This window comes from Acomys russatus, chromosome 3 (assembly GCF_903995435.1).
Source record: "Acomys russatus chromosome 3, mAcoRus1.1, whole genome shotgun sequence".
Classification (NCBI taxonomy): Eukaryota; Metazoa; Chordata; class Mammalia; order Rodentia; family Muridae; genus Acomys; species Acomys russatus.
The window spans coordinates 23,972,058-24,043,034 of record NC_067139.1 but is presented as its reverse complement, the minus strand read 5'-3'; the positions used below and the strand labels follow the sequence as shown (position 1 = coordinate 24,043,034).

The following is a 70,977-nucleotide window of genomic DNA, read 5'->3' as shown; positions in this document are numbered from 1 at the left end:
GGAAGGATAACAGGCTACCAAGAAGAGACTTGATACCCTATGATCATACCCCTTAGTCACAGACCTAGGGGAGGGGAATAGGGTAAAAAGAGGAGGGAGGGAGGAATGGGAGGATACAAGGGATGGGCTAACAATTGAGATATAATCTGAATAAATTAATTAAATTTAAAAAAAAGAAAAAAGAAAAAAAAGAAAGAAAAAGTAAAAGGCAGGTTTATTCAGGGATTAGTGGCTCCGTTAGTTCATGGCCTCACGGTAGGAGGTCCATGAAGCTAAGCAAGTGGGCTGGGTTAAGGGCTTTTCGTAGAAAAGGGGTGGGAGGCAGTGACATGCTTGATAAGGTATTGCCTGGGTTTGGCAGTCCAGTATGTGTGTCCTGAGTCCACTGGTCACTTTGGGATCTGGAACTAAGTGTCCACTTTGTCCAGTGTTTTTGCACAGGCTTTTGTGAGTCCTGGCTTCTGGCAGGAATCTCTGTCCTGCTTGTGGGCTTCTGGCCAGAGTGGAGGCTAGGGATCTCTTCGTCCAGAAACCTCCAGCCTAACATCGCAATAGGGCCTCAACTCAAGTCTGACTGCTTCCAGCTACATCGGGAGTAGAAGGGAGGGACTGTTATGTCAGGAGTAGGTAGGGTTGTGGGCACAGAGATATAGGGGTGTAGGAGCATTTGGTGAGTGGCCAGTCTGGAAACCTCCAGGGTGTATTCCTGTAGGAAGTGGAGGTGGCTAGGAGAAAAAATAGACAGATTATTACCACCGGCCCTGTGAATGGGGTTAACCATGGGAAGAGTGGAACAGAGATGTGCCCTGGCTGTATTAGTGAAGTTCTTCAGCCAGTCTGTGGAGTGCTTAGTTTCCTCCAGGACAGACTCTTTCGTAGAGCAGCAGCACTCTTCCCTCAAGAACACGCAGGTGCCTCCCTTGTCTGCTGTGAGGAAGTCTAATGCTCTCCAGTCCTTCATGATCACCTGGGACACCAGGACACCAAAGTGACCTGACACTGGAAGGAGGCCAAAGACATCGCCGAGTTATCAATGGCCCTTTGGCGGCCCTCAGACACCCCTTCGATCCTAACCACTCAGTATCCCATGCCACCTGCACTTAAGCCGGTTGCTATTGTTGAGGCTAGCGCAGAGATACCTGTCAGTGCTGCTGTTGGTACCACCCTGCATATCTGGGCAAAGGGAGCTTGAGGCTGGGAGGAGTCAGTGGGAAAGGAGAACCTTCTCAGAAAGCGTTAGGTCCGGTACCAGTGTCTCTGGGACACATAGAGGCACTGATATAGAGTCATTGGACCAAAAGAACGCCCCTGGGTGTGCCCAGGCAGATACCAGAGTTGCATTAGTAGTAGCGCACTGAGAGTAAGGCCCAGAGTAGCAGAAAAGGAATCGAGTGTACAGAGAGCCCATCTTGTATAGTAGTAGTCCTTGGTTGGGGGTCCTTGGCCTCATGAACAGACTAGGCAAGAGCACTGTGATCAGAAGGGGACTATTGTTTTTAAATTATCTGTATTATCAGTAGGCCCGGCTAGCAATCAATCAAGACACTGACACTTGTTATATTTTAAAATAGCCTTAGTTAACCCGGGGCAGGGCAGATATCAACCCTCTAAACTACTTTCCATAGTAGGGCCTCAGGCATGGGATCCCTGTCTCAATCCCATGCCAGCTGCTTCTAATAACTTCTATCAAGTTACCTCCCATCCATAATCCCAAATACTTGCTCATGTTCTTCATCTGGGCTGGATTCTCCATCCTAGCCGCTGGCCGTGTGCTTCTCTTCCAGCTAACCCATGGCGGCCTTCCTCTCTTCACTTCAGGTCTCTCTCCTCCTTTCTCCTCGTGCCACTCTCTCTTTTTTTCTTCCCAGGATTCTTCTTTTTCCTAGGCCCACCTATCTTCTTTTCCCTGGCCAGGTGGGATGGCTTTTTATTAAGCAAAAGGTGGGTCACACAGATAGATAGCAAGCAGTAACTAGCATCAACATACATCAGACCATCCCCCACCAGGGGGCAACCTAGAGCAGCACAGAGAAGGCAGTTGCTAAAGTTGGAGGTGATCCATGGTGAGGTTAAGTAAGTAGGGTTGCTCCCTCCTGGATAAGGCCCAGCTAGAACCGTTTATTTTCTTTAGTTTTTACCTGAGATTAGGAGAGCCCCCCCAGGTATGATTAGAGTGACTCCTCCTGCTGTTGTATGGTCTTGGGGAGGTTTGCCAGGTTCTGGAGGGCAGAAGGCAGGGTCTGGATGTAGGATTCCCCAGATTCCTATTTGTTCATATGGGTATGATAGACCTTGCCTGTTACTGCCCCCAGCCCCGGCCCCCCGCCCTCCGCCCACTAGTCATTCCAAGGATCTCTCTGTGCATTTAAAGAGAGATACTGGGCTGGAGCTAACATCTTGGCATGCCTTAGTCGGACAGTCAGTCTGCTTGGCACAACGCCATGGTGGGCCTCACCATAGGAGTGTCAGCAGTATGTTGGAGCTGGCACAGTTTCTCCCAGCTGGGCCATGGTTGACACAGCTGTTCTTGAGGATCCCTTGCAGGATCTGAGAGTGATGGGTCCAAGCTGCCGGACAGACCATCCATCTTGGACTGGCGTCTTTTTGAGCCTGGGTAGATGGTACCAACACTAATGTCCTAGGAATGTGGCAGCTGACGGGGTGGTGAGAATCACAGCGTAGGGTCCTGTCCATCACCATGGCTCTAAAGACTCAGGAAATAATTGTTTGGGAAGTACCTGGTCTCCTTGGGGAAAGAGGGAGGGGGTTGGCAGCGGTCGAGTCTTGGGGGTATAGAACAAATGTAGAAAGGAGTGAGAGAGAGAGAGAGAGGGGGGGGGTGTACCAGGGGAGTTTGGGCCAGGTGATTGAGGAAAAGCAGCACTCCGTATAGGAACTCCAAAGGGCTGAGGCCTGTAGGAGTGTGGGGTGGCTTGGAGGTGGGTGAGAGCGACAGGGAGAAGAAGAGGTTAAGACAACTCAAGCTCACGGGAGAGCTTGGTGAGTGTTGTCTGATGATGCCATTGGCTCTCCCTACCTTTCCTAGTGATTGTGGCTGGTATGGAATATGACGTTTCCAGGAAATGCTCAAGGCTTCAGAGATGAGCTCACTAACCTTGGAAGTGAAGGCTGGACCGTTGTCTGTTTGGATGGTTGGTCCTTGGCATGCCAAACCGAAGGAGGATGATGTAATGTTCAAGGAGAGTCTGGACCACCACATCTGCTGTTTCCATGGAGGATGGGGAAAGCCTCCATCCATCCTGTCAAAGTGTCAACAAGAGTTAGGAGATAGCGGAGTTTTTGGTAGGGGTGTGTGTGTGTGTGTGTGTGTGTGTGTGTGTGTGTGTGTGTGAAGTCAATTTGCCAGTCTTTGCCCGGTTGGTGACCTCGGAATTGGTGCAAGGGCTGATGCATCTGGAGAGCCCTCTGCGCGTTTGTCTTAGCACACAGTTTGGTAGGAAGCATAGGCCTGTAAAATATGGGCTCAGAGATGGGTGGGATTTCTCTGTGTAGCCTTGGTTGCCCTGGACTCACTCTGTAAACCAGGCTACCCTCAAACTCACAGAGATCCCCCTGCCTCTGCCTCCCTGAATGCAGGGATTACAGGTGTGTGCCACCCCCCCCCCGCACCCCCCGGGCTAAGAACTTTTTTTTTTTTAAACCTCTGCCTGGTACTGAGGTTTGTAGAAAGATGTCAGGAAGAGGATGTGTCCCACGGGTCTGGAGGAGCTGGAATCCAGAAGCCAGGCCATCGAGTCAGCCCTGGCACTACCCAGAGCCACTGGATCCATGGAAGTCTAGGGCCCCTGGCAGTAAATTATGCCCACCTCTGCTGGGAGTTGGAGATCCTCCAAGAGCCTGGCTATAAGGGGACCATTGACAGCAGGAGTGGCCGTGGTGGTGAGGAAACCCCTTTCCTTCCGTAGGTAAGAACAGGTGTGAGCTATAAGAAAGGCATACCTTGAGTCAGTGTAGATGTTAGCTTGTCCTTGGGCAACATGGAGTGTCCTGACTAGGGCAACTCATTTCACCTTTTGTGAAGAGGTTCCCACTGGGAGACAGTTTGCCTCAATCATTTCAGCCGAGGTGACCACCGCGAATTCTGCCTGGTGGGTTCCTGAGTTGTCTATAAGGGAATTTTTATCCATGAAAACGGTGAGTTGTGGTTTTGTGAGAGGGATGGTTTGGGAGGCTGGGGCGGGGTGAGGATAGGGCCTCCATAGCCTCTGAGCAGGAGTGCAAAGGAGAATTGGAGGAAGATGGAACAGGAAGAAAAGCTGCTGGGTTCAGAGCAGGGCTAGGGGCCAAAGTGACCTGGGAGTTTTCCAGGCAAAACAAATGAAAGGTCTGGACATGTGAGGGTCTGGGAGGAAGAAGAAGAGGGAGATTAGAGATGTGTTAGGGGCAGTGTATAGTAATAGGCTGGAGTAGGGTGATCTTGAGGGCCTCTCAGATGAATTTGGCTGCTGCCGTTAGGGCCCACGGACATGGCTGCCATCAGCACACAGTAGGGTCCAGTTGTTTAGATAGAAAAGTAATGGCTGGTTGGAAGGACCCAGCTGGTTGGGCTGGGACCTGTTGCTACCCCAGCCTCTCACTGGTGAAGAGGTGGTAGAGCAGAGTAGAGTCTAAAGTGGGCTGGGGCTATTAAAAGAGTGTCCTGGGGTAGGGAGAAATGGTGGCGAACTATAGCTGTGTGGGTGAGAGGCCCATGCGGAGTCCCCTCGGCTGCCTGGTAGAGTGGTTTAGCCTGATAACAAAGTTGGGGATCCAATGTCCAAAGAACCTACCAGTCCCTACAATGAAAGAATTTGATCTGCCATAGTTGGGGGCTGTAGGCTCTTCAGGGCCTGCACCCAGTCAAAGGCGAGGCTCTTAGAGCCTTGGCTAAGGGGGATCCCTAGGTACACAACTGTGGGGGAGCATAGCTGGACTTTAGAAGGAGATACTCCGTACCCCAAGAAGCCAAGAGAATTCAAAGTGGGGAGTGGCCTTTTTGCATAAGGAAAGGGAGGGACTGCAAAGCTAAGAGGTCATCCCCACTAGGAAACTGGAGCAAAGGTGGATAAACCATTTGCCAACGCCTGGCCAAAGAAGTGGGGACTAGCCAGGCGTGGTGGTGTGCACACACCTTTAATCTCAGCAGTCAGAAGGCAGAGGCAGGTGGATTGCTGTGAGTTCAAGGCCAGCCTGGTCTACAAAGTAAGTCCAGGACAGCTAAGGCTACACAGAGAAACCCTGTCTCAAAAAACAAAAACAAAAACACAAACAAAACAAAACAAAACAAAAAAAAGTGGGGACTATCTCAAAAACCCTGAGGGAGTACAGTACAGTGCCCAAAGCAAAGGAAACATGAGTCAAGGTGTAAAGGAAGTGGGAAGAAGCATCCTTTAGGTCCAGGACCATAAAGTGGGAGGTAATGTTAGAGAGAAGAGTATAGGGGTTAATGACCATGGAGTGTAATGGAATAACCACCTCATTGGTCAATGAGATGGAAGGCCTGGACTAAACATGCTCCAGAGGGCTAGCACACCAGAAGACTTGGGGTGAGTTGGTCGTGATCAGAAGGCCCTGAGATAAACTTGTGGGTGATGATGGGCTTGAGACCCAGGCGATGAGTCTCTGAGATAGGAAACTGGGTTTGTGAAGGGAGTGTGTGTGTGTGGTGTGTGTGGGTGGAGGGGTGTGGGTGGGTGGGGGCAGGTGTGTGGGTGGGTGGTGGGTAGGGGAGGGTGTGTGTAGGTGTGGAGGGGTTGGGAGGTATTCTACAAGAGAACCATGTGGGTAGCAATTACTGGGATAGAGACATTCCAGACCCTGGGATCAATGGGTTCTGGAAGGGTGGGACTGGAGGAGCCCGAAGTGGGGTCTATGTGGCAATTATGGGCAGAAGTAAAGGAGAATCCAGAGAAGTGAAGGAGAGGAAAGAAGGAGAGAGTGGTCTCGAAGTGGAGTCATGGCACTGGGCAGACAGGCATGACCAGGAAGGAGTGTAAGAAAAAGTGCCCAGCAACAATACACAGTAAAGGTAAAGTCCTGAGTGGAAAGGAGGGGTACCATCCATTCCTATGTAGGGGAGCTCAACCCATTTAGCAGTATGCTTGCAGACGGTTTTTTCTAAATCAGGAAGAATGGTCAAGTCAAGGGTGCCTTCTAGTGGCCATTTGCCGTCATTGTTCAAGGTGTTTTGTGGCCACATCACAGAATAAAGAGAAACCCAAGCTCTTTGGGAGTATAGCCTGGGAAAGCCTTAATTTAGACAGATTTTGTAACAGACACCACAGAGGTGACTGGGAAGCAGGTTTCGATCTGGAGTTGCCCATCCCCCAAAGCTGTAGCATAAACCTGAGGTTAACGTAGGTGTCCCCTGCAGGGCGGGGAATCTCTTTGTCCTGAAACCCCCAGCCTAACAGAAACTCCAGATTCAAGGAAGAGGAGACTTGAGGAGGCTCTAAATGGCAGTTTTGTAGATGGAGCCCAGTGGATGTGCTGATCTTCTCAGCCTTGTAGCAAGGAAAATAAATGAAGATTATAAACGTTCTCTTTCCTCCTTATTTTTCTCTATCATCCTTCCCCACTTTCCTTTTAAACAAAATTCACAGTTGACCCTTTGTCAGCCTGAAACAAAAACACATCACTATTAAGCCACAACCCTTCTTTTCTTATTCATTCCCAAGATCTCCCATTAAAAACATAAACAACTTTAAAAGTTCCACAGTTTCTACAAATATAAACACATTAACATTTCAGTCTTTTAAAAAATATCCAATTGCTCTAAAAATCCAAAATTTCTTTTGAAAGTTCAAAGTCTTTCAGCTGTGGGCGCATGTAAAAATTAGTAGGGCATGGTGGTGCACGCCTTTAATCCCAACACTCAGGAGGCAGAGGCAAGTGGATCTCTTTTGAGTTCGAGGCCAGCCTGGTCTAAAGAGTTCCTGGACATCCAGGGCTACACAGAGAAACCTGGTCTCAAACAACAAAACAAAATCAAATTTAAATTAAATACTTTCTTCGAGAGGAAAGAAGGGATTGGTGGGGCACGACTTTAATCCCAGCACTGGGGAGGCAGAGGCAGGTGGATCACTGTGAGTTCAAGGCCACCCTGGTCTACAAAGAAAGTCCAGGACATCTAAAGCTACACAGAGAAACCCAGTCTTGAAAAACAAAACAAAACAAAACAACAACAACAACAACAAAAAAAGCAAAACCAAACTCCAACAGTTTAAATAATTCAATGTCCAATTATCTGGGATTCACTCACGATCTTCTGGGCTCCTCTGTGGAGCGTGAGTCACTTCTCCAGCTCTGCTCTCTGCAGGATGCACAGCTTGTCTTCTCACCTTTGGCTGGCTCCACTCCAGCCACTGACATCTCCAAAACACTGGTGTCTTCTGGGGCAACTCGGCTGCATTTCCAGCAATAGCCTCTTCTGTAGGCTCAGTTTTCTTAACCAATATATTTTATTAACAATTTAGTGACCGAGCATATGTCACTTATAACCCGGCTAACCAAAACAATAGGAAATGAGGACTAATGGACACAATAACAAAACCGTAAGGATATCAGTTCCAAGGAATGATTCTCCTGGCGCAATCTGTAGGATTTCTTCTGCTGGAACCTAGAGTAACCAGAACCCAGAACCTCAGCAGGAGAGGGAGTCCCGAAGCCTTTCCTCGAATGGTTCTCTCTAAGAGCATCTCGAACTACAGCAGTGAACAGCCAAAACTATCCCAAGTCTCCAAAAAGCCCCGCCTCTAGTTCTGGGCTCATTTATATATCTCCTCCCAGAGTCTTTTCATGGGATCTTTTCAGCTGGCATCAATCAAGCTCCCGAACGAGGTGGTTGGTCTTCTAGTGTATTAACCTCACCTGTTCTCTCACAAGACCGTTCCAATCCCGCACTTGGGATCCTAAAACACAGGTTTATCTCTCCTTCACTCTTCTGGGCTCTCTTCCTGGTGCCAAGCCTCATCTTCTCTGTGACCCCTTCAGTTCTGAGCCTTCAACTGCAACTGAGGCTGTATCTTTACCAGGGCCTCTCCTGGCCTCTCACAGTGCTAAACCCCAGCTGTCCTCCATGACCCTATCATGCCTTCAAAGTGTTGCTGCTAATTTTTAATATTTGGGGGCATTTACTGCCTCTATCTCTCTTCTCCACCCCAATCCCTTCTGACACCCCAACACTAGGTATGACAGAAAGATTAGTGGAGAGAGGGGGTGTAGACCTCTATACTTCTGGCTATTTAGGGTCAAGTGAAGTCTCTCTCTCTCTCTCTCTCTCTCTCTCTCTCTCTCTCTCTCTCTCTCTCTCTCTCTCTTTCTCCTCCAAACCACATCACAGTCTTCAGAATTAAACTAACTGCTTGCTGTCAAAGACCACACCTGTACAAGGCAATATCAGCTGTGGACAAATCAAAGCCCAAACTAAAATCTCACGCTTGGGATTAAAATGAAAACATGTTTACATAACATACTGAGTTAAAACAAAACAAAACTTCCGATACACCTGGATGACTCGTACACTACCATGCCTGGCTGCCAGCATGAGGTACAACCTTGGTCACGTCTGGAATATAGCTTCTGTGTGCTGACTCTTAGAAAACACTTCTCCGAATATTTCACCTCAACAATGTTGGTCTCTTCTCAATCATCACTAAATGCTCAGCTGACCAGCGTCACCAATCGCAGCAAAGCGAAAGTTTCACGTCAGTAGTTCTGATATCTTGATAATTTGTCACAGCTGATTCTTCAGCCCCGGCTACCAGAACAACAGATTCTTTATACAAAAGGCCAATAGAGTCTTTGCTTCCCTCAGAAAAGCCACAAGCCGGGCCTCCATCCTCTGCACTGCTCTCAACATCCGAATCTTATCTTCCAAGCTCCTACAGAATAGCTCACTGTCAACACTCAATGGCTTTTCTAGTCCAAAGTTCCAAAGTCTTTCCACAGTCCTCCCCCAAACATGGTCAGGGCTGTCACAGTTTACTCCACTATGCTAGTCCCAACCTCTGTCTTAGTTTCTATTGTTGTGGAAAGACATCATGACTATGGCAACTCTTATGAAGGAAAACATTTTGTTGGGGCTGGCTTACAACTCCAGACATGATAAATAAATACTGTGGGGAGTGAATGCAGTCCTGAGTGAATATGTGTTTTTGACAAGAACCCTGATGCTTCAATTGTGTGAGAGTTATCAAAGGCTTTCCCAGGTCAGGTTCAGGAAATTAGCAAAGCCATCTTCCGCTCGAAGTGTGGATGTTCTCAGAGCACACAGATAGCTCAACCACAGCTTCCTGCTCCTAGAGATTGACAGCCTGCAAATGCTCCCCCACTGAATCTTCCCGTGGAGAGTAGCTAGATCATATATAGTGTTGTATGTAATAAGCAGTCTAAGGGCCTCAGTTTTGTGTGTGTGTGTGTGTGTGTGTGTGTGTGTGTGTGTGTGCGTGTGTATGTGTATGTGTGAGTGTCTGTCCATTGTTACCCCAGTCAGGTTTCCAGAACCAAGCCATACTGGATGAGGCAATAAAAACAATAAACACGCTAACATGACTCTATACCCAGAAGCTAATCCAATGGGAAGATAAGCACAAGATAGGAGTTGGCGACTGACAAAGAAGCAAGACTTATACACTAATGTGGTCACACCACCAGAATGGGCAGGGCGAGAATAAAATAACACCAAGGTGACTATTTTGGAAATAAAGCTAAGATCAGAAAGTTTGTTGTACCCATGTTGCCTAAAGAGGGACAGCGCTCACGTGCTGTGCAAAGTTTCGGAGTAGAAGCTGTCTGGGGCAGTGTGGCAGTGTGGCAGTGTGGCAGTGCCTACCCTTGTACTTCATGACTTCTGTGTCTGTCTGGTCAACCCACCACCATCTGTTGAACTACAAAGAAAGCAGTTTTCTGTGGGTTGGGATCAGTCAAACAACGACCCTTTCACAGGGGTCGCCTACGACCACCTGCATATCAGATAGTTACATCACAATTCATAACAGTAGCAAAATTACAGTTATGAAGTAGCAATGACAACAGCGCTATGGTTGGGGGGTCACCATGAAGAACTGTGTTAAGGGGTCACAGCATCAGGAAGGTTGGGAACCACCATACCTTCTCCTGGCCTCTTCAGGCACTGCAGACGTATGGTACACAGACATGCAGGCAAACAGCAAACATGCACATAAAATAAAAATGAGAGAGAGAGAGAGAGAGAGAGAGAGAGAGAGAGAGAGAGAGAGAGATAGTATGTTAGGTGTTTGGATTCCTAGTTTGATAAATATATCCTACAAATGTTTGTATGTGTGTCTTGGAGACAAAGACCCAGGCATCTCTTCCTCACTGTTTGATAAGAGCACCCACAGTTGCTAGGTAACTGGCCACCAAAAAATATTGGCAGGACTATATTGAAACCAGGGATCTTCTCTGTCCCTGGGAAGGGACAGTTGGTACATGTTTTCATACATTCATTTGCAAAGGAAAAACTATGATCAAATATTTGCTGAAGATAGACGTACACCCCAGGCTAGGTAGGAATGCCACCTAACAAAATTTATAAACTCACTTAAAACATTATCAGATCCCTCCCCTGCCCCCACCTTGTAACTCTGTTTCAGGGTTCTTCAGGATAAGCCAGGGGCTGTGAGGGCACGAAAGGTGAGGTCAATAGGACAAAAGTGCAGCTTTGCCGCGTAAAGAGATCTGTAGCAGTTACACAACCATGTGAATGCACTTCACGTCACAGACCCACACACTTACAACTGATTATGACAATAACTTTTAAAATATTTTTTAAAATTTTATGTACCTTGGTGTTTTGCCTGCATGAGGGTGTCAGATCTTGGAGTTACAGACAGTTGTGAGCTGTCATGTGGGTGCTGGGAATTGAACCCATGTCCTTCGGAAGAGCAGTCAGCGCTCTTAACCGCTGAGCCATCTCTCCAGCCCCATGACAATAACTTTTATGCTATGTGTGTGCGGTATCTCAGTGTGAAGAAAAAGCTTGCTCTTGATAATGTCATCTGCTTTGCCTCCAAGACAGGAGGAAAGTGATGCCACAGGAAGTGGCTTTTTTTTAGTGTTTGGCCATTGAGCTTGGTTTTGAACCCACCTGTGGGTCTGCAAGGCTGTTCTATCACCCAGGGAGGCATCTAAGGAGACCCAGAGGATGTGACAGCATTGGGAGGTGAGCATCCATGTGAGGAAAGCCAAGGCATTTCTTCTGAGTCATGTGAATGCCCAGAAGGCTCCCTCCTGGTCCTCATCATGCCACAGAGCTGTCATACATGGGGCTTCGCACTCTCAGAAATCAGAAGGATGCTTCATGGAGAATTGGCCAAGTGGCATCAAAATGCGTCTTTTAGTTCCAGGAGACGCATTTGAATGGTTCTCAAGTAAACATATTGGCTTCAACAAAAAGTCACTGGCAGAGAGACAGAAACAGGGTTGCAATGAATACACATTGCATCATGTGTTTTATGTGCTTTGCACAAGCAGGTGCTGGGAAAAAAACCGCTTCCCTTCATTTGCGATTTGCTTAACTCACCGGCATGCTTTGGCTGTTGCTGAGTGCAGGTGAGTCTTGAGAGTTGCAGGAAGCCATCTGAGTTCCTCCTGCACAGCCAGGTCATGAAGTCCTGAACCTCACTGGCACACTATCTTTGCTCTAGTGTATGAATGCATTTTATTTTAAATGTTGCATGTTGCTTAGTGCTGCATGAATACAGCAGCGTTTGCTCCTTGCAGTGGATGCATACACAGAACATCAGGGAATGTAAATGCAACTGAGATCTGCTGCATTAACTAGAAGACGACTTAAAATTTTGCTATTCCGTATAGCTTTTTCTTCCTTTCTTTTCTTTTCTTTTTTTTCTATTTGTTGTTTCTTATTCTTATCCAGGGCCACACACATGCTAAGCAAGTGCATCCTGGAACTCTCTTTGTAGATCAGGCTGGCCCTCAAACTCACAGAGATCTGTCAACTTCTGCCTCCCAAGTGCTGGGTTTAAATGCTTACACCATTACTGCTACCAGTGCCCTGCTGAGAACCAGCCTGGAAGGGGCTGTAGAACTTACATGTTACCAGCTAGTTCAACAACTCACAGTTTCCAATGTTTCCTAGTCTCCACACCTGTCCATCTCTGTGTCTTATACCAGCCCACCAATTCATCATTGTTTCATTTTGCTTTATGGGGGATGAATTTTGAAGTGTGTCATGGGTAGTCTCACACTGTTCCCCAGGGGTCCATTTTACTAGGATTCAATAATTATTTATGGGTCAAAGGGATTTTCAGCAAGGAAATGTGTCATTCAGTGAGTTGCAAGGGATGCCGTGTTTCTCCACTAGGAAAACCGCTGGCAAAGGTTAGTAAATTAAGGTCATCTCCAGGAATTTCTAGATGCCCAGCTTTGCAGTCAGCCCTCACTTTTTCCTCAACTCAATTGGTTTAGGTTTCTCAGCCCCCCACCCTAATTTGCTCATAGATTAGATTTGATTTGTTCCAAAAATTTTTTTTCTCTCTCATACACCCCCATTTTCTTTTTCTTTTTCGATTTATTTATTTTTATGTATAGTGTTTTGCCTGCAGGTATGCCTGAACACCAGAAGAGGGCACCAGATCTCATTATAGATGTTGTGAGCAAACTTGTGGATTGATGGGACTTGAACTCAGGACCTTTGAAAGAGCAAGCCAGTGCTCTTCACCTCTGAGCCATCTCTCCAGCCCTTTTTATCTTCTTCATTCAGCCCAGGACCTCAGCCACATTTAGGATGAGTCTTCTCAACTCAACACAGTCTATCAGCTCCCTCACAGACATGTCCATGGGGCTGCATCCATGTTCATTCTAAATCCTATGAGGCTGACAAGTGTAGGTACCCCATGGCTCTTCTACACAACGGTACGGCGCTGAGCAGAACCTGCACACATCCTCTCATAAGCTTCAACTCCTTTCTAGATTCCTCCAGTGCAGCGTGCACGCCATGAGAAGAGGTGTTACACTATTTCTTAGAAAATATCAGATGGAGTTATGACGATCTGAAGTTCACGGATATTCTTTGCTACATGAGACCTCGCCTCCCTGATCACACACCCCACAACACAGTGCAAGTTATGGCAGTAGCCACTCCACTGGGAAAGAGGTGGTCGTGCGAACTCTCCGCAGCCTGGCCACCTCCCCTCCTCTGTGTCTTGACACTGAGTCCAGCAGTTTTCCTTAAAAGAGTTTCTGCTTATTTAAGTCAATGTTCTAGAATGCACCCCCTCCCACACACCCCTTTTCCCTCTCTGTGGTGGCAGCTCTGGCTGTTGGTCGCCCTGTGCAATCTGCTGATGTAGCCTGGTAGGTCAGGCGCTCCCTGTTTTACCTGAGACTTCATGGTTTCCTCTCAATTGCAAAGTGGGAGGAACATGGATGCTAAACGGATTTCAGGCATCAGCGAATAGGTGCGTGGCTCATAGAATCATCAGCTCCCCAAGACACAGCCTGAGAGGCTACCATCAAAACTCACGGGATCCATCCCACCAGCACTAAGCAGACACACCAGGTTCGGGCTGCCACATTTCTTCTACCTTCTTTAATGAATGGAAGGCTGGTTGACCTTTCGGACATGTCCCCCCTGATCCTAGGTGTCTGGTACTGATGCTCCAATGTATGTTTTCATTAGGAAACGTATTGGCATGAGCAGCAGAGCGCAAACACATAGGAAGTTACTGACTTGAAAGAACAGATACTCCATTTCCCAGCCCACTGAGTTTATATTTTCTTCCTGATTCTCACAACTTCTTCTCAAATCTCTACAGTGTTCACCAGCTTTTTGTGATGGTAACAGATACTGATACAATCATATTATAAAAACAAAAGAGTGGGAGGGGGCCTGGAGAGATGGCTCAGCGGTTAAGAGCACTGTCTGTTCTTCCAGAGGTTCTGAGTTCACTTCCTAGCAACCACATGGTGGCTCACAACCATCTATAGTGTGATCTGATGACCTCTTCTGGCCTGTGGGTGTATATGCAGGCAGAGCACTATATACATAATAAACAAACAAACAAACAAACAAAAGGATTGATCCCAGTACTCTCAGGAGGCAGAGGCAGGCTGTGTTCTGAGTTTGAAACTAGAGTGAGTTCCAGGACAACCAGGGTTAGACAAGAAACTCTGCCTCAAAATACAACCAATAACAACAACAAAAGTTCAAAGAAGTACTTTCGACTCCTGGTATTGGTTCCAGAAATGGCTGGTTGGTCCTGCTGCTTTGGGACTGTGCTCCAGCATCACTGCATAGTAGGAGCACGTGGCAGAACAAAATCCTTCACTCTATGGTGAGAAAGAGAAAGAGAAACAGGCTGAGGGTGCTCTGTGCCCTTACAAAAGAACAGCTCCAATCACCTGAACCTCTCCTTACTTGTACCCTCCCCTTCAAGGCTCCACCACTCCCAAGGGCATCTCTCTGATGACCAGACCTTGGCACACAATCCCTTGGGTAGAGTCATCTCATTGTAGCCATGGAATAAAGTGCAGGCAGGGTGTGGGGCCAACTTGAAACATTTCTTCTTGGTGGTCACAGGAAACCTGAAACTCTTGGTACCGAGATGTTGCCCAGTGGTTAGACCATTAACCTCACATATGTACAGTCCAGGGTTTAGACCACAGCACCGGAAACCAAAAAAACCAAAAACAATGAATTAAACCCACCATGCACATTTACCTGTGCTCCTGGTCTCTTTGCTCCTGACAAAGAGATTTTTTTCCCCTACTCCCTCCAGAAACTTTTAGTTCCTGAAAGTGGATCTTAACCATTTCCAACACACACACAAACGCGCGCGCACACACACACGCGCGCACACAAACACACAAATGGCAACTCCACGAGGGTTCTGGTAATTAGGTTGGTGTGTTGTTGTTTTGCAACCATAGGCATAAATTGTGAAAATTCTACATCAAAACATCAGAGCCGGGAGGGATGTGCACACTAGGTCTGGGGAGTCTGAGGTCAAAGGATCAAATTTGAGACCAGCCTCGGCAATGCAATGAGTTCGAGACTATCCTGGGTTATGTCATGAGAACCCAGCTTCAAATCCACCCCTGAGACAAAATCATAATGAGATAAAAGCATCAGTTTTTATATTTTGAATATGTGCAATTTTCTTTACCACTTAGACCTATGTAAAGTGGTGGTGGAGTTTAGTTAGCATCCAAGACTCAAAATAAGATGCTAGTGTTTACATGACAGGTTTTAGCCTATAGAATCCACCAGGTTATAATATAACAGTCAAAAACCATCAAGATAGCTTCCTAAATCTGTCTTTGTTTTCCTTCTCTCTCCAACCAGATAAACCTTTCCAAAGACACTGACTGCCCCTGAGTACTTCAGTCTAGATAGACAAAATTTCCCAACATGCACATGTGGCTTATTCCCCCATCCCATGGCTGTTAGTGTACCAAGGCAGGGTCTACAAGTTGTTTGTCCTGAAATTGTTTATTTTACTCTTTGTAATCATCACTCTCAATTTTGGGCTATTGCTGGGTTTTGCTGTCCAGCCTTAAAAAACAAACAAACAAACAAATCTCTGCATTTTCTTTCTCTTTCTTTTTTTTTTTCATTTATTTATTAATTTAATCTCTTTACAACCTGATCCCAACCCCCTACCTCCTCTGCTCCCAGTCCTGTCCTCAACCCTCTGTTCTCCTCCCCCCTATACACTCTCTCATTTTTTCTCAGAGAAGGGGAGGCCTCCAAGGGGTGTCAGCCCACCCAGGCACCTCAGATCACAGCAGGACTAAGCGCATCCTCTCCTACTGGTTCTGCCTTTCTCTTACCCACAATGTAGTTGTGCATGTAACATAGTGGCCTAGAGTCTCAGTTGATACTGCACCTTTTAGGTGGGATGCGGGTTTGATGGCTTCAGTATATACAACCTCCTTGGACCATTAAGGAGTCACTCAAGGACGGATGGGAGTGCAAGATAAAAATAAGCTGGGTCCTAGAGAATGTTGGATCTTTTTATAAGCCAAGGCCAGAGAATATCTGGAGTGTGTGTGTGTGTGTGTGTGTGTGTGTGTGTGTGTGTGTGTGAGAGAGAGAGAGAGAGAGAGAGAGAGAGAGAGAGAGAGAGAGAGAGAGAGAGAGAGAGACTGAGACTGGGCTTTTGGTCATTTTTACTCCAGTTACTGCTTTTCACCCTCCCCCTCTTCTGTTAAACCTTTCTCCTTCCCCAGCAACTCCCCCTTATACTTTGATGTCTTCTTTGTTATTTTTACCCACTAGGTTCCATTCTGGTTGATGGTCAAGTATGCTTTGGGTGCTACTTATTGTAACACAGAAAACTGATCAGTGGCTATGTCACTGAAGAAAGTAACACCCCTCTCCCAGCAGCACCCAGTAACTATCCAGAACCCTTTAGTCGGGTGAGAAGTTTTTTCTCCTGGCCCCAAGCTCCTAGAATAATGACTCATGAGACTCAAAGTATAATTACAAATATCTAGTCCATAAGGCTAGGTTCTTCTCTGACTAGCTCATAACTTAAAATGACCCATTATAATAATCTACATTTTGCCACATGGCTGGTTACCTGTGCTCAGGTACCATGTGTCTGTCCTCTTCCATTTTCCTTGGTGAATCTCCTGCGCCTGGCTCTATTCCAAAATCCTTTCTCCTGCTGGATGTCCCACCTCCCATTTTCTTCCTCAGCTATATACCATTAGCTTTCTGTTGACAGGTGATGCTTTCATACAGACACAAGAGATTCCTTCTACAGAATGAAGGCTCATGAGCCCGTTTCACATGCAGGATGAAATGGTGATGGATTTAGTCTTGTGCAGAAACCACAGCCACACTGAGTTCAATGTCATTAACACAACAGTCATCTCATGTCCAGAAAGCACAACTTTATAGCATTCTTCCTCAGGCTTTGGCTCTTATGTCATGTCTCTCCCATCTTTCAGATGTCTCCGAGCCCTGGAAGGGGTGTTGTGATGTTCTGTTTAGGGTTAAGCACTCCACGGTCACTTACATGCACTTTGACCTGTCGTGAATCTCTACATTGACTAATGCCTGTGCAAGGAGCAGCTTCTCTGAGGATGGCTGTGAGCAGCACTAGCCTGTGCCTGTATCTTGGAGGCCTGTCCATAATGACTCCTCTAACAATTTGAGTTTCACACCCAATGTCTACACTTCATTTGGAGTTGGAGTTTTGTGCAGGGCAAGAGATACGAATCTAGTTTTACTCTTTACATGTAGATATGCAGTTTACCTAGCACCAATTGTTGAAGGTATACTGTCTTTTCTCTATTATTTTTAAAAATATTTTATTAATTTATTCATATTACATCTCAATTGTTATGCCATCCCTTGTATCCTCCCATTCCTCCCTCCCTCCCACTTTCCCCCTACTTCCCTCTCCTATGACTGTGACTGAGGGGGACCTCCTCCCCTTGTATATGATCATAGGGTATCAAGTCTCTTCTTGGTAGCCTGCTATCCTTCCTCTGAGTGCTACCAGGCCTCCCCATCAAGGGGACGTGGTCAAAAATGCGGCACTAGAGTTTGTGTGAAAGTCAGTCCCCACTCTCCACTCAAGGTGGAGAATGTCCTGTCCATTGGCTGGATCTGGGGGTTCGAAGTTTACTGCACATATTGTCCTTGGCTGGTGCCATAGTTTGAGCAGGACCCCTGGGCCCAGATCCGCCTGTCATAATGTTCTTCTTGTATGTTTCTAGGACCCTCTGGATCCTTCTATTTCCCCATTCTTCCATGCTTCTCTCACCTAAATTGGTGACCCACTTTCCTGGTAAATGAAGACTTTCATGGGATATGCCCCTTGGGCTAGTGTCTAGATATAAGTGAGTATATACTATTTGACTCTTTCTGCTTCTGAGTGAACTCACTCATTATGGTAATTTCTAGTTTAATCCATTTGTCCACAAATTTTGGGAATTCCTTGTTTTTAATAGCTGAGTAGTATGCCATAGTGTAAATGTACCACAGTTTCTTTATCCATTCTTCTATTGAGGGACACTTAGGCTGTTTCCATGTTCTGGCTATTATGAATAAGGCTGCTATGAACATGGTTGAGCATATGTCCCTGTTGTGTGGTGGAGCATTTTCTGGGTATATTCCACTGTTTTTTCTCTAATGAGTATTTTTGGCATCTTTGTCAAAAGTTATGTGGCTGTAGTAGACTTATATCTGGGTCTTTGATTCTATTCCATTCTTCTCTGTGTCTGTTTGGGCACAGTACCATACTGATTTTATTTTTTATGACTCTGCAATGTTACTTGAAATCAAGGATGCATTTTTATTTTTGTATGTTTGAGTGCTTTGTTTGCATGCTTGTGTTTGCATTGTGACCAAGCCTGTAACCCATGGAGACGAGAAGACGGCATTGCATCTCCTGAAACTAGAGTTACAGATGGTTGTAAGCCAATTGAATTTGAGTCTTCTGAACCCATCTCTCCATACTTTTACATAACTTAAATCAGATACCTCTAGCAACAGGTGTGTGTGTGTGTGTGCTCGCGCGCGCACGCGCGCTTAGGCTTGCTTTGGCTGTCTGAGGCTTTTGTACTTCTGTATGAATGTTAAGATGGTTTTTCCTGAGTCTGTTAAGAAAAATTGCAATTTTGATTGAATCGTTAGGTTTCTTTTGATAGAATAGTCATTTTCACAGCACTACTCCTACTTACTAACCAATAAGCTTGGGAGGTCTTCCATCTTGTAGTGTCTTCTTTAATTTGTCTCTTCAGTATTTTTACTTGTTTGTTTGTTTTGAGACAGGGTTTCTCTGTGTAGACCTGGACTCACTTTGTAGGCCAAGCTGGCCTCAAACTCACAGCGATCCGCCTGCCTCTGCCTCCCGAGTGCTGGAATTAAAGGCGTGTACCACCACGCCTGGCTTGACTTTATGTATTTTCTATAGTGCCTTTTGTTATAGATTTCTAATTTTATTCTGTTGATAGAACAAAAAGAAGTATTTCAATTTTTCTGTATTTGGTGAGACTAGCTGGGTGGTGGTGGCACATGCCTTTAACCCCAGCCCTTGGGAGGCAGAGGCAGGCGAATCTCTGAGTTCAGAGCTAGCCTGGTCTACACAGTGAGTTCCACAACAGCTATGGCTACACAGAGAAACCCTGTCTTGAAAAACCAAAACAAACCACCACCATATATATGATAAGACTTGATTTGTATCCCAACATGTGATCTATTTTAGAAATAGCTCATGGGCCTCGGAGAATATATACTGTGCAGTGTTTGGTCGCATCGAGACCCCATGTTACAGACAGCATCACTCATCCCTCTCTTTGTCCCTTCTCCCTTTCTTCCCCCCATTCTTTCCTCCCTTCCTGGAACCCCATGGCCTTGTGCATGTGAGCAAACTCTCTATTAGCTGCATAGCCAGCCTTGTGTTTCACAAAACCAAACACCTTCACATCCTTGTCCTTCACTTTTCCATGGTGCTGGGGAGTAACGCAGACTCACATTCATGCCCAGCATGCCCTCTGAACTCTATCTTTTTTATCCACTTAATATATTCTTATTCATCTAAATCATTGTACAAAATACTAGATTTACTTACGGCATTTCCATATATATGTATGTACTTTACATAAGCTTTGCCCTGACCGCCCGCACCTCCCCCCCCCCCCCCGCCACCTTGCAACACACACCAGGGGGAGCAGATGAAGCCCTGAGTGACTCTGTATTGTTGACATGAGCGTGGCCAAGTCACGGGTTCCAGTGGCCTTCCCAGGTCAGGGTCAGAGGAGTGGCAAAATCTTCCTCTGGTCCAGGAAAAGATGTTAGGGATGGTTGGCCCTTAGCTACAAGCAGTGTGTGCAGAAGCGATTAACCACAGTTCCTTCCTCCCAGATGACTAGAATCTGAGAATGTTCCCCTCCAGAAATCCACTACTGAGATTAGCTAACCTGCCACCACCTCCTCCTCCTTCATGCCGAACATAATAAAGGCACTGTGTTTCTGGGTTGCTGTTGGTGTGTCCATCAGGGTGAATGGTCTGATCCTTGTATGTCTGTCTTCTCTTTATTCCCTCACCATCTCAGTCATGTTTCCAGAATCCAGCCACACAGGCTGTGACAGCCCCAATATCCTCACTTACACTTTATACCCTTCCTAATTCCTACTAATCCTCCTCCACTTGTGTATCTGTTTTCCTTCTGGATCTTTCAGTTTGGGCTGGAGCAATGGTTAGATGGGTAAAAGCACTTTCCACCAAACCCGATGACCCTAGTTCAATCCCCCAAATCCGTGTGGTAGAAGGAGGGACTCAACTCCTGGGAATGGTCCTCCGACTTCCACAGTGTGCTGCAGCAGGCCCCAACCTAACATACATAAACATACAAACAAACAAATGTATAATTAAGCCAAACCTCTCAGAAAAGAAAAGCTAGGCCGGGCGTGGTGGCACATGCTTTTAATCCCAGAACTTGGGAGGCAGAGGCAGGTGGATTACTGTGAGTTTCAGGTCAGCCTGGTCTACAAAGTGAATCCAGGACAGCCAAGGCTACACAGAGAAGCCCTGTCTCAAAACAAAACAAAACAAAACAAAAAAACCAAAACCAACCAAACAAAAACAACCAACCAACCAAAGAAAAGTTGTTGAATATTTTTAAGATTTCATATATATTCCATAATATTCCTTGTGAGCATTTAGGCTGGTTCCATATCTTGGTCACTGTGAGCAGTACTGCCATAACCATGAATGTGTAAACAACTCTGTGGCATGTTGCTGGGAGTGTTTGGGGTACGTGTGGTGTGACTGGGTTGTAAGGTAGCTCTGCTTCCACTTTCTGAGGAAAGACACTGATTTCTATAGTGCTGCAAGCCCTTGAAACCAACTCTGTACTGTCGAACTTGGTCCTCACTGCCAGTGGGAAAGTACTTATTAAGTTTGGGTCATAAACTCATTTTGCACCATCAGGCTTCTGGGGGCGTTCTCTCTCTGCTCAAGGACTGGGTGATTCAGGAGATCAGATATTTTACCATTATAAAGAGAACATAGGTTGTTTCCAGAATTAACGAGCACCCCATCTTCACCCTCCGCCCACACTCTACACATCCTAGCAACAGGAAAAGACCATGCCTGTGTGTTAGAATTCTTGTGAATTTATTAGAATACTGATTAGATTAACTAGCCAGGGTATCTTTTACTCCAATTAGAAAAGGAAAAAACAAAACAAAACAAAACAACAGCAGACAAGTTACATATTGACAAAAGGGAAATAAAAATCCAACAAATGAGCCTTGAACAAAATTCCAGCAGATGGCAGTGTTGACCAATTTTTGTTAAGCAGTGCCATTTCCTGAGGAGCCTGATTAGAGCTGTTTAAAGAAATGTTCTTAAATTTCTGAATGACGATTGTATGCATTTTGATTATGGGTTGTACTATATATTATAAAAATAATAAAACCCACAAAGGAACAACAACACCGCAGCAGTAAGAGTGAGTGTCACTGTGTAAAGTAGATGGTGGTTTTGAGCTCCAGTGATTTGCGTCCTTCACGGGTTCCTAGGCCCAAGCAGGTACTGCAAATATGGTTGTATTTGGAAATAGGGTTTGAGGGAGATAAAACTTCATGAGGTCTTGGGGTGGAGTCCTAATCAGCCACACTTAGTGTTCATGATAGAAAAGGGAAAAGGGTGGAGGTGTAGCTCAGAGACAGGACAGGTGCTTAGCTTGGCAAAAGCCTGGGATCTGGTCTCATTACCAAAAGAAGAAGAGGAGGAGAAGGAGCGGTGAGGAAAGAAGAATAAAAGAACAAAAGGAAGGAAGGAAGGAAAAGAAGAGTCTCTAAGTTAATCTATCACTCACACATATATGAAGGCAGGAGTAGATTCTCACATGAGGACACTACAAGAGAGACTCCATCTAGCTGCACATAATCATACCTACCTGTGACCCCAGATCTCAGGAGTTTGAGCCAAGAAGATCCTGAATTTAAGGCCTTTGTGAACTACATAGTTTGACTCACACACACACATAAATAGATGATAGATAGATAGACAATAAACAAACAAATAAAAAAAAAAGAGCATAATTGTCTTCAAGCCAGAAAGAACGACTGCATCAGGAACCAAGCCCAGAGGCACTCGGAGCTTGGACCTGAAGCCTCAAGAACTCTGAAAGAAGTGCCTGAGCGCCAAGCTTCCGGGGCGGGGGGGGTGGTGGTGGTGGTGGTGGTGGTGTGTGTGCTGGGGTGGGGGGCGGGGGAGGCCGGATCCCTAGCAGAATGACGCAGTATTGGCTCTGTGGTCTCTCTCAGACTCTAGCAGCCTGGACCGGAATCAGTGCTCCTGGGGGTTACAAGGGTATTGAGTGGCTTGCAGTGCTGAGGCGCTGAGTTTTGATTTCCGCTGTGGGAAGTTCTGATTACAAGGCCCCACCCACCGACTTCCTGCCTAAGATCTACTTCCTGTTTTCATTCTCAGGATCTGCTTCATTTAGGGTCACAGGAGCTGTGCGCAGAGCAGTTCATTCCTCTCGCTGGAAATTCGGCTTCTGAGAGGCACGCTCTTTCCCTCTTTCCCCTTTGCCCCACCGTTCTTGGGAGTGCTTGGTAGATGTCCTTTTCTCCCAAGGCTCTGTCCTGGGTCTCTTCCTTCGCTATCTGTGACCATTCCCTAGGCAACCTCAACCGGAGTATTAGTTACTTTTTGGTGCCTATGAGCAAAATACTTGACGGAGCCAACTTAAGGGAGAAAAGGCTGGTTTGGGCTCACGGTTTTTTTTAAGGAGTACGGTCCATCATAAAATGGCAGGCATGACAGAGCATCGCGAACCTTGGAACAGGAGCTGCTCTGGGCACAGTCCACAAGGTCACATCCCAGGAAGCAAAGAGGAAAAGGTGGGAATTATCTTCAAGGCCTCCCCTAGTGACCACTCCCAGTTAGGCACCACAACCATCACCTGCTGAAGAAGTGTTCAAAACCGGAGTCTGTGACTGGTGTTTCAGAGTCGACAACTGCACTGATGAGGCACACCTTGAGGTTTGTCTGGGAGAGTCTTTCCAAAGCGGACTAACTGTGAAAGAGAAACGCACCCTGAGTGTTGGTGGTGCCATCTCATGTGTTGGGAAACCAGACTCAAAAAAAGAGGAGAAAGCCAGATGAGCACCCACATTCTCCTCTCTCTGGTTTGCAGGTGTGTGAGGAAGCCTCACACTTCTGCCTCCAAAACAAAAAGCCTTCAGTTGCCTCTGATGGGTATTTGTACCAGTGATGAGGAAAATGATTAAGGCACTAAGTACTAAAGGGTGCTACCAAGAGCAACAGCCAAACCACAGCGGCAACTGGAAAACAGGACAGAGTTTTAACCAGGTGGGCCAGGCAAGCAGCTCTCATCATTTTCCAGGTTCAGATACTTACGGTTTAAAAAAAGTACTTTTAAATGACTTTTGTATTTTTTGTTGTTGTTTCAAGGCAGGGTTTCTCTGTGTAATCTTGCCTATCCTGGGACTTGCTCTATATACCAGGCTGGCCTCCAACTCAGAGATCCACCTGCCTCTGCTTTCTGAGTGTTGGGATTAAAGTTGTGCACCACGATGGCCTGGCAACTTTTGTTATGTTTAAATATGCAACTGCAGTGTGATTATGTGCATCTGCATCATTTGCAGATGATGCATAACACTATAACACTGATTTTTCAAATAGCACAATGTTTAATAAAAAAATAACACAAATGAGTATAAAGATTATTATGTAGAATTCATTCAGGGCTTAATGCAACGCAATTCTCTTAAGGATACACCATAACATCTACACTTGACATTCCTATATATTCTTGGCATGTTTTCCTATAGTTCTCTTCATAAAAGACAATGAGTCAATGAATAGCTTTTACCTTATTTCTATACCAGAGAAAAGTCACTTGGATTTTATGAGATGTGAACCAGTGATAATGCTTTGCCTCATATACAACGGTGAATCTTGTAGGCAAGTTTATTTTAACTATTTTATTTTATCTGGGTTTCTTATGTCTCTATCTCCCAATCTTTAACTACCCTAATACCTTCCAACACCACAACACCAGGTAGGAGACAGGAGAGGGGGCTGTTTCCTGCTGGTCAGCGTCCTTGGGTTCCAATCTTCATTTTAGGATCTCTCCAACTTATCATTAAACTGAATCAACAGCAACCAGGAACAGCGGCAGGGGTTGGGGGGGTTGGGGTGGGGGAAGGAAGGGCAGCATACCAGCGTTCTTCTTCTTTCTCAGAGCCCCCTCCACTCCTCTCCCCTCCCCCTCACCCCTGTCTTTCTCCAGTCTCTGGCACTTATTCCCTCTTACAGTCCCCAGAATTAAATTTTCTGCATCTGGCACAGATGCCTCTCAGAGCCTGCAAAGACAAACAGTCCACTTCTGTGGAAAATCTGAAGCAGCCCCATATCCTATGCTTGGGATTAAAAAAAAAAATGTTCACATAACATAACTGAGTTTTTAAAGACACCAAACCTTCTACTACAAAATCTAAATGTGATCGACGCTCCCATGTTCTGACTTGCTTCGTGGGAAAGCGGCAAAAGACATCCCCTGATTTCTTCCAGTCTTCCCAACTATGGTTTTTGTCAGTCATGTCTCTCAACTGAGCCATCATTTCTAGTCTGAGTTGCCAGGAGACTTGAGGAGCTTGTACATCTGGGGAAGGCTCAGAAATCACTAGGACTGACAACCTTGCATTCCTGGTTTGGAAAACGAGACTCCAGGACAAGATGAAACTTGCCCAGGACATCCAGTCAGCTTGTAGCTAGCTGACGTTAGAACTGAGCTCTGAGAAGGTAGAATCTGGTGCTGGGAAAAACAGTGATGAGCCTTTCCGTGTGTGTGTGTGTGTGTGTGTGTGTGTGTGTGTGTGTGTGTGTGTGTGTGTGTATTTAAGGCCTGGGAATAGGGATTGGAGTTTAGGAATCATGGCCAGAGTGACAGAACTGTGGGAATAAAGAACAGGATGCTTTTCCATAAAATGAACTGTGGCCCTCAGGATGACTTCTTGCCTGGCATCCCACACATCCTTGACACTAGATAACCTCTAATAATCACTATCAATAACAATGTTCGTCAAATGCCACTGATGAAAGAAGTTTGTTCTTTAAAGAACGCCTGTTATCTGGCTAAGGACACATGGATGTTTTCTACTCTGTAAACTTGTTTTCCATTTACATAAACGTTAGGCCACCTGGTAATGGAGAAACTGAAAATCTATCTGGGTTACCCTGAAATGTTTTGTTTCCTGCCTTTGGAGCTGGGATGTTTTAACTCGTGAAGTTTGGAATCGATGCTAAACAGTAGGAGTGCTTTCAGATATGAGCACAGGCTTGGGTCTGGATGTGTGCACATCTGATTTACATTGCAAGATCCACATCTTACTGATATGCTCAGATGGTCAGGAAACATAAACATAGGGAGGACTAGAGTCAGGTTTCTGTAAGTAGCTGAGGGTGTGAGATTGTGGTACCTTGTCTTGTAAGGCATAGTAGGCTAATATCCACACTATCTTGATATGATAGTAAAAAATAATAATTTGTGTATTCAAAATGCTATCTTGATATGATAGTAAGTCTTGATATGATAGTAAAAAAAATAATAATTTGTATATTCAAGCCAAATGGTAATTAGGCCTTTATCATCAATAATTACGTGGAATCTGGTCATGGCGCCTCACAGCACACTCAGGAGACTGAAGCAGGAAGACCTGCAGGGCTTGAGCTAGCCTGGGCTATTTAGCAAGACCCTATTGCAAAAAAACTATGATAATAACAATAATAATAGTTAATAATCACATATCTTTAATAATTGCACACATTGTGCTGGAGAGGTAACTCAGTTGGTAAAATGCTTTTCTAGAAGGCACGAGGCCGTGAGATCAATCCCTGGCACCACGTGAACTGGTGAAGTGGCAAGTACTGGTCTAAACCAGATGTGGTGTTGCATGCCTGTAATCCAAGCACTTAAAATGTACAAATAGGAGGATGAAGAGTTCAAGGTCATCCTTGGCTTCATAGGAAGTCAGAGGTCTGCCTGGGACACATGAGACCTTGCCCAAACTCTAAACCAATTAAACTTGAGTCTTTACAGACTGTCCCTGGCCTTAGTAATTTTTTTTATTTAAAGATTTTCTTTCTTTATTTAATAATTTATTTACTTTTATGTGCATTTGTGTTTTGTCTGCATGTCTGCCTGTGTGAGAGTGTCAGATCTTGGAGTTGTGGACAGTTGTGAGCTGCCATGTGGGTGCTGGGACTTGAACCTGGGTCCTCTGAAAGAGCATCCAGTGCTCTTAACTACTGAGCCATCTCTCCAGCCCCTTATTTTGTTATTTTAATAGGACAAATGGGAGGAATCTATGCACACCTGAGTGCTGGTGCCTGCTGAGGCCAGAAGCACTGAATCCCCTGGAGCTGGAGTTACAAGCAGATGTGAGCCAGTTGACATGGGTGCCAGGATCCAAACTCAGGTCCCCTGGAGGAGCAATGTGCCCTCTTCACCAAGGAGCTGTCATCTTTACAGCCCCTGCTCTAAGTGTGGATTCCCAGAAGGGTCTGAATCTCTGTGGGTAGGCTATGAACCAGTAAGTGTGTGAGTCTTTTTTTGGGGGGTGGGGAGTAATGATGGCTCAGTGGGGAAAAATTACTTATTGTCGTGTCTGGTGACCTGAGTGCAGTCTCTGGGACTCACATGGTGGAAAGAGAGAACAAATTCCAGAGCTGCCCTCCGATCTCCACACGTTCTGTGGCACAGATGGCCGGCAGGCCACAACTCCACAGAGCTAAGTCCTAAGGATGGCTCGCTGGAGTCTGTTGTCTTTTTCCACCACCCAATTCACAGGAATCAAGCTCCAGTTGCTGGGCTGGCCTGCAGGAGCCTTTATGCAAAAAACCATCTCCCTCGCCCAAATGTATGACTCTTAAGGCAAGGTTCATCCCTTTGGGCAACGGAGCGTCCCATCTTCTCTTTTAGACACTTGGTTGCCTGTAACAGAGCAAACTCTGGGAGGAATGAGGGAGATACAGTAGCTTCCCGACTCCCCCTGTAATCACAGATGATCAGTTTCCATTTTGAAGTCACGGAGGGACAGAGCACAAAGGCTGGACGTTACAGAAATGAATTCTTTCTCGTCAGAGCTATTCAGAGACTGAAGCAGGTTTGCCAAGATGACAGAGAGCCGAGCTCATGGATTCCGATGATGAAACAGGAAACTCATTCACAAGCGTTTGGCACGCTGACCTCTAAGTTGATGGCTTGGCTAGAAATGGGTAACTGGCTTTTCCAAAAGTCTCTCTTTGTTAACTTCCAGGAGAATGACTGAATCTAAGAGTGAGACCAGTTGCTGCAGGTTTCAAGTTTGGGGAGTTTGGAACAGAGGGATTGGGCAACAAAAGGAATATCCCGGAAGTCCATGGCAAAAGTCAGACTCTCCTGTTCGTTTCCGCATCCTTTCTCTGGCTTTTCTTTCTGTCAAAGCCTTGGAAGGTTTCTTTGATTGTGCTTAAGGGTACCTAAAGTGCAAAGGGGTCCCTCCCAGCAAAGTCCCACATGAAGGGGATTTAGATTTAGCCGTCAGTTTTCTAGGGGGACACACGAGGGCAGCAAAGGTTTAGGGAAAACGTCTGGTTCCTTGGCCACCACAAGTGCAAAACGTTTGGCAAAGGATTGGGACGGGGGAGGGGAGCTTGTCTCCGGCTTGTTTATTTGACGGCCCTGAGATTGTTATTTGTATGCTCCAACAAGGGATTTTGACCTTCAGAAGTGTCCTTGCCACGGTTCAATCTGTTTCTAAATGTACCTCTGCTAACAAACAGTGAAAAGGACTCCTTAGAAATAGAAGTGTGGGTTGGTAAAAAGGAATTATCAGGACAGGGTGCTCGCTACCAAGCCTGCTGACCTGAGTTCAGTCCCTGGGACCCACATGGTGGAAGGAGAAAACAGATTTCTGCAAGTTGTCCTCTGACCTTTACAAATGAACACGTGTACATAATAAGTAAGTAAATGACTAGATGTTAAAATAGAAGCCAGAAGCCTGTGTCCATTTGAATGGTAATTTTGAATCACATCCTTATGGAAATTGTGAGGTTTGGTGTGCTGTGGAGATTAAGAATTAAGAAAATGTGGGGCATGATGGTGCATGCCTTTAATCCCAGCACTTGGGAAGCAGAGGCAGGCGGATCGCTGTGAGTTCAAGGCCAGCCTGGTCTTCAAAGCGAGTCCAGGACAACCAAGGCTACACAGAGAGACCCTGTCTGGAAACAAACAAACAAACAAGCAAAAACAAAAACAAAAAACAAAAGGAGAAGAAGAAGAAGAGGAGGAGGAGGAAGAGGAGGAGGAGGAGGAGGAGGCAGGCAGATTGCTGTGAGTTCCAGGCCAGCCTGGTCTACAGAGCGAGTCCAGGACAGCCAGGGCTCTGTGTCATAGAGAAATCCTGTCTTCAAAAACAAAACAAAAGAAAACAAAAAAATCATGAAGCTTGGTGCTATCCTAGTACTTTATTGTATGGATTTTCCCTCCTTTTTTGATAGTTTTTTTTAAAGCTCATTTAATGATTTCATTTTTATTGTTGGTTCTTATCTAGCCCTAATAAGTCTCAAGCAAATCATGACTATTGAATTTTCAACTATTTTTTCTACTGTGTCATCTTGATTCCAAAAGGCAGAACAATGTCCTGACACAGTGGTATGTGACTGTAGCTCCAGTTACTCAGAAGGCTACTATGGTAGAATTGCTCGCAGGAAAGGGAGAAGGGGTGGGGACCAGACAGACTGAGGGGCTGGCACTGGTCATGCTGAGGAGGCTGAAAGTGAACTCCTTGTTCTGCCTCTCTTGTATGAGAAAGTAGCAGCTCTGTGTCTGGATTCTTTTTTCTTTTTCTTGTTTAGCCCTGACTGTCCTGGACTCACTTTGTAGACCAGGCTGGCCTCGAACTCACAGCGATCCGCCTGCCTCTGCCTCCCAAGTGCTGGGTAGATTCTCTTTTCAAGTATTTATTTTTATTCTTTGTGTGTTGGAGTCTGTTGCCTGCGTATATGTCTGTGACTGCATATATGTCTGTATACCCTTGTGGATCCCTGGTAGCTCTTGGAGGACAGACTAGGGCATCAGATCCCCTGGACCTGGAGTTACAGGTGGTTGTGAGCTGGCATTTTAGTGCTCGGAACTGAACCTGGCTCCTCCGCAAGGACATCTAGTGTTTTGATTTGTGCCGTTTTTAAGACACAGTTTCTCTGTGTGGCCCTGGCTGTCCTGGAACTTATTCTGTAGGCCAGGCTGGCCTCAAGCTCAGAGATCCCACCTGCCTCTGCCTCCTGAGTGCTGGGATTGAGGGTGTGTACCTGGCTGGTCAAATGTTCTTAACCTCTGAGACATGGCTCCAGCCCCACAGTGTCCAGACTGTTTGAGGCACATTAAAGACACAGGCAGGTACAGGTCTGCATAATTAGGTGCCATTCATATTCTTGCTTTCTTTGCAGGGGAGGTTGAGCTCATCCCTGGAAAATATTCACACACACACACACACACACACACACACACACACACACACTCAACATTAAAGTGAAGAGCCTTTTCTCAAACTTCGGAGTTCTGCCCACTTTGTGTTCATAGTGAGCAATGGATACATAGCATCACTGGTCATTCTAGCCTCTCAGTTTACAACCATTCATTAGTCAAAAAGTTCTTGCTGGATGGTGGTGTCCACCTTTAATCCCAGCACTGGGCAGGCAGAGGCGGGTAGATCTCTGTGAGTTCCAGACCAGCCTGGTCCACAGAGTGAGTTCTAGGACAGCCAAGGCTACACAGAGAAACCCTGTCTCAAAAACAAAACAACAAAACGAAACAAAACAAAACAAAAATCTTATCAGATCTTTAATCCAAGACCCACTTTGATACACTAACTCCTTAGGAAATGTGTACAGAGAGGGCAGACCACCAGCCTGGACATCTAGAGCTGAGCATTTCTAACACTAATAATGTAAGTAGCTCTGGAATCGCTATATACAGGGTCAGTACATACATCTGTAGAGGGTCCAGTATAACCACACTTAAAGTTTTACAAGGGGCATTATGATAGATGTCCAAATGCTCCCAGAGTCTAATTCTGGTGGCTTCTTCTTCAGGATAAAATGATGGAAAATGTACTGAATTCTGTCTCTTTGGGAGTCTTGAGCCAAGCCACTGTGTAACCTCAAACACCACAAGTCAAATTTTCCCTATTGCATGCTGGCATCTCTACACACTGAGAGTTGCCAAAGCTGTAGAATGCCTATTCGCTAGCCTCTCTTTCTAGTAGTAAAGCTAAAAAACAAAAAGTACATATGTTAAAAAATAATGCTGGCATCATAGGATTTTTAAAAATTAAATATTTGAATGAAATAGGAATTCTTAAGCTGGTCTGTATTTTTTATATGCATGTACTTATAAATAAAAGGAGACAAGTTTAAGTCCACATTCTTTATGTAGTACACATACAAGTTTCATTCACATTTAAGTTTTTAAAAAATTAAAATAGAAGCTAAAAACAGCCAAATTCTGCCATAATATCCTTGTTCAACTAAGTGTCACACACAACTTTGCCTTTAAAAGTTCCCAAGGTAAATGGAAACCAGTTTTTCATAATTAGAAATAAACTATTTAGGCCGAAGACCACAATTATCCTAGTATCCTATAATTTGCGTATTTTACATAGCAATTTCCAAAGTCAGAAAGTGTGTATAAATTGTCAGGTTTGTGTATTTGTTTTCAATCACTCTGGGGCGGGGGAGGGGGAGCCGGCCTTTCCCTTCTTTTGAGTAGCACTCTTCAAAGGAAAATGGTGGAATTCTCACATTCCCAGCCTCGTGGCTGAAATGATCTAATTAAAAAGGCTACACAATTTACATTGGGAGCTTCAGAACCAGAGGGTTTAAGTTTGGGGACAGATGATGTCAGAGCAGTCTGTCAAAATCCTCTAGCCTCCTCTCACCCCAGCGGCATGTGTTTGATCTGGCTTTGTTAAAATGCCAATTTAAAATCTGAATAAAACTTACCATGTTGAAATAATGATAAAGAAAAATACAATGCTGTTTGAAGAAGGCCTCCCCAAAGTGCTAAAGCAGTGTTAAATACTGTTTTATGCTGGACATGGTGACACACACCTTTAATCTCAGCACTTCAGAGGCAGAGGCAGGCGGATCACTGTGAGTTCGAGGCCAGCCTGGTCTATAAAGAGAGTCCAGGACAGCCAAGGCTACACAGAGAGACCCTGTCTCAAACAACAACAACAACAAAAATATATACTGTTTTATTTGGGGTTGGTGGTGAGATGGAATGACTTATAAAAATATACAAATTACAAAACTCCCCAGACTCTGAGAAGCTAGCTATATCTGAAACCCAGAAATATCTGGTTTATTATTTTGTGATTGCCCATAGATAGTCTTACAAAGCCCCAGCAAACCTCCAAGCACTGGCAGCTGTCATTTATGCCACACTTTGAAAATAAGCAAGGCTCTATTATTAAGAAGTTTCCCAGTGAGGTGTTGGGGCCCAGTCCACTGGGCCTTGGGAGGCAGAGGCAGACAGACCAGCCTGTTTACATAAATAGTTCCAGGGCAGCCATAGTTAGGAAGAGAGACCCTGCCTCCAAAAAAACAAAACAAAACAAAAAAAAAAAAAACAAAGCAAAAAAAAAAAAAAAAAAAAAAAAAAAAAAACCAGGCAAGAAGAAGAAGAAGAGGAGGAGGAGGAGAAAAAGAAATAGAAAGTAAATAAATAAAGTAAATAAATAAATAAATAATAGATGGGGTGGTGGTGGTGATGGTCCACAACTTTAATCCCAGCACTCAGGCGAAGGCAGACCAATCTGAGTTTAAGGCCAGCCTGGTCTACAAAGGTTCTAGGACAGCGGAAGCTACACAGAGAAACCCTGTCTTGAAAAAACAAAACACAAGCAGGGTGGTGGCTTTAATCCCAGCACTTGGGAGGCAGAGGCAGATGGATCTCTGTGAGTTCAAAGCCAGCCTAATCTACAAAAGCGAGTCCAGGACAGCCAAGGCTACACAGAGAAACCCTGTCTTGGGGGCGGGGGCGGGGGGCGGGAAAGCAAGTGTCTTCACTTTTTAAAATAAAATTCTTTAAATGAAACATTAAAAAAAAAAAAAAAAAAAAAAGACAAGCCAGGGCATTTCCATATTAGAGTAACAACTTGGAAAGTGTCAGGCCGCACCTGCAGCCAGTCTGTCGTCACTCATTTTAAAGCGAACTAAAAGCAAACGCAATCTTATCCTGGCTTGTGCCGGAATCAGATTCTCCGCCACGTTCCACGCCGCTGCGGGAAAATGCGTGGAATGACCTGGGTAAAGGGACTTAAGACAGAGCGCTGGCAATAGCTCGGGTTTTGCATGGCAGAAAGTTTTGAGGCGTCCTTCCTAGACTTCCAGGAGACTTCCTTCAGTTTAGGAGACTCTCTGTCTCCATCAGCCTCTAAATTCCGAATGGGAAGGAGCCAGATCGACTCCCCGCCCCCTGGCCCGGCAGGATTTGGCGCCACAGCGCGCAGCGGGGACCGTCCATCCCCAGGGGACGCCCTGTGCTCGGCGCCGCCCCCAGGATGGACTCTAGCCACCGGCCTTGGCCCTCCCGGGAGCTGGGAGGATCAGAGTCCCTGGGACAGGGGCCTGGACATACAAATGTCCAGAAGCTCCCTGATGTCCCTTTCGTGACGTCAGGAGGCGACGCACACCTGTTTGCTCAGGTATGGTCCATTTCAGGCAAAGACACCGCAACTAGTGGCCAGACTCTTCTAGAGGCTTGGCTGAGCCACTGGGGCACTTGTCCTCCTGCAGATTAAGCTGGCGAAGGAGCAGCAGCCTCGGGCCAGGAGCTGCGTGCAGAGCCCCCTAGGCTTGCAACTGTTGCCTTTAGGGCTGGCTGCGCTTGCGGCCCAACACAGCCTCTGCTCTCGGAAAAGGCATCCGAGCTCTTGGGTCCATGAGACACAGCCTCCTTTATGCACAAATACAGAAAAATTGTCCCAGGAGAGGAAGGATGCGGGAGGGGGCGCTGCGACAGAGCGAGATAATGTCAACAAGCAGCCTAAAGAGTGGTTTTGGGCGGGGGCAGGGGGGCGGGACAGGGGAAGGGGGTGGGTAGGCAGGATGGAACGGAGAGAGAAATTTCCTTTCACCTAATTTAGGGGAAAGCTGAAGAGTAGCTGCAGATTGTAGACGTCAGCCTCCGTGGCCACACTGGTTAGGAACACAAGTTGCTTTTCCAAAGGACCCCAGGTCAGGTGCTCGCACCATCTGGTATTGGGCTGCTCTCAATACCCTGTAACTCCAGGTCCAAGAGAACCTAAGCCTCCTTTTAGCTTCTGCAGGCATCTTCACACGACTCACACGTAAGAAAAAAAAAAAAAAACTGAAAAAAAAAATTGCTTCAAGTGCGTAGTAGCGGGACGAGACAAGCAAAAGAGCTGGTTAAAATGTTGATCGCCAGACCCAGTTCCCACAATTTTCAGCAGAATTATGTAAAGTGGCAGCTGAGAGTCTGAATAATCTAACAAATTCCCAGTTGACACCGACTTTCCCCTGCAAAGCTTGCAGGCTGGCGGTACTTGTTGTCTTGTTTTGTTTTTCTTCTTCAGTCCTGGGGATCAAATCCAAGGCCTCCCGATGCCAGGCAAGTGTCATGGAGTTAAATCCTCTTAAAATATTTTTGCTTCGTCCCTACTTGGAGACATTCTTATGTAATTCCACCAGAAAGCTGCTTGGGCATCAAAACTGGAAAACTCTCCAGGCGACCTTGTTGTAGAGCAAAGCTGGAAAGCCGAGGCTTTTTAGTCATTCATTGCTCCCTGGAAAGCTTTTTAGCTGGCGAAGGGGCCGGGGTCACCTCATCTTAGGCATTTAAAGATCCTGCTAATTCCCAAGTCCATGAAAAACACACTGTCACGTCTGACAGAGCTCTTGCCCAAGTGGCCAAGCATAGCGCCTACTCTGTTGTCATGAGCTGTATGGGACTTATTTCTTGAAGGCCTTCAACTAGTGTAAATGAGAATTCCACAGACTTTTCAGACTGAGGTGACAGACATGGGGACTCTCCAATTCAGGGTGGCTTGGATGCACAGAAGTTCAAATGTACATGGATGCTGACCCTGCAATAAATGTTCATAGAACGGCCAGCTTTGAATACTCTGGTACAAACTCAAATGTTGTTTATACTAAAGTGTGTAAAGTGATACCAAGACCAACAAAGAGCAGTCTAAAAGGAAGAATTCCTTCTTTTAATTTGTTGTTATCTTTGGTTTTTTTGAAATGCACTGGAGAGGCAGGCAGAGGCATCTGGGTGAAACCCTCCAGTCACAGGTGAGCTTGGCCACACAAAGCTCCCCTCACCCCATTTTAGACCTGGATAACTTTGGAAGAAGACTCCAAGGCTTGTGGGGGAAGGCGAGGATCTCTCTCAGTGTCTTAGGACAAACCTTTCCAGTTTTGCCTAGGCTCTTAGTGGGTGCCACCTGGCTCTACCTTAATCCTTCCCCCTCCAGAACAAATTCGGGAGAACGTCCTCAGGTGCAGGAGGCAAAATCCACTAGCATCAGTCAGAAATTTCTAGAGTATCCTTGCCATCAAGGACGCTCACAGTTTCCAAGAATTCACGCATCCCCTCCATGCCCCGCCCCCGCACCCATTTTCTCACCTATTTTAAAAGGCCTTAAGGGCAACTGAGGATTTGAGGAAAGTTAGTATTGGAGTTAAGAGAACAACAGGTGGTCTCATGCCAAAGAGCCAGGAGAGGGACTCTGTACCTAGCTTGGCCTAGTCCTGGGTGCTGGCTGAGCTCTCCTGCCACACCCCTGCTCCAAAGCCCAGGGTACCCCGGTCTTTCTTGGCCTGTCAGGACAAGACATGATGGAACTCTCAGTGGCCAGGTGATTTACTCTTCAAGGAAGTTAGGGCAGTCTCCATTTCTTCTGTGCCTCTCACACCACCCACCACACCACACCACACCACGCGCGCGGTTTTCTGGAGTTTCGCTCCTGGGCAGATCACTTTATGACAGGGTGTGACAAGTGGTGATTTTGTTCCTCTTTTGATGGCAGGATTGCTTTGTAAACAGAAGCACAAACTGGTTCCGATAGTGGTTCCGCACCAGTGCACCAGCAGTCCTGGCACAGCGGGGCGGCCGAGGCAACCGCTGCACCTGTCGCCCAGGGCAGAGAGAGCCGGGAGGCCAGGCGAGAGAAAGGTCTGCACCCAGCGGTGGCGTGCTCTTCCAGCCTGCAGGGCACGAATCCAGCCACTGGGCCTTGCTTCCCTCTGGTGCACACCTAGGGCCTTTTGCCCAGGATGGCTCTTTCTTATGGCACCCGGGAGCATCAGTGTAGAACAGCCCAGGTGTACTCCAGAGTCGCAGGTCCTGATTTCAGCAGCATCTTTCTCCTTAGACAAATTTTCAAAGTGATGTAGCTTCCCCCTCTTGTGGTTTCTTGGTAATCCTCTTCTTTTGCCTTAATCCTACTGGAGAGTCCAGAGGGCTTTAGGGTCCTGGAGACCTAGCCTCCGGCACAGTGGGAAGATGCCACTTATTGCGCCCCCCCCCTACACACACACACACACACACACACACACACACACACACACACACACACACACACACACACTTTCCAACCTCCCTTCCTGGTCTGGTCCCTAAGAACTAGTTTACTACTCAAAGTTGAGTTTAGCTTTCTCTGGCCTAAGGGCAGCCAGGAAGATAAGCCACTGCTGCGAAAGAGGGCGGTGCTCACGATCTGCGCATTGATTCCCGACCCTCTAAAGGGAAAAGGGAAGGGCACACAGGTCACCACACCAGTGACTACAGAGTTAACCTGCTGCTCGGTCTTGGATCCAGGTTTCTCAAGTACTTTTAAGGAACTTCAGAGACCAACGCTGGACGTCCTGCAGCAGACGACAAATGAGAAGTGACAAGAAGAGTCGTGGTGGCCCCAGGGTAAAAGAAAACGAGGTGCAGAGAGGAGTATGAACACAGTATTCCTTTTGCGGTTTGGGGGCTGGTGGCGCTAAAGGGGAGCTTCGGGAGGTATGGATTCCTGCGTATCCATCTAATACTTCAGTCTTGGCAGAACTCCAGCTCAGCTCTACCAACAGCTGGAGTTGTGTGTCATCTGTCACGCGATCAATCTCCTTTACCCGGCCTTTCTGGGAGAGCGCTTTCTGGAAGCGCACAGAAAGTTTGCGTTGTGGCGCTAACTCGTAGGGCCCTGTTAGCTGCGGAGCCTGCCTGCTGCGATACTGGGCACTTGAGCCTCTCTAGGAAGACTGCCTTAAGCCTGGTGGGGAAATAAAGCGGGGTTGGGGGGTGGGGTGGAGGGGTGGGGGGAGTTGGGGGAGGGGCGGCTCAGGTTCGATCCTTCAATCTTGTCCTGGACACTGAGGGTGTTTGAGTCCCTCTGCGCCGGTAGAAGACAGGTGAAAAGCAGGTACAGATATGAAAAGGCTGTGAGGCAGGAAGTTGGTGTCTTGGGGGAATAGGAGTCAGCCAAAGTCTGGATGGACGGGGTTTGAGGAAGGAGTCCTGGGAGGGCTCCAGACAAACATCTCAGCCTTGGTGGGTCTGTGGTGAGGAGAATGGAGCTGATCTCATCTTGACTTGAATTGGTTTTGGGTGCTGTGAATCCAAGTTGTGTTTGGAGAGGAAGGACTAAACCTTTAGCCTCTGAAGTGCTCACGTGGTCGTGCTCTGACAGTCATGTGACTTGCAAAAGGGGTTTGCTCAGGTTCCCTTCCTGAATTCTCACCAAATGTTCATTTTTAAACGAGGAAACTGGGTTTCAGGTAAGTTCAGAATCTTCACCCAAGACCACTCAGTCAGCAAATGAAATGGGCGGAACTGATGTGCACCCTGAAGTTTCTCTGGGAAGCTTAATTCCAGCTCTTTGCTCTTTTCCGGTCTTCTTCCCTCCACCCTCCGGGTGTCTAATGAGAGATACCCAAGATGTTCCTTCCCAAGGCCCAGGCTCTTTGATTTCTAGTTTCCCTACCCACTCTAAGCAGCGATTGACTTTGCACACACACCACCACTGACGACTTTGCTTGTCTCTTACTGCATGCATCGCTTTGCCGGCCAAAACACCCAGGGTGGAGATGGCGCTCCTCATGCTCCACCCCAGCCCTGACTCACGCCTGTTTCGTCTTTCAGGGCCAGGCCGGGCCCACTCAGGAGGTGCGCGGTGTTACGTTAGGGAAAGGCAGGGCTGAAGGGATCTGTAACCATTGCTCATTTGTAAACGAGCACAGCGCCCCCCAAGGGAACCACAAGGAGCTGCAAACACTGCCTCCACGTGTGTCGTGGAGTGTGTGTGTGTGTGTGTGTGTGTGTGTGTGTGTGTATTTCACTAGCCTTCATTTCAACAGCCTGTTAAAAAAACGGGGGGGGGGGCGGTTAGTATAGACATTCATGAATTTAAAACAGCGTTTAACTATTGTCGCTAAAGCAAAATAAAGGAAAAACAACCCAAAAACTCCACCTACAAATAAACTCCAAACTAGTTGAGCAAGGTTTTAAGACAGGTCCAAGAAGGTTTCCAATCAAGTAGAAAAATCAGCACTGAGATGAAAGGCCAGCAGATTAAAGGACGATTAAAATGCTGAAGGGACTCCAAGGAAAGACACCAACACTCCTCCCCTTTTCACTCAAATGGGGTGGACCATCTAGACCAGCCTCCCCGCCAGAGTAGGAAGGAGGAGTTTTGGGGTGGAGAGGACTTCACTACGGTGCAGTTCACAGCTGACTTTTTACATATATTTGCTGACATGTCAGAGAAGTGATGGGAGACCTGCTCTTTGTCCCTCACCATGTCCCCATGATAGTAGCCCCAGGAGAATGATCGAGTCTGTTCCAGGTGCTTCAGGCCTGCACACAGTACAACCCCGAGATCTCACGGTCCTGGGGGTGGGGGGGTGGTCGGGGGTGTTGGAAGGGGCTGCAGTCACTGTGGGAGTAGAGCACCCACCCCGAGGCGAATCTCCTCGCTTGCTTTGCTTCGTTCTCCTGGCCAGGTGTGATGGCTGACCTAGATGAACAAGGTGAGAGCCCCAAACCCTGTGGCTTCTTTTAAACTCCCCTCTAATTAGAAGCAGCAGTGAAGTCACTTGAACGATTTTTATCTGTCATGGGAACGCAAACCCCAACCCCAAACCTCAGCGGCCCATTCCAGAGCCACCAACGCCTCATTCTCGCTTTAAAACAGGTTTTTAACGAAAAAGATAAAGAGCCTGGGAGCCATAGGAGCTTGGAGGAGGAACAGGGAATCATGAACGTGAGCTGGTGGGCTTTATACTTAAGTGTTAAATATTCCAACGTCAAAGAGCATGTGTGTTTGTAAATCTTCCCCCACGCCACCCCTACCCCCTTCTGCCAATGACAGCAGACTAAATCTCGGGGACAGAAATGAAGCAGAATTGCGAATAGCTTCACCTATTGAGCAACATTTGATCTGGAATCCACCGCGGAGGCCGCCCTGGGGGTGGCATTCAGATCCGCTAAGGCAAGCAGCGCCTTGAAGCTCGTGGGCGGGTGAGGAGGAGGGGCCGGGGACCCAGTCCCACAGCTAGCGTCCAGGTGCGCCCAGACTCTTGACCCGGGCCTTTCTCCAGGTCTTCTGACCCATCCCTCCTCCCCTCCCCCACCTCTAACCCAAAAGTTCCGGGAGCAAGGGAAGGGTGGCATGATCTTACAAATGTTTCCACTACACTAGTGCTCAAACACTCGCTCACACCAGCGTGGGACTCAGCAACCTTCAGCAGTCAGTCCCTGGCTTCGGTTCGCTGGCCAGGGACTGACCGGGAAAGCGGGTTAGGGCTGTTGGGAAAAGCTGGAGCTGATGGTGAGATTGCCCTGGCTATAAATCCATCACTTCCCAGGTCTGCTCAGAGAGGTGCTGGGACTGGAGCTGGCGAAGTGAATTCCTAGGCCAGCGCGCATGCGTCGGCAGGTAGCAACCCAGCTCTTTATGGCCAGGTGAGATGTTAGTGAGCAGGTAAAAAAAAAAAAAAAAAAGGAGGATTTGCCTAAGCGATTTCAGTGAGCGGACCCGGTCGAACCCTCCAGCCCATGCCCGGCGGGGACCCGTCGCCAGGAGCGCCGAGCCGCGATGTCCATACTTGCCAAAATGGGGGACTGGCAGGTACGGGGGTTTGCCTTGGCTGGGGCTGAGGTGGGCGGGGGTGGAGCGGAGGAGGGGGCCGGGAGTGGGGAGGCGGAGAAGAAGCGCCGTGGCCCAGGGCAGGGGAGTCCTAGGTGAGGCACGCCTGGCAGCGCCCAAGAGTGTTCCCAGGATAGAGAAGACCGGACAAACCAGAGCAGGCGACAGCCTGGGCGCTGGGGGCCAAGCGCGCGGCCCTTGGGGCCAGAGTCCTGGAAAAGCCCGGCGTACGTTCCGCAGGTGGCCCTTGGGTCACTTGTGGTTTGATCGCCAGTCATTTCCCATCCCCCCTCAACCCCAACAGCAACTTAGGTGGACGACTAATTTAAGAAGTGGGGAAGGACGCAGGGCCGAAGGTGCGGGTTTCCCATGGCTGTGCCTTCAGCCTCACTCCTAGACCCCAGGGCTGGGCGTCTGGGTGGGGTTCTGGTGCACCTGTCCGGTTGGCGTCTCTGTATTTGGGGAACTTTGGGGATAGAGGAAATGAAAGCGGTCCGGATGGCTAGATATAGCCGGGAGCACTTTTTTTTTTTTTTTTTTAAATACACTTTTAAAAGTTTGCCCAAAGTTTAGCTATTCTCTCAACCGGCTTCCGGGGATAGGTTTTCGGTTGTTGGACTACAGAATTGTAGGATGGTGTGTAAAGACAGCGAATTTTCTATACTAGACCCTGCCAAAGGTGACCCACCTAGGTAGGCCCCAAAGCTTTTTTCGGGAGCCACAGACCCCGGTCCCCGCCCCGGGAACGTGCTTCCACACATATTCCTTACAGGCAAAAAAGGGTGGCTCTAGCCAGGTTGAAGTGGCCGTCACCTCTCCCCGGTTGAGGATTTCATAATAGGAACCGCGGGGCCCTGTTTTTATCCCAGCCAACCGAGGCCTGGTTAGAGCAGAGATTCTGTAGGCCGTAACCCTAAGGGGCAATTCGAACCAAGAGCTTCGACCTTTCCAAAGAAAATCCAGAGCCGAAAGCTTTGTTGTTCTCAGGGCAAGGCCCTGGATATTTAGCTTCTACCTGCAGCTTCTCCTTCTCCCTCTCCGCCCCCTTCTTCCTTCCTTCCTTCTTTCTTTCTTTTTAGTTTTGCCTGAGAGTTCAGCCATAACATTCTGAGAGGTGTCATCTTCATTACATTCCCAGGGACTGGAGAAAGGAAGGCGTTGTGCTGTTTGTTTTCCTTTCATATTTATTACTTTTACTTATTGAGTGAATATTTTTTTATACTCCCTCCCTAGTTAAGCCTACTAACTAACAGTTGTCCCCTAGTCCCACACCAAGCACAAATGCTAGAGAGCCCACTCCATATTGTGTTTAACTCCTTTTTGGGGGGTGCTGAAGGTTGGGGCGATGATATTTAAATTCTGAATAACTCTGCAGGAAGTGAGTAGGTGCCCCCTCCTACCCAAAGCTGTGGTTGGTGTCAGTTTAGGGTTTAAAAGCCAGAGGTTATTAAGGAAAAGAGACACGGTAGAGCCCAGGGTACAGTTTGGCAAGTGTCTGGAGCCCTGAATGTGGGGGTAGGGTCAGTGGTTTTGAGTCCCACGGGAGCAGATCTACCAGGCTTGGCCAGTTGAGCATCCCTCATCCCGATGGATGTTGACAATCAGAGGACAGAAAAATCATTCTAGCCCCTGTGTTTCTTTGTTTCTCCTGGCTGTCCCTGTCTTGGCATAGTTCATTTCCCCCAGGTCAGGCCTACATCCTCAGCTTTAACTCTGGGTTTACCGCTGCTGTCTCAGGGAGCCAGGGCCCCTGCCCAGCTGCAGCTCTGACTGTAGCGAGATGAGTTGTGGTAATGAAGCTCAGGCAAGCGTGAGCTTCGCCTGGCTCAGGGGCTACCCGACTGCTCTCCCTAGCCTTTCATCAGCGCCCACACTGCGGGCGGTGGCGGCACAGAGCTGGCAGGCCCAATCTGCACGTCAATGGTGCCCTTGGAGGGAATACAACAACACTTTAGTAGCCTTTAGCTGGTTTGGAGCCAGAGATCCGCAGGGCACTGAACAGCAGGGGCAGGGGAGGGGGGGGTGAGGGTCGTGTTAGAGAGCATATAAACCCTTACGCGCCTTATCCCAGGTCACAACTGAAGGAAAAGAAAGCGAAACTTATAGAGTTCCCTCAAGCATCCTGGCGAGTCCGTAGGATGTAAGAAACCCTGCTTGAAGGCCTCAGAGCGGGCCTACAGGTCATATACGGCATCAGGCTGTGGCTGCCTCTGGGAAAAGTGGAGGTGCTGGCTCTTCCTAGAGTCTGAGTTCCAGGTTTCAAGCCATTTTACTCCTCAATTGGCCTTGGGGAAAACCTTGAGAAGTCTTGCTGGGAAGTTGGCTTTTTTTCTTTTTCTTTTTAAAGAGTGGAGTGCCAGGCTTCTACACCCATCAACCAAAGGACTGCTTAAATGTGAAAAGTCGTCTCTAGGGAGTCCCCAGGACCTTGGGTCTTTGAACTCAGGTGTCCCCTCTGGCCTTGCCTCTGGCTTTTCAGGGAGGAAGGCTTTAGCTTAGTTGGGTAGGATCTTAAGGAAGAAGGGTTGCACCTCTTCAGCTTTGAGTAGATTGGGGTTCTTCCCTTCCCTTCTCTTCCCTTCCCTTTCTTCCACCTGTCGGACACTTACTTGAATTTGTCTTCATCCCAGTGAGGGATCCACTATGGAAATCGGGGAGGCCTAGAGATTTTTGGAAACAAACAAACAGAAGAGTGAAAGAAAGAAAGAAAGAAAGAAAGAAAGAAAGAAAAAGAATCAGATGAACCAGAGGTCTCTGAGGAGATCTGCTGCCATTGAGCAGTTTGCCACAATTAACAGTAGCAAGGCAGATAAAAATATTTTTTTAGAGTGCTAGTGGGGAAATGCAGCCAGAGAAATTCCTCTATGTCAAAGTATCATATTACAGCCTTTAATTTTTTTTTTTCTTCTTACTTTAAACTAATTGCTGAAAGGGAGGAAGGGTCCCGGTGGAGTGAGTAAGCCCCTGGGTGGAGCTGGGAAAGCCGGGAGTGGTCAACTTGGGTAAGGGGGTGTCTCCGCCTTCAGCTTCTTCACTGGCCGGCCATTGTGCCGCCAACGCGCCGGCGTTAGCAACATCAAATCATAAAGGATAGCGTCCTCCTTTAATTAAAAAGGAGAATCTTGGGAAAACTGGAGCCGATTAGCACAGAAAGAGTTGGTTCCCAATGATTTGTTTTGATGCACGTATGACAAGGCATGGAGAGTCGCAGAGTCGCAGGCGCTCGTGGATCTGCGTTTAGGCTCACTCCAGAAGTGGCTGTGCATCTCTCCGTCCGAATTCTGGGCTGTTGTCCACGTCGCACCTGGCAAACCTTACAGCCCAAACACCCGCATGAAATTGTCAGTCCTCTCCAGCTTCACACAAATGGGAGGAAAATAATTTAACCCCCGGAGCTGTCGAGTAACCTCTTCAGGGTACAACTTTTATTTTACACGTAGCAATTAAGAGATCGCAAACCCCAACCGAGCCACCGGAGTCGGTTGGCAGAATCTCCAACCTGGGGGGTGAGGGGTGGGGGATGGAAGAGAGCGCAAAGCTAATAAAACTCCCAGGGCGCTGCTGCCCGAGGGGGTAACAGCAAAGAGCCGAGGCGATCTCCAGTTGGGCAAAAATCCTGGAGTGACTTTTCTGGTCCTGGTTTGGTGGCTACGATTCATTGCGAAAGGGATAATGATTTCCAATAAAATCAGATGGGGGCGAAAGGCAGATAGTGGCGGCTGTAGTATGGGTGTGGGGGGCTACTAAAAGTTAGTCCCCGGTTGCGCCGCTGGTACCCTGCGTAGTACAGAGCTTTATCCATGGTATCTTTGGCTGGCAGGACTCGAAAGACAGGCGATGCGGAAAGGATTGAAATTGGGCCGGGGTTGGGGCCTCTGGAGCAAGGGAAGGTCCTGGAGCTCTGGGCAGAGCTGTTGGGCTAGCAGGCTGGCGTGCAGGCGTGCGCTCTAGGAGCAAGTTCGTGGCCTGAAGAGGCCTTTATACCTGGGTCTGAGCGGCCGGCGGCAGATTGTGGTACTGGCAAGCAATTGGACTATTGTTGATATGCTAATGAGGCGATTAGGCTGTCGGGGAAGAGCAGGAAAAGGGAAAAGTTTCTACCATTAGAGGGAGATCTCCGAGCGCACACTGGAGCTCTCTAACCCTTCCCTCCTCCTCCCTCCTCGCCCTGCTCCTGGCCCTCCTCCTCCTCTCCCTCCTCCTCCTCCTCCTTCCTACCCTTCTCCTCCTCTTCGCCCTCCTCTCCTCCTCCTCCTCTTGTGCTCACCGCCCGCTGCCCGCACTTTGCGCTAACCCAGAGAGTAGCTCCGCTGGGGTGCGAGGCGCAGAGGGGCAAATCCGATCACGCCGATCCATGAAAATGCTTTGGAAACTGACGGATAATATCAAGTACGAAGACTGCGAGGTAAGCGCGACGCCGGCTCAGTCACCCTTGCGGCTACAGGCTCGGAGACCGACCCTCCCTCTCTTCCTCCTCTCCACGCTGCTAGCTGTGAAATGCGGGTGGGACAAACTTACACCAGCGCAGCTCCCGCCCCTCGAATTCCCCCGAAGAGCACGGGGGAGAAGCTAGAGAGAGGGTGGACATGGATTTCGCTTTCTTTCACTTTTGTCCTTCGAAGCTCGTGTCCCACTTTCCCCCCTTTTTTTCTGCTTACTTTTGGTTCTTCCTGAGAGTGGGACGAAGAGAACAAGCTCGGGTTTGAGAATAATTGCTGGTAACTGGGCACGTGCCTGTGCACTCTGGTGTCTTTTGAGCAAGATTCTGGGGGCGCCTAAGGGTAGCAGGAAGATTAAAAGAAAATAAGTCCCCTTTTCACCTCCTTTCTGACATTAATACTCCTTTCCCCCTCCTTCCTTCCTCCCTCCCTCCCTTGCTTCCTTTCTTAAGAGAGTCCTTTATGCATTTGGAGAAAGGCTCACACACTTTGCCCTGACCTGTAAGCGGGTTCAGTTTGGGAGCCCTCATGTCAGCTGCTGGTCTCACTCCTTAGCTTCCCCAGTCCTTGAAGTTGTAAGCAGTTTCTCCCGCCGCCGAGCTGTGTGCTGGACACACCCCATGGTGGTGGTTGGGTGTGGATGCGCCACCGGCCTCTCCCGAATTGGGGGGGGGGGGAGAGGGAGGGAGAGGATCACCCTTAAACCTGCCGGCACTTTGCTGTGGGACACTGAGACTTTTACGGCGATTGCCGAGAGTTCGGTGGGACCACAGAGCTCTCCCTTTGGGAACCAGGGGCCCCGGTGCATGACTTTTGGGGCAGCAGGAAGGCATGGGAAAAGAACCTTTCAGGAATCTTGCAGGAGATGGGTTCAACCTACTGAAAGAAGCTGATGAACGCAAGCGGCGATGGAGGGGTGGGAGGCCCGTGATTAGCCAAATAAATATGTAGCAGCCTTGACTTCTGCTGTACTTCTTTTGCTTTATTTCTTTTCCCTTTGGGCGTTTGGAGCTGGTGGTTCCGGCAGAAGCGCCAGCGCGCGGGCTCCGTGGCAAGGATTCTGCCTTCACTTGAAATCAGAAACTGGGTTTATGTGAAGGAAATGTCACCCACTCCCTCCCCCTTTCCTTTTAAAATACTATTTTACCTCTTTCTCCACTCTGGTTTCCCTTTTACCCCACCCCACCCCCAACCTGGTGGATAGGACACCAGGTGACATCTCACCAATACCCACGCTTCTCTAGGGACTCCTGTGGCGCGCTGAAGGGGCACAGAGACCCCCTGTAGGACCAGACACTCAGTTTTCGAGGTTAAGGGTGCCTTTTGCCGGCAGGCCTGGGTACTTCTGTGTCTCTTTAAGAGCAGTTTTTAAAATTTATTATTATTTATTTATTTATTCCTTAGGGGGGGGGGTCTGAACTCCCTTCCCAGGCTGGTGCTTTTCACTTTCTTGGAATCCAAGACTCAGTTCTGGTTGTAGGCGCCCTGAGTAGAAGGGTGGAAAGCCTTCGCGTGGCTCTACACACTAAAGGGATCTCGTAGGTAGGGCGTGAGATGAACTTGAACTCCCAGAGAGACTCTGGAGGTGCGTGAGAACGGGGTGGGAGGGGTGTGTGATGAGAATGGAGTGGGACAGGAGCAGGGGAAAAGTCTGGGCAATTTCAGGCAGTTTCAACAACTTTGGTGGCAGCTGGCTAGCCAGCGCTGGAGCAGGGATTTCGGGTTTCCGAGAGGGCTTGGAGTTGTCTGACATGGTTGAGGCTCTGCAGGGACACGCAAGAGGCGAAGTGCCACTTGTTCCGACGATCGGGCTGGTCGACCGGCAGTGGCGACGCTCTAGGAGAGCTAGCCCTGTCATCTAGGGGGTGTTGGCGGGAGTGGCCCAGCCAGTCCGACGGGTTTGTGCCGAGAGCCTGGAGCCCTTGCTAGAGGCGCCCAGGTTGGGCCGCTTCGCGTCTGTGCGCGCCCCGGGCCGCGTCCGGGCTCCTGCTCCCAGAATCTGGTACTGGGACCAGCGGAGATCAGAACTACCGCCGCTGAGGAGCTCCTGGCCCCGAGGTCCTAGGGAAGGCAGCTTGAGACCAGGCCGAGGACAAGGGGTTAGCGAAGCGGTCGGGCAGGTCCCAGGCGAGCCGCCTAGCCATGGAAAAGCAACGAGGCAGCGGGCAGCCGAGTCCCGAGTCCCAGGCCCCACCGCGCAGCAGAGAATCCCGCAGTCGGAGAGCAGCGGGAGGCACCTCCCAGACTCAGAACCCGGTGGGCAGCCGCCAACGGGTCCCCGGAGCTCCGGCCCGCGGTTCGCGACCCCCGTTCCATCCCGAGGTCTGCCTCAGCCTTTTAGGTCCGATTGTCCTCCCTCGCTTCCTTTCCCCTCCCCCTCCCTCGCGGGCTCCCCCTCTGCAGCTCCGACTCGGCCCCCTCCTCCTCCCTCCCTCCTGCCCTCCCTTCCTCCTCCCGGGCGCTCCCTCCTTCCTCCCTCCCTCTCCCCACTCCTCTCTCCTCTTGTCGCCCACACTTTCTTTCTCGCACTCACAGGCAGACACATCCTCCCTCTCTGCGCTCTCGCCCCTCGGCCTCCCTCTCTCGCCTTCTTTCTCTTTCACTTTTGCAGGCCCTGCAACCTTTTAAAATGTTGCCCCTTCGCTGTGATTCGCCAGACGCCGCGCCGCGGCCCCCCGCGCTCTCGCCCGCTCCCTCCGTCGCTCGCTTTTTGTCTCTCGCGCTCCCTCTCCCCACCTCCGATTTGCTACACTGAGACTCCCGTCAATGACTGCATTGAGAGCCGGCTCCGGCGCGAGTTGCCTCTCCGCTTCACGCTCGATTTCCAGGCATTCTTCCCTTATTAAGTATTCGTGTAATATTAATAGTCATGAATATCTGCTATTAGGAGGCTCCAGGAACGCTGCCCAGCGCGGTTATTAGAAGCTGAAGTGAAGCCGGCGCTAAAGAAAGAGGGGGAGACACGGATTAAGGAACGCGCGCGCGGGCGCGTACACACACACACACACACACACACACACACACACACACTTTTCCTTTTTTTTTAGTGTTTTTGTTTGTTTGAGGGTTTTGTTGCTGTCTTTTTTTTTTTTTTCCATAAAGAACTGAATCCTAATCGATCGCGGCAGGATAGAGATCGCGGGTTCGACCAACTGAAGGCGCCGCGCGACTCGGTGATACAAGTTCGGATGGATCCGAGCGAGGCTCTGGCGCTCGCAGGAGCGTCCGCGCGGTGACTGGAGTCCTGGGTGGCGTGGGGCTCTCGGCGCCTTTTGTGTGTGGCTCTCTCGGGCCGCGGAGCAGCCGGGTGCTCAAGGCGTGGTGGTTTTTTGTTTTTTGTATTTTTTTTTTTTCTCACCCTGACTGGTTACCCCAGACTCTTCGCAGATGTTAGTTCACAGTTTTTCAGCTATGGTGAGTCCCACCCCCCCCCCACCCTGTTTCCTTAGGAATTCTGTTCCAGAAACCTGCAGCTGAGAAACTGCCTGAGACCCTGGGCTTCTTGGCCAGGGTTCCTTGTGGACCTCGCCTTCCATTTGCATTCCTATCTTTCTTTTCTCTTTTCTCTGACTCTTTTACGTTTCCAAATCCAACGCGTCGCCGCTGCCCTGTCTCCCCCGCTGGACCTCTCCGCGCACGCAGATCCTACCCCGCAGCTCTTTCCCTGGGCCAGTTTCTGGCCCCGTTCGTCTTTAGTTCCTTGCGTATTCACTAGTTCTAGAGAGGCTTTCCACATCTGATGCTTAAACTGGTCTGTGTGTGGGGGGGTGAAAGGCGCACCCCCGTGTATCCCCCTAGCCTGAGGCCTGGCAGCTGAACCTCGGAAGGCTCCTGTTCTCTAGAACGCACTCTTGGCTTGCTTTGCAAGCGGATTGCAATAGAGAAACGTAAAGTCAGGGGTTTCTTTTGCCCTTTGGGGCTAGGGTGGAAGGGGCGGGCGGAGGGGGGCCTCCGCCCCGGGGTGCACCTCTCTCTTTTAAAAGAACCGTGTAAGGCAGAATCTTTCTATTTTAAACCTTGGCTTGGCATCGCTCACTCCCCATTCATATCATAAAACGACCCTGTCGTGTAAAAGCCTCCTAGTAACAGAGGAAGCGGAAAAGACAGACACCCCCCCCCCCTGCCACTTCCCCAACCATGCAGTTAAAATCTTTAAGCTGGTAATTTAAACGTGTGCTTTCCTAGGGCCCTTGTGCGAAACATGTTTCTATTTAAATAGTCATGAAACGGTAATAGTCTTTGAAGGTTTATGATTTTCCCCCCTCAAGATTAATGGACGAGTAAACAATAACGCAGTGGCAGACAGGTTCAAATCCGGGAAAGGCGAAGGCCGCTTCTCCTGTTTAATATTTAGCGACTGTTTGAATTTTGCTTAAGGGAGGTTTGGTACCGCAGCTGTTCTGGGTTGTACTACATGACACTTTTAGGTATGCTTCCTTCCTTTGAGAGGGATGTCTGGGAGAGTTTGCTTTGCCACTAGATTTACATATTCTGGTTTTTTTTTTTTTTTAGTTGTTTGGAGGTTTGTTTATTTTGTTTTGTTTTGTTTGGAAAGGCCTGCTTCACTTCTGTGTATTTTCCACTGCTAACAATGTAGATACCCCTACCTCGGCGGCCTGCGGAGGGGAACGGGTGATTTCTCTAGACTGGCTTCTAGAATGCTATTAGTGGAGGTACCTGAAACTCTGCGCCTCATTTCTTGTTCTTTCCCTTTTCCCCCTTGTTTTCTTCCAGGACCGTCACGACGGCACCAGCAACGGGACGGCACGGTTGCCCCAGCTGGGCACTGTAGGTCAATCTCCCTACACCAGCGCCCCGCCGCTGTCCCACACCCCCAATGCCGACTTCCAGCCTCCCTACTTTCCCCCGCCCTACCAGCCTATCTACCCCCAGTCGCAAGATCCTTACTCCCACGTCAACGACCCCTACAGCCTGAACCCACTGCACGCCCAGCCACAACCGCAGCACCCGGGCTGGCCCGGCCAGAGGCAGAGTCAGGAATCTGGGCTCTTGCACACGCACCGGGGGCTACCCCACCAGTTGTCGGGCCTGGACCCTCGCAGGGACTATCGGCGGCACGAGGACCTTCTGCACGGCCCACACGGGCTCGGCTCCGGCCTCGGAGACCTCCCTATCCACTCTTTACCTCACGCCATCGAGGACGTCCCGGTAAGAGGCGGCGCGGGCCGCCAGGAACGCAGCCCGAGGCTCACCTGCCCTCTGGGAAGCTTTGTGGAGCCCAGCCCCCGCAGGGCCTTGGTTTTCCTCAATAATAGTTGAGGGTGGGTGTGAGACTTACTTAAACAACTGAATTTAGAAATTAAAAAGTAATTGAGAACAATGCTTCCTGGAGCTCGCTCACCACTTCCAACCGACACAAATAAATCAGGCGATTGTCACCCTTCATGCAGCTTCTCTCCGCGGCAGTAAACTGTGTGGATCGAGGAAGGATCTAATTCCATTGCTGAATGTGTCGTGGGGATTGCTCGCTGTTCTAGGAAAGAGGTTGTTAAATTTAGCCCCGAAAACTCCTCAAAAGCGTTCACAAAGTAAAAGAAAGTGTGGAAGACTTAAGAAAAGGTCCCTGAACCGGGTTTTATAAGAATTAGTGAAACCTAGAAGTTACTCCTACCCTATTCTGATCAAAGGAAAACAAGTAGCAAATCCAAGCACAGGGACATTAAAATGCAGCTTTCTTCTCTTCCTGGGGGTGCTAAGTGGTGACCTCATAAATCATTAGCTGGGTTCCCAACGCCTATCAGAATCTGCTACAACCTACACCGCATATTCAATTAAATGTTTGTAGACTATTGGGCACTGCGTTGAGTTTAATTCAGTTACCAATAAATGCAGTTTAAAATGATTTCTAAATAAGCAGGGCCTAGCACATGTAGTACAACGTAACTCAGGCTATTGATAATTTGAAAATACTTTTAAAAATTAAATTGCAACCAGCATCTCAGCCTTAGCTCTATAAATTTATGGCTTTCTCACAATCTTCCTGAAATGGAATTAGAGCAAGCATGCATGTACATGCGTGTATATGTGTAATGGAAAGGCCCCTGTTAAAGGTGCTTTTCTTTGGAAAGGAAATGTATCTGGATGTGATTTTTGCTAAAATGCTATTTCAAATTACTACATCAAATATAGCAGTGGTATGTCTGTTGACAGTTTAATGATTACTGAATTAGATTGTAAGGGAAATGGCCACATGAACTTACCTGATTGCCTGGCGGATTTAAACATTTTTGAAGTTCTACAGGAAAATAGAAAATTTATTACCTCTCTCATTTAGCCCAGTTAATCACTGAAATTTGTTGGTTATGCTTAACAGCCTTGCAAAGAACACAGGAAAGCAGGCACTTGGTCCAATGCAAGGCTTAGTAAGCATTCTCTGTGTGTGTGTGTGTGTAAATGTGTGTTCATATTTAGATGGTTTTTAGAAAATGAATTTAGAATTTGAGGCAATGTTTTATAAAAATAATTTTGAATAGAAGTAGAAGTTATCATGATTTTAGTTTTCTTTCATAGAGAGTCTCTGAATTCTTCACTTGGTTTTTTTTTTTTTTTTAATACTCCAATAACAAAATAATGCTTTAAGCTTGTGGAGCTACTGTGTGTTGGACATAGGTCTACTTTTGCAAAGATCTCCTGTGGATGATGGGAATTGTTGATACCTGTGGGGTAACTCTTTGTAGTGAAATTGGTCAGTAGGAGAGATTAAACAAATGATCTCATAGAAGCAAGAAATCCAGTGCTCGTCTCACCCTCCCCCACCTCTCAAGGAAAAAAAAAATCTTTCAAAGGAATTTGGGTCAGGAAAAGGGTTGTTTTCAATTTTCTCTTTGCTGCCACAGTTAACTTTTAATAAGAATGACTGCTAAATATTTAAGAAAATCAAGTCAATGGTGAAAATTATTTAATCATTAATATCTCAGTGGGGTTTTAAACCTAACAGTCTTCCCTGTATGGACAAGGTCTAGCTAGAAATAACAGAAATAAAAGTATTATGCCACACTACATTTACTTTATGGGTTTAGGGTGCGTGCATAAAGGGATCATATTTCCCCATATAGTTAAAACACAAGAACTGCAGCAGTAGTCATTTCTGAACATTTCTCAATTTAATTATACTTAAATCCAGAAGCACTTTAGGCAAGTTACAAATGAGAGCATTGAGTATAATAAAACCTGTAATAAAGCAACTTAGTACCATCCACCCGGAATCATTGCGATCAGGCACAATTAACAGGAGCATAAATCCAAGACAGAATGGAAAATGTTCGAATCAGTATTATTGTTGGACAAAGACTAGAGAAGGAAGTAATAGTTTTTTAAATAGCAATGCCTGTGCTTGGTAACGATTGCGAAATCTTCTATCTCAGCAGCCCTGGTGCTAATTTGTAAACACAGCCAGACATTATATTGCCTGTCAGTTTCTGCATTAGAAAACATGATTTCATTTTACTTTCTAATCACGTTTTGATTCTAGCGCACACACGTATACCCATCCATCTGTAAAGGGGGGGGGGGGAGGGACACACACTGCTGCTGGACAGCAGGAAAGCAGCCTCAAAGATTTTTTTTGTTGTTGTTCCTGATATTTCAACATTTCTGTCATATTTACTGTATACAGCAGTCTTTCACAAATGATTTCTAGTTTTTCTGAAGTGAAGGTGTGTTTCTGTTTGTGCTTTGTTGCATTACCTACAGGGTTTCCCACAGTCGCTGTTACTCCCGCCCTTGCCATTTCTATTGTGTTTCCTTGGCTTTGGCTGCCTCCACACTGGGAATCCCTGAAGTCCCAAAGTGCTGAGGGGTGCCACACTGAAGCTAGGGTGCATGTCTAAAGGTTGAACCGATTGTGGAAAAGATTAGAAACTCCAAAACTTCATTTAATTTTCAAAGAAAGTTTTATTCCCTATTCCATCCTCTTCAATGTGGATTATCTGCTGGGGGAGGAGAAATGGCTGTGGGTATACAGTGAAACCTCTTGAGTTTTAAAGCTCCAAATTCAGTAAGCCAAGATGAGATGTTTATATATAAATGTCATTATGGGGGGGGGGAGGGGGACTCCCATCCTCCCCTTCCCCTCCTTCACCTTGCAGGGAATATTCATTTCCTTTTGTTTTGATTATACACTTACATTCATGTGTATCCTTTTGTGGCAGCATGTAGAAGACCCGGGTATTAACATCCCAGATCAAACTGTAATTAAGAAAGGTAAGCCATTTCCTTTTGCATTCCAAGCAAGTCCTTACAGGCAGAGTGCTATTTAAAAGAACTTGCAGGACTGTATTTATTTATTTTTTTTTTCAAATAGGATTTCCTAAAGGCTCAGAATTAGCAAATAGATAGGCATAGAAGAACAGTGTTTAAATAACCAGCTTTCAGGATCTTGGTAATGGCAACAGGCTAGCTTTGTTCTGATTGTGATTTCAGCATTGCATTTAGTGTAATGGTATTTGGAAGAAGTGAAATGTGCAATAGTTGATCTGATTTGGAAGTGTCATTTCAATTTGGAAATAGTTTCATGGCTAATTCATTGTGTGGAGTTAAAGGCCATGAGGGTTAAAAAGTGTATAAGGCTGAAATAATACAAATAATTTAATATTAATGAAAAGACATTAAAAAAGCACTCTATGAGGGGAAGACAACTTTCATGTTCTCTAATTTTGTTTCTACTCTCTTGATTGAGTTTAAAACTTGGTGAATTAGGTTAGTAAAAATTTAGCTTTTGGAAAAAATTAGCATCTTGAAGATGCTGCTGTTGACCTGTGTATTTAGAAAAGAGAGATGTTACATAATTTGAATGGATTTATCATCTGCATAGTGCTTAGTGGGTAGAAATAAAGTTTCTTGTGTTAAATGCAGTACAAGTATTTTTGTTGTTGTTGTTGCTATGGTGGCAGTCATTTCAGGGTTCCAGGCACCACCAGAGGACAATGCTATGTCAAACTGTTCTCATTTCTAACCCCAATCAGTATATTGTTAGCTAGTTTAAAGTTTCATTTTTGCATCTGTAAAATTTGTCATGTCAAATTAGAAGTGCAAAGGATAAATCTTAAGAGGTGCTCTTTCCAAGTCGACATGATAATTGGCTTTTTTATTAGTAATCTCTCAAGAGTTCGTTTAACTCCTATTGTCTCTATTAGCCTCTCCAGAGCTATTAATGTCACAAGTGATCTATCCAAAACCTAGAGCCCCTCACCTCCCCATATGACTAGAATATCCCCATTTAAAAAACCACCAGGAGCACTGTGATGAGACTGTGCATATTATTATGTGTCTCCATGTGGACTTTAATATACAAATGCACTGAACTTAAACGGTTGTGGGTGCATCTGCATTACACTGGTGTTAAGAAACGGACCCCTCATTTCGCTGGTTTTGAATTTGTTTTCTAACAATGGTAGATCCAACAATGAAGAGGTTGGTTTTAACTGATTGTATATCCTAACTCCCACCCCATTGAAGGGGCTTAGGCAGACAGGGTTCGGTTAGTATTTGCTCAACAAAAGGATGAATTCCTAGTGTTCAACTGCAGGCCCCTTCATGGGCTTGGAAAGATCTCCCAAAACTCGAGTGTCTTTCAAAATGGAACATAAGGGTCTACTGATGAAAGGACGGACGTGTGTAGTGTGTGATAACAGAATCCGCCACTGCCAGTTGAAATGTTCGTTTACTGGCTGCTGTAGCCATCGAAACTACTGGCTGATTTTAGCAGCAATTTCTCACTGCAAGGAGCCTTTCGTCTGCAAAACCCTGGCTACACCAATTCTTCCCCGGGTTTATACATGAAACCCACCCGCTGTCTCCCTAAACCCGAGCTCCTGCACCTCGCCGGAGCCCTCTGAGAGAGCCCAGGAGGTCGGGACAGCACCAGCCATCTCTAGACAGCTTGCAGCAATGGTGAGGGCAGGAAGCCGCCGCGGGATTCCAGAGCTGAGCAGCGCTGGGTCGGCTCGCCCTCCTCACATCCCTCACGCGCTTGCGTCTGTCTCTGCAGGCCCTGTGTCCCTGTCCAAGTCCAACAGCAATGCTGTCTCCGCTATCCCTATCAACAAGGACAACCTCTTCGGTGGCGTGGTAAACCCCAATGAAGTCTTCTGTTCAGTTCCGGGTCGCCTGTCGCTCCTCAGCTCCACCTCGAAGTACAAGGTCACAGTGGCGGAAGTACAGAGGCGCCTCTCACCGCCCGAGTGTCTCAACGCGTCGCTCCTGGGCGGAGTGCTCCGGAGGTGAGGCTCGTCCCGGTCCCGCCCCGCCCCGCCCCGCCCCGCCCCGCCCCGCCCTGCGGACGCGGCCCCAGTGCGCCTGCGCCGGGATGGTAGCGGTACAGCCCGCAAGGCAGGGAAAGGGGCGGGGAGGAGTGCGAGTGGCGCTTGGTGGGCGGGGCCGAAGGCGGGGTGAGGTGAGGCGCCTGCGCACTCGGGGGAAACTCGGCTTTCTGCTGCACGCACGCGCAGCTCTGTGGGTCTTGGGCTCAGTCCCAGCCTTGGCAGCCGTGGGGCGCCGTGCCGCTGCCTTTTCCCTGGTTGCACACAGGTTACAAGCTTAGAAAATCTTCTAGGCGTCTTGCTTTGCTTTACCACCCTGTAAGGTCTCTGATGGGAACCGGCCGCCCTTGAGTGGGGATTTAACAGACAGGTTTTCAAGTTAAGGAAGATAGTGACTTCTGCTTGCTTCATGCCTCCGCAACCCTGGTTTGCTGGCACCTCCAGCCAGAAGGCACCCTTACCCTGACTCCCACCTCCACCTCAGTCTTGGTTAACAGAGGCGCTAGTGGTTTTGGTTTACTGTGTGTGTGTCAGGCAGTGTGCAGGGCACGTTTCCAGTTTCCGTCCATTATATGCAGTCGCTCTCAGGAACTGTATTTCCTTAACACAGGATTCTCACCTCTCAGGAAAGAGCCCTTTAGAGACAAGATTTCACAGGGGCCAGGAAGGTGGAGAGTCTAAAGGGAGGAAAGACACAGAACCAGCTCTATTGTGTATCCTTCTCCTTCTTGGGGTTCTTCCCAAGGTTGTGAGTTGCAGGCCTAGTGTTAGGTTTGGCCAAATAGTGTTTCTCTTTCTTCCCTCTCCACATCAGGCTCGTATTTCATTGTCTAACTTTAGTCCTGTATCTTAATAGCCCCCAGTTGGGCCTTGGTGTCTACAGCCCACCTATGTGCTCTAAGAGGGCTTTGCAGAGTTAATGCCAGCTACACAGGTGACTGTCAGTCACTTGGCCTTTCCTTAGTTGTTTACTGACACAGATCTTTCTCTGTCCTCTGCTTTTTCCTCCCCGTCCCCCCATCCCCAATATTGGAGACTGCTTACCTATGGGAGTATAATCTAATCCACACAATTAAAGAACCACTTGAGTAGGGAATAAAATCTGAAATTAATTAATTTGCTGTTTTATTTAAACAATTTATCTTAAGCACTTTCTGATTATGGGAGTCTATTTAGACATCTATTTAGAAGTGTCTCCATTGTCTATGAAATCAGGGAAATTTTTTGAAGGCTGATATCAACCATCATCCTTTTAACATTACCAGTTTCGCTCCTGACATGGCATGTAGACACTTGGCGAGATGTGTTTCCCATTGGGACCGAAGCCAGAACATGAACTGTGAGCGTGATGCTAACTTTGGTTACTAGGAACAACCTTAACAGCAGATCTTGTGAGGACAATTTAAAGACCCCGCTGGGGTTTGCTGTGATTGTAGCAACAGGGAGAATACAATTATCAGCTGACCTCAAGAATACCTCTCACTCTAGCAATCAGAACTCTGTGTGTGTGTGTGTGTGTGTGTGTGTGTGTGTGTGTGTGCAGATAGCTAAAAATGGGAAAAGTCCCCAATCTGCCATAGTAGGTGCAATAATAACTGAACATAGTAGGCGCTTTACAGTTTAACATGACTTTATCTCCTATGACCTTTAGATTTAGTTTCTTCTGTTAAGAAAGTGTTCAGAATGACTTCAATGTAACACAGAACAAGTCAAAATATTTTCTAAATTCTCATCTCCATGTGTTTGTGAAACAGAGCAAAGTCTAAGAATGGAGGAAGATCTTTAAGAGAAAAACTGGACAAAATAGGATTAAATCTGCCAGCAGGGAGACGCAAAGCTGCCAATGTCACCCTCCTCACATCACTAGTGGAAGGTAGGCAAATCTACTTGTTAAATAGAATGGAACTGTCATATAGGGGAATAGATAATATTTAATGGCCAGATGTTTGGGTGTGTTTTGTGCCCTTTGGGTGATTTCGCCTTTCCATGGGACGTAGCTATAACTGGAAGTTAGCACAATTCTGGGATGCCAAGGACAACCAAGAGACAACAAAATAAGAAGAAGAAGGAAAAAAAAAAAGATCCAAAGCCTATTTACATAGACTCATGCATATGTGTTCTTCTCTCTACCACAAACTTGCTCTCCCTTCAGCACAAATCTCACCTAAACAATGCACAAATTTAAGAGCCATGCATTCCCCAAGTTCTTGCCTCCTCTAAAGAATTCAGCAGTAAATCACTGAAGGTATACTGACATCTGCATTTGAGAAATGCGTGACCATTACTTCCTGAATTAATTTGGGAATCTTTGACCTGCATCCTGATTTAAGACTGTCCTGAAAGCTCAAGGTTCAATGCCCTTGTAGGTTTTTGTTTTTCTGGATATATGTTCCCTATCTCTCTCTCTCTCTCTCTCTCTCTCTCTCTCTCTCTCTCTCTCTCTCTCTCTCTCTCTCTCTCTCTCTGTTTTGTTGTGCTTCTTTCTCTCCAGGAGGGTAAGAAAGTGAGAAATTTTAGAATTTGGATTGCATGATAGAGAAGAGGGAAACAACAAGAACAAAAACCCTAAAAACAAACCAAATACGTTGTAAAAGAGTTTCTTATGGCAGTTTTTTTTGTTTTGTTTTGTTGTTGTTGTTTTTAGCACACATACCCTTTCCAAAGTTCTCAAGACAAAAAGCCCTATCCAGCTATACAAAAGCTGTCACTAAGGTCTGTTCCCATTCTTGCTAGAGTCCTAATTTCTTCTGATATTCGGTTGGTTTAAGGCTGGGAATAAGGGTTGGGACGGACACACAGCTTTCCTGTGCTTTTCGTTGTGTTTTGTTATAGTTCATGTTAATAGGAAAACAAAAAGATGGTGATTTATTTCCAGGCAGATTTAAAACTAGCACTCATATTTTAATGAGGCGTATTTTCTTATGTTCATAGTGCATTGGGGAAGATATTGATTATTGAATCTAAGTACGCTGAAAGTTTCTAGAAAACATCTGAAACAATGTTTCTGAGGAGGAATTCTATGACTTCCATGTGTTTAATGGTGTTGAAGTTGGTGATAATGTGACTTAAAAAAAAAAAAAGCAGCCATTGTTAAGGGCCAGAAATTCAAATACAGCAACATTGTATTAAAGTAATGGTAGCATGCGGAGAACGCACTATTCATATCCTACTCTCCAAATTACATGCCATGAAAATGGTGGTGGCAGCTGAGGGCGGAGCATGAGAGCTGGTCTGGGTCTGGGGGTTGAGAGGTGCAGTGGGGAGGCAGTTTCTGGAGAACTGTTATTGTTTGTGATCCGCTCCATTTTATGGAAACAAGCTCTGCAGAGAGGGCTTTGATGCTCTAATTGGCGCATGCGTTCTTCCGGAGCTGGAGCTAATGGCAGGAAGCCCTGCAGTAAAAACCAACTGGTTCAGGAAATTAAAACCAAAGATTCGAAAATCAACAACACAGACAGACTCAGTGGAGTGACCCTCAAATCCTCTTGGTTAATCGGCTTGGATGAACAGATAATTATATGTGATCAAGTTAAAATGTAAACTCTCTGGTGGTTCCCTTGCTGGAAAGCTCCAGGAGTAATTATGAAACATCATCGGTGACTGTGTTGATAGGTATGAGGCGGGATCAGCAGAGCCATTTTCACACAGAAGTTGGGGAATCATCATCAGTCAGGGATGGGGGGGGGTGATGGGCGGGATTAACCCCTGTAAGCCACTTGGCACTTTTACTGATGAATAAATACATTCTCTGGATCTCACCTTGGAGAAGAAATGTCCAAAGGAAGGAAACAAGGAATTTCTGCCTCTTCCAGGTTTTGGTGAAGAAAGTTAAGGGAGTTGGGTGTGGAGAGGAAAGTTTCATTCCAGTTCCTTGGTTCTCTGGGCCTCACCTCCCTCTTCCACCTCTTGCCAGGAGAAGCCGTCCACCTAGCCAGGGACTTTGGGTACGTGTGTGAAACTGAATTTCCTGCCAAAGCAGTAGCGGAATTTCTCAACCGACAACATTCCGATCCCAATGAGCAAGTGACAAGAAAAAACATGCTCCTGGCTACAAAGTAAGGCATTTACCTCTGTGGGGTCTCCACTGCTCACTGTCAAAAGAAACACACACACACACACACACAAATCATCTGGAGCTTTCTGCTCTTTTTTCTTTCTTATTGATCAGCTTTGATGTGGATCCTGAAATGAGGGCACAGACTTGGAAGTTAGCACAGTGTGTATCAGTGTGGCACAGAGTGGGACTGTCAGTGTGAGTGAGCCTGTGCTTTCCCACAGGTCTGGCTCTCTTTATGTGTTAACTTTTAAACTAACAGGGGATGTGTGTGGTGTTGGGCAGGGGTTTCACCTGAAGTGTATTGATTTATGACAGTGTTTCATAAAAAACAGAATCAAATCCTTGAAGGGCTACCAGTCAGGCTTGCCTAGGCCCATGTTTTTTGTCTCTTACCACGGTATTCTCAAAGGCAAAGATTAAACAGGGGCCTGCAAAATGTGCCATGCAGAAACTGCCCTACTTTCACCTCTAATCCCAGATTCCATTTCTTCTCTCTCTCTCTCTCTCTCTCTCTCTCTCTCTCTCTCTCTCTCTCTCTCTCTCTCTCTCTCTCTCTCTCTCTCTCTCTCTGTCTTTGTCTCTCTCTCTCTCTCTCTCTGTCTTTGTCTCTGTCTCTCTGTCTCTGTTCTGTTCTCTCTCTCTCTCTCTCTGTTTCTCTCTCTGTCTCTGTCTCTCTGTCCCTGTCTCTGAATCTCTCTCTCTCTCTTTCTCTCTCACACACACACACCCAGCTGACAGAAACAGAGACAGTGAGACAGTGACACACTACAAGTTTTAGCCTACACACAAGCTGTCAATTGGGTTTCAAGATGGCCCAAGTTACATTCTCAGAGGTGCCTGGGCTGAATAGACTTCTCTGAGTTGAAAAGAAAATGACTGTTTGGATATGTTTTCTGGAAATTAAAAAAGGCTTGTTTTGAAGTCCTTACTTATCAAAAGCTGCTGTCACTGAAAGGCACTGCAGCAGTTAGGAGGCTGAGGCCTTGGGTGGGACAGTTTCTGGCCCAGTGACACTGCTTTCCTCACCCTTCCCCCCAGGCTCTAGCCACCTCAGGAAGGCCTCTGCCAGTGCTGGCTTCCAGGACCAGACAGACTTCCAGGGTTACTGTCTCTTTGAGACAGTTGTGTGTCACTGACCTCAGAGCTCACCAGTTGGGCTAAAGTAGCTGCCCAGCAACCCATTGGGATTTACTCCCCACTACCCCACCCCTAATCCCCCTCATCTCCTATTCCCCTCCCCCAACCTCCCACCCTGACTCCTCACCAGCTTTGGGGTTGAAGAAATAAGCCTCCAGGCTGGGTTTTTACATAAGTCCCGGGATCCGAACTCAGGTCCTTGTTTGTGATCAAGCCGGTGAAGGAGAGCTGTTTCTGTGGGGACAGCTCAGTTCTGATGATATCTTGGAGAGCAAGACTGATGGTTCTAGAATACTGAAGAGGGAGACTTGTGTTTTTTAACTTCCGGTGTAACTTTTCTTTGTCCTCATCGAGTCTGTAAACTGCTTTTCTGTGTTCAGGGTGTTTGCTGGGAGTGGGAAAGGTGTGGGCAGAAGTTTGTCCTGTGTGTCTGAGGGCTGTGGGTGAGGAGGGAAGGGGAGGTCCTTTTGAGATAGGAAGAGTATTCATTTAAGGAGGAGAGATGGTTTAGCTGTGACAGGCTTCTTCGTTCTGAGCGGCTGGCCTGGGGTCCTAAGGCGGGTAGGGAGGCTAGGTTGGCAGAGGAGGCTGCAGAGGTCACTGCCACTTGGGCCTGATGGGAGCTTCACTTCCTTCTCTGTTCCGCTGCAGACAGATCTGCAAAGAGTTCACTGACCTGCTGGCTCAGGACCGATCTCCCCTGGGGAACTCGCGGCCCAACCCTATCCTGGAGCCTGGCATCCAGAGTTGCTTAACCCATTTCAACCTCATCTCCCATGGCTTCGGCAGCCCAGCGGTGTGTGCAGCGGTCACCGCCCTGCAGAACTATCTCACCGAGGCCCTCAAGGCCATGGACAAAATGTACCTCAGCAACAACCCCAACAGCCACACGGACAACAGCGCCAAAAGCAGTGACAAAGAAGAGAAACACAGAAAGTGAGACTCTGCTCCTGTCCCTGACCCTGCCCACCTCACCGGCCCGCGCCCCCCTCGCCCCTCCCCCACCCGGCAGGTGACAGCTCCCGGACCAGCCACTCCTACTGCTGCTGCTACGCTGCGCTGCCGCGCGCCGCCCTCCCCCCCCCCCCCCCAGAATCCTCGGGACTGCTCCCCTCGACTGCCAGAGAGGCAGCCCAGTCGCTGCCTACTCAGCGCCCAGCCTCAACTTCTACATCAGCACCAACACCCCCTTACCCTCATGTGGAGCCTAAGAGAACAGAACAGGTTGTGAAGCCAGCAAAGAAAAGTTCTGTCGCGTTTGTGAACAATTTTTTTTAAAAAAAAAATAATCAAATCAACAACAAACATTAAAACTTTTTTTCTAAAAAAAAGAACGTTAAAAAATTTACAAAGTATATGAGCTTCATGGGACTAACTCATCGCCTTCCCTTGCATACTTCAGATTGTAGCCATACTTTAAAAAAAAAAAAAGGCAAAGAGGATAATGACATTTTTATCAGTATTGTGAATAAACTTGAACACAAATACAGAAGTTCTATGTCCTGTCTTCAGTTGTAGAAGTTGTCTCTGCAAGGTACAACCACCCACTTGAACTTTTTCCTCTGATGACACACGCCACACTTCTTCTATAAGGGAATCAGTGTTCACGTATCTGTATATATTTATTTATGTGTAATTTAATGGGATTTGTAAATATGGTGAGTCTGTTTTAAACCTTTTTTTTTTTTTTTAATTTATCTGGTGATCTCGTTTACCTCCTGTTTAGTGGGTTTTGGATTCTCCCCTCTTAGTTCTTCATGTGGTTTTACCTACTTAGAAATCCAAGGTTTGGGTGATTGCTCCCCCTTCCCCACACCCCCTCACGTCTGCAATTCATGAATTTAGCCCCCTGGTAGCATGTTAACAATGATAATGAAACAACTGAACAAAAAAAAAATTTAAGGTAAAATAAAATTTTATATATAATTAGTATTACATTTAGCTTTTCATTGAACTGAAAAGAAAAACGGAGTGGTATTGGGACACTGGAAAGATTTTTTTTTTTTTTTTTTTAAACTGGAGTGATTTGATAACTCTTCTATGGTATCGTGGGGAGAAAAATAAAGTTTATTTGAGTTCACAGTCCTCCCTCAAAAGCGTCCTCTGAGCAATAAATGAATATTGTCTTTAAACCAAGGGTTAGGGATTTCTCTTCTCTCTCTCTCTCTCTCTCTCTCTCTCTTCTCTCTCTCTCTCCCCCTCTCTCTCCCCCCCCCCCCCTCTCTCTCTCTGTCTCTGTCTCTCTCCCCAAGCATTTGGGACCACCTGGTATTCTGTGTCTTCACTGGCCACATTGGAAAGAAGCAGCTCTAGAAGTGCTGTGTTGAGTCGCGCTGGCAGTAGTTTCCATGGCTGTCAATGTATCATAGTCCTTTGTTGCCCAGATAAATAAATATTTGATACGCTTTATGTCGATTTTTTTTTATTCAGTGGCTGTCTTTACCCTGGCGTATTTTTGTTCTTGGCAGTATTTTTTATTCAGCATGGTTACAGTAATTGAGTTTAACTCTCCCTTGGCAATTGCTCTTTGCAATAAGCAGCTGAACCCACTGTTTCCCTCAAGTATAATAAAAACTTACTTTCAACTTGGAGTTCAGAGCAGGGTATCATTTAGATATTCCACTGAGTCTGTATTCAGACAAATGACACAATAAAAACCCAATGTATTCTTTTGGATAAAAGATTGTTTGTACTGCTAAAGCAATGACATACTATTGCTTCCTGATGTGGGGGGGGGAGGCATTAACTTTTACTATTAAAAATAAAGTTTTATTTTATTTATGTTGATCCTTTAGGTTTTAATTTGCATTTTGGAAGCCAAAAATATTAAACCCTCAGCCACTAAGCATTAGAAAATGACAAGGCTGATGGTGAGTGCAAGAACACAAGCCCCTCCCCGTAATGTAACTGCATTGGAGAATATGTCTGAGAAGACAACTGAAATCCAAATGGCTAGTTCATTAGTGCAAAGAAAGTGACCATTTCAGCCTTCACCTGTGCGCTTAGGCTTTTATGGTTTAAGTCCATTTTCTGGGAGGAGTAAAGGCATGGTGGCAGAAATACACATGGGAGACAGAAAGGGAAGCCACTCCCCCCCCCCCCCCGCCCGTTTGCGTTAATATTTCATCCAGAGATAAATGCACTAATAGAGCCAGTAGAGGGGGGTGGCAAAGTAGGTGGATCCCTAGAGTCTTTTGACACCCGCCCCCACCCCACCGCAAATGCAAGCACACCCCTCTCTGTCTCTACTGGCTCCTCCTTGGACCTTTTGGAAAGACAAAATGTTTCTGAAGAGGGGTAGAGAGGGGTGAGGGAGGGCCGCCCCTGCAAACCTTTCCTATCTGTCTTCTACAATAACAGGGCTGTGTGCTTGCTCTGGGGGAAGGAAGGACCGTCCTGCCTGCACAGGAACATGGCGAGTTCAGAGCTTTTGTAAATGGGATTTGTAATGCTTTGCCTCGGAGGTGAGGTGGTTTTTAAATTTTTATTTAACTTATGCCATTATTATTATTATTATAACAACAAAAATGGAGGTCAGCTAGCTTGAAGGCTTAAAGGAAGGCTGTGTAGGTGGGAGTGTTGAGAAGGGCTTGACTTGTGATCCTGGCTTTGACGTGCAGAAGACTAAGAAAGCAAAGCATCTGAGTGTCCATTTTGCAGCCTTTCCCCTTCTAATCTCCTTATAGAAGGCAGTGCAGAATCAATCTCCACAAACCAAGGAGAGTTGGTGGAGTCTAAATTCTATTTTCCAAAGCCAGAGAATTCATAACAATGGTGGGTTAAAAAAAAATCAAATGGAAAGTGTATTCTCAGAACGCAACGTGGCAATTGTTTTTTAAAGCGGTTATTTATTATTTCCTAGAGAGACTGGTTAACTGTAACGTAGACGTAACAAAATAATGAGGCGAATGAACCCTAACTGTACATACTGTTGACAGAAATGAAATGCACACAGCGTCGTAGCAGGTGAAGTGAAGCGTTGTCTATCAGGACTGTTTTTCTTGGCTGCATCTCAGATTGTGTGAGGGATCCTAACCTCAGGCACAATAGCATTCATAAACAGCCATACATTGCTGCTCTTTCTCCAATGACACATAAATACTCATTTTAAAACGAAAACAATCTTATTAAATACCATTCATTCATATCTGGATTTACAGATGCTTGTTATGTGGGAAAACCTGAACCCAATATAATCTTTGCATCCCAAAAGGGTAGAAAGGAAATAGTGGCTAAAACCGGATGAGGTTAAAAAAAAATAAACAATGGTTTTCAAATGCAGAGAATCAGTGATTTTTATTCTGTAGTTGGGCTCATGATATTGCCACTGTTTGAAACAATAAAACTAACAACAGTCGTGTACATTTTAGGCAAATGGGATACAGAAGGTGATTATTAAAATTTTTTAAAATTGAGATAACCAAAGGTAATGTGAATTTTGGCTTTTTCTGTTGTAACTGATGTATATTCTCCCAATTATGTGGAGATTCCCTGATAAGTTGGGTATTTATAAGCTAACAACAAAGATTCCCTTTGGATTAAACCAGACCAGGATACATAGTTGAATTATAAAGATGCTCGCCAGGCTATGCTAATCACCATGCCCAATTTTTATGGAAACACAATGCACTTTCTAGGTGGCTAGTCTGAGTCACCTCTTCTGTACTTCTACATCCTTTAAAAATCACAATTCAACCCACTCCTCCCCAAAATCGAATATTAATACAATTTTTGTTCTTGATGGAGCTACCATCAGGGCTGCAATGCCCCGCAGCTGAAATAATATTTAAAATAGAAGGGATTTGACATTTGAGAAGTCAGTGGCTTGAAATACCCAGTTGTACTTAGCTAATTCAGTCCTTAACCTCTGGTTTCAAATAAATCAATTACAGTCGATTCCACTTCAGTTCAGAAGTGCACAGGGTTTTAGTTAATTGAATACATTTTATTCACTTGTTAAGAATATTCATTTATCAAAATTCCAAATTTAATGTACATTTCTTTACAACTCAGGTTATGTTAGACTGCACAATCAAATCGAGTTTACCTGGATTTTCCCCCAAATCCTGCTTAAAATTCAAATTTTATCTACTCTAAAACAAAAACAACAACACCTCCCAGTTCCTTCAACCCAAAGTGTGTTCACAATAATTCTATGTCAGGCAGGAGAATTCCCTCATTAAAAAAAAAAAAAAGTCACATGGTCATTAGCCTTGTTCTAAGTTTAAATAGGTTAAAAACAAAGCTGTATTAATTTTTTTTTTAGGTGTGGACTTGAAATTAAAAAAAAAAAAAAGAAAAAAAAGACCTGCATGGTTTCTATTAGAGCTTTACTTTGCTGGACAGGTACAGAGCATTTCGTGGTCTTAAAGCCACTGGCTACTTTAACTCTCTCACTCCTCCTTTGCCTCCCACCCTAGGGCTTTTTGAGACATGCATGAATAAATAGGAACTGTTAAGCGAAGCAGTACAGTTGCGTGAGCCCCGATGAAGTTGTGCTTTAAGCAGATATTGATGTATGCAGTGTTTTATATTTATTGTTTGCAGCATTCGGCTGGCAGCCGGTTACTCTTTGGAAAGGAAAGGGGTTAATTAGCGTCATTATCAATCACTAATGCTTGCCTAACGTGTCCAAAGAATAATCAAGTTAGAGGAGGGCACGAAGCCAACATCTGCTTCAGCCCAGTTACAGATCTTTTAAGCCACTCAGTGATGGGGTGGAGGGGACGCTGAGTGGGGAAGAATCTTCATTGCCTGGGTAAAAAGGCTATAAAAATCAGGTCAACTTGCTAGAGAGCTGAGAGGCAGAATGAACAAAATAAACAACCAGCATTTTCGTCCCCTAAGTTAGAGGTGCAGAGGTTGCGACTGAGACAGGAGGATTGAAATTTGCTCTTATTTATTTGATTATCCAACGTGGAGACCTGAAGAAACAGATCCATGTTTCGTTATTGTTAACTGCTGGACTGGGGAGGGGGAGGGGGAAGGAAGGAGGAGAGAGAGAAAAGATAATCCATGAAATACAAACCAACACAGCAGCATCAGTCAATCACCCCACCCTAGAAGAATAAAATCACTGAGCAAGTGACAGCACCTGTCACACCTCTGCATCCTGTCCTCTTAGGATGTGTTGGAAAATCTGTCCTTACAACTTTCAAGGATTCATTCCCGCCCCCCCCCCCCCATACTAAGAGTGGCTCTCAATAGCTAAGCTGTACAGTTATGCCATCTCTGCTTCCTGATAATCTTAATGACATGACACTGTCCTCCCTGTGACCCAACCTAGGACTAGAAACTGGAAAAGTGTTCTCCTCTTCAGTATTCCTTTTGGAAGAAGTTCATCTTCAATAACACTTAGGATCAAGCTTATCATGAGTCAGAACTAAAAGAATGATTAATTGGCAGAACTGAGTTAATTGCCACTCTGATGGTGGGGATGGACTAAGTCAAGGCAGACAGTCTATGAACAAATGAGCAGCAGTACAATTGAATGAAACATTAATGTATGGACATAGATCAGACACATTCCCAATAAAATCATGCATAATTGGCATTTTCTGTGATGGACTGCAGGCTTGTCTGTGGAGTGGGGAGAAGGGACTATGCTGGGCTAGAAAACTGTAATTTGGGTATCATGTGTTATTCACATACAAGGTTGTACTTTTATTTTGTCTTTCATGACAAGAAGGGACCTGAGGCAACTTAGTTTTTACAGAGCAGGTTTCTTTCAGAATGCTTATGTTGCTGGGGTGAACTGTGGGCCAGCAGAAAGGTGAAGGTGGTGAGGCTTCCACACTTGCTGCAGATTTTCTTTGCCCCTTCTTCACAGGAATGGTAAGTCTGGTGACCGCCCCCCCCCCCACCAGCTTTGTAGATTGAATGAGATATTCTCAATTGCAAGGAAAACTTGTCTTTTGCTTTCTCTCTCTCTCTCTCTCTCTCTCTCTCTCTCTCTCTCTCTCTCTCTCTCTCCCCCTCTCTCTCTCTCTCTCATATTTTCTAAAGTGGCTCAGATCATGCTGTGATTTTCTCCGTGGAAATAAAATTTGTGTTTTTTGGTAACAGAAGGGGTAGCTCAGTGGTAGAGCACTTGGCTAGCGCTTGGTTCCTTCGGTAGCCCCCTTAAAACCAAAACCAGAGAAAGACAACCTCCCATCTTTTGAGTTCCAATAGCAATCTTAAAACACAAGCAGTGCAAATGAGGTCAGCCTAGCCTCTGGGTGATCCCATTCACTGGCCAGAAGTTCCCATGAATGCAGATTCTGAGCTTCTACCGGTCAGAAGCCTGGGCCACTGTTTTTGTCTTGGAACAGATCTCTGGGTACTCTCTAGATAATCACTCTTTAAAAATCTAACGTATCCTGGGGATATGGAATACACACACACACACACACACACACACACACACACACACACACAGTCAAACTAAATTTAGCTAATACAGCTTAAAATAAATTTTTTTTCCTGAGGCACCGAGTTAATGCTAGGATCAAATTTCCGTTTGCTTTGTCAGCTACCAAATCCTATTTCAGGATGCCCCTTGTCTTTTTTGGAGCCCCGAGTCTGGGCTGAGCTTTTGTCTGCAGCAGGGGATAGGCCTGGGAGGAGGTGGCTGCCAGTGCTTTGGGCACCCCCTGAAGGGGTTTTATCCAGCCTTCCCGGGACCGGCCTACTGAAAAGTCATTTCTTCTGCTTAAGTCACCCCCACCCTAACCCACTCTGCTTAGAGGCCCTGGTATTGGGCGCAATTCACAACTTGATTTTGTTGGCCCTGAGGTGGAGGTACAACCATCCCAGCGGTTGGTTGGAGTCCAACCTGGGGTGCCTTTGGGGCCAGGGAGGGACTAGGTTGGGGGCTCCGAGGGCAGCAAGAGTTAGGGAGGTAGCTACTGCCACCTGCATCCAGGTTAGACTCAATTAAAGTGAAGCACTTGTCCGAGAAAGAGCACTGAAACCCTTTAGCGACGGCCCCACCTCCTCTAATTCTCTGCGGAATCAGCGAGAGCTGGAAGGCATGGAGTTAGGGTTTTAAGGGCCCTTTTCACTGGATCGACTCTTTAATTAATGACTGTAGGCAGAATTTGGACAACTTTTTGCCTCCACTAGACCCAAGACAGCTCAAAGTTCCCACATCTCTAGCCCAGGGCTGTAAATAGGCCGACTCCCCCACGTGGCACCCTTTCCCTCCCATTGCCTTTTAGGAACTGTCCACCCTCGGCTCATTGCACCAATTTCTACCCCACACTTCTCCTTAGGCCTTTCTTCCCCGACATCCAGAGCACGGGTCCAGTGCCCCTTGTCCATTGACTATAATGTGTAGCCATCGCAGGCGGCCATCAAGATCTCTTGCTTTATTACAACAAATTCTGTCACCTTTCAACACAAGTTTGGGAGAGCACCCCAGCCTAAACGGGTTAAAAATGTGGACATGTCTTTCCTCTAACTTGTCTGGGCCTCCATACCCAAGCCAGAGTATCTCAGTTGGATGATCTCCGAAGAAAGGTGGCGCCCCCTGAGCGGTGTCTGGCCCATTTGCTCCTCTGAGGTACTCCCTCCCGCTCCATCCGTCCCTCTCTTCTCCTACTACCACTCTCCTCCATTTCTCCCCCTACTTCCTTCCCTCTTTCTCTGTTCTTTGTAGAAACCCACTCTGACTTTTCGGGGACGGGGGGGGGGGATGTGCGGGGGAGACAAGCTGGGCTGTGCGGGCGAGGGGGGCTTCGCAGATAGTTGATATTCCGGGTCCAGCCGCTCTTCGCGTTCCCATTCTCTAAGCTCAGCCGGGGGGAAGTGTCGCCCCGGGCCAAACATATGCTTCTTTCCAGCGCGCTAATCCACCTTCAGCGTGGAGGCGTAATTGCTCGAGTGTCCATGGATTCTCTGCGCTTTGTCCCTCGCTGGCTCCCATCAGCCCTGGCACACGCCATTTCAATCAAATCTTTTCAGAAAACTGTCTCCTTTTATCAAGTCGCAGCCCGTGCGAACGGCGGGAGCATTTAACAAAACACCCTGCGTGTTCTGCCGGCCTCCCTTGGCCCTGAGCAGGGAACTGCCATTATAGCAACAACTTTTCACAGAGTTCAGTGGTGGGAAGGGAAGGAAAAGAGGAATGGAGAGGGAGGAGTGGAAGGGGAGGGAGGAGAAAGGGAGGGGAGAGGTTGGGAGGAAAGGAGGGAGGGGGGAGAGGGGAAGAGAGAGAGAGAGAGAGAGAGAGAGAGAGAGAGAGAGAGAGAGAGAGAGAGAGAGAGAGAGAGAGAGAGAGAATAGAAAATGAGGATGCATCAGAATCATTAGGCCAGAACCAAAGCCAGACCCTGGTGTCAGGTGTACTGGAAAGAAAAGGTCAAAGGTTACATTTAAAGCCGAAAACATGTTTCATCTCAGTTATTTGTTTTTTTTTTTTTCCTTGAAGTCTCAGAAATGAATTGCTTCTGCCTACTGTTTGGCCAGCCCGGTGGGATGAAAAGGCCGGCGGAAGCTAGCTCAGCAAAGGCTGCGGAGGTTAAGGAGAGAGGCTTCGCTTGAAGGAAAGTGCAGCGGGCTCTGACTCTGAAAGTTGAGACTAAAATTCCCCAATCTGATTTCCATGTACACATCACTTCTCTTCTGTTGTCAGTGACAGACGGCAGGCAGTAAAAGTTGTATGTGGCTTTTTCTACCCGATAGTACCACCCTCTTGGTAAAGGTGACTGCTGCACACACTTCCTAGTCATGTTTTAACTGTATTCTGAATTTCTGGAGTATGACAGAATGAAAGTAACTCCAGAAAAGACTTGAGAAATAGATTAAAAATTATTTCTTTTTATGCTAGAGGGAAAAAAAAAAAAGAAAACACAAATGTAGAAAAGGAAGCATAAGGTTTGGTTTTGTGTAGCAATTATTATGCAAATACACTCAGGTAGTTCTATTGGAGAAAGCATCCTCTGTTGCTTGTTCATAAAATGAGACCATGGGGTAAAGAACAAATCTCAAATCCCAACTCACCCCATATCGAAGCTGGTGTTCATGACTTGGTGTAGTTTTCTTTCTGCAACAATTTATTCTTGATCATCAAGAGGAAAAACGTAGTGCACACCCCTCCTCCTACAGATTTAGAATTCAGCAGGTCTTTAAGCCAGGGAAACAATCTAGAGCTTGGGGTCAACTCCGCTGTGTGCTCACTCTTAGACTGAAGTGCTCGATCTGGTAAGGTCTTCATCGATGCTTGGAGTTCCAATGTCAACCCCACTGTTTCCTAAGTCCAATAAAGCTGTTGAGGGCAGCTGAGTAGACCACACAGCTGAGTCAAGACAATGTCCAGGTAAATATTTTAAAGCCAATTAAAGCCAATCACATCTTAGTAATGTTTGGAAACACACTTCCTTAAGCCTCTAAAATGTTCAGGCTTTGGGATGGCAAGTGAAGCAGGGTGAGGTGGGTGGGGGTGCCCCTCTTTTGTCTCTGAACCTATATGGTGTGAATTCAGAAAACAAAACAAAACAACACTAAGGATTCGCCCCCCCCTTTTTTTAAGGCAGGGTTTCCCTGTGTAGCCCTGGCTGTCCTGGACTCTCTTTGTAGACCAGGCTGGCCTTGAATTCACAGAGAACTGCCTGCCTGTGCCTCTGGAGTGCTGAGATTAAAGGGGTGTGCTACCACACCCTGCAACACTAAGAGTCTTGAGAAGGTATGAACCATCAGGTAACAGGGGCTGAGAATTTGGGGAAGCGGGAGACCATACTTAATAAACATACTGCTTACTACTTCTTTCTCACTCCATCTTCCATAGCCAGTTTAGCGAAAAGATTCAAGACAATGCTTCCAAAAAGAAAAGAAAGAAAGAAAGAAAGAAAGAAAGAAAGAAAGAAAGAAAGAAAGAGTTTTCTTGAGATATCAGGGAGTGTGAGAATAATGCCCTAATGTTCAAGCTGTTTCTTCAAAGTGAGAATAGACTCGAGGGAGGGGTCGATGTTTGTGGCATGGAAACTGAGTTGATTTTTCTTGGGATGAGGTCTCATGCAATCCAGAGTAGCTCACTCTGAAGGGGACCTTAAAGGTTTGTCCCTTGTGTCCCTCTCTGCATGCTGGGATCACAGGCCTTTGCTACCCAGCCTGGTTTGAGTTTCTCCTCTCTTCATCTGATATATGATCAGGTAGGTTCGACTTCTTGAAACAACTGGAGTGAGGTGGGCTTGGTGGGGGTGGGGCGGGGAGGCCCATAATTGGGTGTGTTTCCAACCAGCTCTTGGACCACACCTGTGAATGCTTTAAGAACAAGAGAACTAGAGGAAAATTTAGATCAGGAAAACCTGAAATGAAACCAGCTCCTCAATAATAAGATCATTTGGGAGGGGGGCGGGTGGTCCTACCTTCTTAAATGCACAAAGGTCAAGACCTCAACCACCCCCTCCCACAATACAGCTTTCTAACTCTGTGGTTTAAGGCAAGCCAAGTCCAGCTGCTTGGGCTCAGAGAGACCAGCAGCACCCTCCTTAATATCTCCAGGACCCCTCTCTCCCACCTCCCACCCCCCTGTGCTTCCCAGTGACTGAGTAAAAGAAGAAAAGCCACCTGCTTGCTATTCAGGAGACCTTTTGCTCCTAACCAAAGGTAGCTTGCTGAAGCTGACTGACTGGGCAAAGTGTACCACTGGAATCCTAGCTGCTTAAAATAAAATAAAATAAAATAATCCTTCCATACCCTCTAGCTCAGGTCCCAGTCCTTAGCTCTGAGTGTCACAGGCAGTGACAATCAAGTCAGTGAGTAACTGTGAGGCATTGCTTAGGGAAAAAATAGAGTTAGAAAGTGTTAGAGGGTGTTCTTCTGAGGGGAGGAATGTGGGCGGGAACAAGAGTTCAGGTAATCCTTCTGGACCACCTCCCCCCCCCCATTTCCCATCGTCTC

At 46.9% G+C, this 70,977-nt stretch overlaps 1 protein-coding gene across 3 annotated transcripts; it reads left to right on the top strand.

The window, feature by feature from the left end:
- Window positions 1–39,026: 39,026 nt before the first annotated feature.
- Window positions 39,027–60,908, top strand: Tfap2a (transcription factor AP-2 alpha). 3 transcript variants are annotated; one of them, XM_051170282.1, is made up of 7 exons: window positions 39,027–39,163; window positions 48,355–48,789; window positions 51,792–51,843; window positions 53,630–53,861; window positions 55,655–55,773; window positions 57,814–57,955; window positions 59,746–60,908. In XM_051170282.1, the coding sequence occupies exons 1-7, from the start codon at window positions 39,131–39,133 to the stop codon at window positions 60,032–60,034; spliced, it is 1,302 nt and encodes a 433-aa protein (XP_051026239.1). In that variant the 5' UTR covers window positions 39,027–39,130; the 3' UTR covers window positions 60,035–60,908. The 3 variants fall into 3 exon arrangements, with proteins under 3 accessions (XP_051026239.1, XP_051026231.1, XP_051026250.1); XM_051170274.1 differs by lacking the exon at window positions 39,027–39,163 and adding an exon at window positions 43,393–43,586; XM_051170293.1 differs by lacking the exon at window positions 39,027–39,163 and adding an exon at window positions 46,749–47,034.
- Window positions 60,909–70,977: the final 10,069 nt, after the last annotated feature.

Bases quoted from the DNA above. Each gene is read 5' to 3' on its own strand.
- Tfap2a (XM_051170274.1), top strand. From the start codon at position 43,536: ATGAAAATGCTTTGGAAACTGACGGATAATATCAAGTACGAAGACTGC. The intron at 48,790-51,791 runs GTAAGAGGCGGC...CTTTTGTGGCAG, and splicing joins ACGCCATCGAGGACGTCCCG to CATGTAGAAGACCCGGGTAT. The intron at 57,956-59,745 runs GTAAGGCATTTA...GTTCCGCTGCAG, and splicing joins AACATGCTCCTGGCTACAAA to ACAGATCTGCAAAGAGTTCA.